Source organism: Electrophorus electricus, chromosome 7 (assembly GCF_013358815.1).
Source record: "Electrophorus electricus isolate fEleEle1 chromosome 7, fEleEle1.pri, whole genome shotgun sequence".
Classification (NCBI taxonomy): Eukaryota; Metazoa; Chordata; class Actinopteri; order Gymnotiformes; family Gymnotidae; genus Electrophorus; species Electrophorus electricus.
The window spans coordinates 22,208,972-22,279,394 of NC_049541.1; the positions used below are offsets into that span (position 1 = coordinate 22,208,972).

At 44.8% G+C, this 70,423-nt stretch overlaps 5 protein-coding genes across 13 annotated transcripts in view; 1 reads left to right on the top strand and 4 right to left on the bottom strand.

The window, feature by feature from the left end:
- Positions 1-1,812, bottom strand: part of nampt1 (nicotinamide phosphoribosyltransferase 1) — a 15,011-nt gene extending 13,199 nt beyond the window's left edge. Inside the window, exon 1 of the mRNA XM_027007526.2 lies at positions 1,671-1,812. Coding sequence (XP_026863327.2) covers positions 1,671-1,724 — 54 coding nt within the window. The 5' untranslated portion in view covers positions 1,725-1,812. The remainder of the gene's footprint in view (positions 1-1,670) is intronic.
- pik3cg (phosphatidylinositol-4,5-bisphosphate 3-kinase, catalytic subunit gamma) lies at positions 1,775-16,134 on the top strand. 3 transcript variants are annotated; one of them, XM_027007524.2, is made up of 11 exons: positions 1,775-1,856; positions 10,600-12,602; positions 12,897-12,962; positions 13,077-13,302; positions 13,395-13,498; positions 13,738-13,884; positions 14,229-14,319; positions 14,417-14,547; positions 14,784-14,895; positions 15,323-15,480; positions 15,575-16,134. In XM_027007524.2, the coding sequence occupies exons 2-11, from the start codon at positions 10,608-10,610 to the stop codon at positions 15,854-15,856; spliced, it is 3,312 nt and encodes a 1,103-aa protein (XP_026863325.2). In that variant the 5' UTR covers positions 1,775-1,856; positions 10,600-10,607; the 3' UTR covers positions 15,857-16,134. The 3 variants fall into 3 exon arrangements, with proteins under 3 accessions (XP_026863325.2, XP_026863324.2, XP_026863326.2); XM_027007523.2 differs by lacking the exon at positions 1,775-1,856 and adding an exon at positions 9,609-9,761; XM_027007525.2 differs by lacking the exon at positions 1,775-1,856 and adding an exon at positions 9,934-10,179.
- Positions 16,135-17,712: 1,578 nt separating this feature from the next.
- On the bottom strand, positions 17,713-26,580 carry fgd4b (FYVE, RhoGEF and PH domain containing 4b). 5 transcript variants are annotated; one of them, XM_027007518.2, is made up of 16 exons: positions 26,491-26,580; positions 24,743-24,842; positions 24,379-24,517; positions 23,805-23,897; positions 23,572-23,717; positions 23,088-23,244; positions 22,866-23,004; positions 21,744-21,802; positions 20,918-21,064; positions 20,620-20,795; positions 20,499-20,529; positions 20,263-20,346; positions 19,983-20,108; positions 19,144-19,293; positions 18,844-18,984; positions 17,713-18,364 (listed from the first exon to the last, which is right to left on the bottom strand). In XM_027007518.2, the coding sequence occupies exons 2-16, from the start codon at positions 24,781-24,783 to the stop codon at positions 18,107-18,109; spliced, it is 1,887 nt and encodes a 628-aa protein (XP_026863319.2). In that variant the 5' UTR covers positions 24,784-24,842; positions 26,491-26,580; the 3' UTR covers positions 17,713-18,106. The 5 variants fall into 5 exon arrangements, with proteins under 5 accessions (XP_026863319.2, XP_026863320.2, XP_026863318.2 ...); XM_027007519.2 differs by lacking the exon at positions 26,491-26,580 and having other exon boundaries at positions 24,379-24,488; positions 24,743-24,831; XM_027007517.2 differs by lacking the exon at positions 26,491-26,580 and having other exon boundaries at positions 24,379-24,566; positions 24,743-24,831.
- Positions 26,581-34,840: 8,260 nt separating this feature from the next.
- On the bottom strand, positions 34,841-50,395 carry LOC113575788 (protein bicaudal D homolog 1-like). Of its 2 annotated transcripts, XM_035527746.1 has the most exons (8): positions 50,180-50,266; positions 49,015-49,153; positions 42,286-42,498; positions 42,028-42,180; positions 41,437-41,910; positions 39,257-40,396; positions 38,833-38,984; positions 34,841-37,808 (listed from the first exon to the last, which is right to left on the bottom strand). In XM_035527746.1, the coding sequence occupies exons 2-8, from the start codon at positions 49,057-49,059 to the stop codon at positions 37,106-37,108; spliced, it is 2,880 nt and encodes a 959-aa protein (XP_035383639.1). In that variant the 5' UTR covers positions 49,060-49,153; positions 50,180-50,266; the 3' UTR covers positions 34,841-37,105. The 2 variants fall into 2 exon arrangements, with proteins under 2 accessions (XP_035383639.1, XP_035383638.1); XM_035527745.1 differs by lacking the exon at positions 49,015-49,153 and having other exon boundaries at positions 50,180-50,395.
- Positions 50,396-53,885: 3,490 nt separating this feature from the next.
- Positions 53,886-56,789, bottom strand: LOC113575810 (intestine-specific homeobox). Of its 2 annotated transcripts, XM_035528515.1 has the most exons (6): positions 56,494-56,789; positions 55,774-55,925; positions 55,556-55,562; positions 55,238-55,331; positions 55,021-55,134; positions 53,886-54,276 (listed from the first exon to the last, which is right to left on the bottom strand). In XM_035528515.1, the coding sequence occupies exons 1-6, from the start codon at positions 56,544-56,546 to the stop codon at positions 54,019-54,021; spliced, it is 678 nt and encodes a 225-aa protein (XP_035384408.1). In that variant the 5' UTR covers positions 56,547-56,789; the 3' UTR covers positions 53,886-54,018. The 2 variants fall into 2 exon arrangements, with proteins under 2 accessions (XP_035384408.1, XP_035384407.1); XM_035528514.1 differs by lacking the exons at positions 55,238-55,331; positions 55,556-55,562.
- Between the last annotated feature and the right edge of the window lie 13,634 nt (positions 56,790-70,423).

The following is a 70,423-nucleotide window of genomic DNA, read 5'->3' on the forward strand; positions in this document are numbered from 1 at the left end:
GCCAGTCCTACACAGATATGGACTGTTTTCTCGCTCAAAGTGAATATTACAGATATCGCTCTAATTCTGTGGTGGTTTTGTGAACTATTACTTTAAAATGTCACTGATAATAACAGTTAAACAAGAGTGCGTCATCTGTGCGTTTACCACTAAGCCTTGGCACTGATGGGGCACTTCAGCAATAAAAACAGACAAATTTACCCGTATCTACCTCTGCTAGTGTCTCAGGTGTCTCTGAGACGGACAAGAGTCAAATATAGCAAACATTTCCTGAATATGGATTTACAATCGTGATGGTAAATAAGAAACATGCACCGTGTGCCAGTGTCATTTCAACAGGAACCATGAATCTTAAGAAAGCATTTACAGAACATGAGCAACAACCCAAATGCAAAACAGAACGTTATAACAGTCCTGAATTATACGTCTGTAATAACAAATGCAGGGCGACTGCACAGGCACGAGGTGCCCAATATCAGCACTGTCCATCTGGGGTCGCTAGAGCAAAGACTTCGGAAAGTCCAAATTAAAGAAAAAGAGCCAGACCGTTTCTAACAGCACAACAAGCGTATTTGTTCTTCTTGTTCAACACATCTTGCTAATTAAAACATCAGGTCCTTTTTCAAGACACACACTTTTGCCAGTTCTTGTATTTTAAACATTTTTGCATCTTCTGAAGGTCAGGCAGACACGGAGCAGGCCAGCCTACGGATTGCGCGAGCCAGTGGCGAGCATCCTCCATTAAGTTCAGACTTCTACGTGCCACGGGGCAGAAGCTCCGTCCCGGGTGACCTGCGCTAATGATCCGCCCAGCTGCAGCACTCGTGGACTTGGCGAGTTCTTTTCACTCTGCACGTTGTCGTTTTTCACTTTCGATTTCTCCAGGTGCGCAAATTTACACCGGGGATCACCGTCCCGTTTTGGCGCCCGTGACCCGCGGTTAGGCAGTGTGCGCGTGGAGGGGGGGGGGGGGTACGGGGCATGGGGACGGCGCACTAAAATGAAACCACCACGCAAAAAAAAAATAAAAAAATAAAAAATCACCCAGTCCAAAACAGAGATGCGGACGGACAGATAAGTAGCACACCTAATGGCGCGTGCCGCACCGGAGCGCTCGCGGGGCTGGAGCGTCGCGTGTGTACATAAGACACGCAGACGTGACCAGGGCGCGAACTGCAATCTTATTCACTTCATCCGCCTTTTAACTCTACGCCCCTTGGACCAGAACGAAAGTTTCAGTTTCCCGAAAGCGCGTGACGGGCGCTTTCGCTTTTGTTTCTCGAGCGAATGCGACTCCGGTGTGTCCGGTCAGCGAGCTCCTCCTGCCCCGCGGGCACCGGCTCTAACCCGACACGCTTCAAACCGGGCTGATGTCGGGCTCACGCGCGTTCGTCTCCGCTCCGGTTCATTTCACGTTACCCAGTATCATCCATCACCTCGCACAAACCCCGTCTCGTCTCCTCCCGAGCGTCAACTGCGTGCTGGATGCTTCAGACGGGGCCGCGCCACCAGCGCTCCTCTCGCGCCCGGCCTAACGCGTGACACCGACTCATCGCGCTACCGGACAAACCTGTCGGCCTGCAAGGATGCAGCCACCTCGCCCGTCTCATCACTCACAAACCCGTTAACGGAGGCAGGAGCCCGCCGGGCCATCACGGCCACGCGCTCACCTTGTACGAGTCGGTGGCCAGTAGGATGTTGAAGTCTGCGTCCCGCTTCTCCATCTTCCCCGGGCTGCAGTCCGCACTGTCACAGCTGTTGTTCTCTCCGCTCTCCACGGGGAACTCGCAACCTAACACGCACTTAACGACGCCGCTACGGAGCTCGCGGTAGGCGGGACTATGTCGGGTTTCCCGGTAAGTAAATGGAGAACTTCCGCTGACGTCCCACTGTGGGCGGGGCCGAGTTAAGGCCCACGAACGCCTTCATGCATGTTTAGTAATACATGATCACATACGTTTAAAACGCACATATACAGTTTGTAAATGTAAAACCATAATGACGGTCATGACAACACATTAAATGATTATAAAGCACGTTATTAGTAAAGCAGGATGGTGGGAATGAAGAAGTTGCCTTGAGGAATTTGTGGAATGAAAGAATACCAATGTAAAAGTGAAAGTAAAACTTCTAGAAGAATAAAAATATATCATCTTTCAGATCAGAAAGGCAAATTTTCAGATGGTATATCAAGTGGTGGAAAGCTTAGTTCAGTGTGAGACTGACCGTCTGAGACAATCTGTACAGGTTCAATTTTACTCAGAGGATTTGTTCTTATCAAAAGGATTAATATCATTACCAGTAGCAGAAGAAAAGGCAGAGAAAGCCCTCACGTTACAGGATAAAAGGTGCACAGTAATCAAATCAAATAATCAAATAATAATCAAAGTAATAATCAAAACCTCTCATTTATCAATAACACATAACATGCACAGATGTATGACCCTTTGGGACATTGTGAAAAAAAAGACTACAAAGATAATGAGAAATTCCCTGTCTGATAAACAACTGTATTTGATATATTTCACCTTTAGCAGGAAACCTAAATAATTTTCAAGCACTGATCAGTGAGAGGTAGTATAGCTAAACTATAGTGGTATAAATACAGTGCTGTCATTTACCATCCAATTACTACAGCTCGTGTTGTGTGTCTTCTAGGAACAAATCTAAATCTAATCATCTTAATCTATTCTGTGTCCACATTCTCAGACATATCCAACATGGGACTAAAGCCGTCAGCCAGCACGCTGTTAATGTGTTCAGCTGACAGTGTAGCTTCACCTCCTCCTAACACGTCGGATCTGTTCCTGTCAAAAATAACAAAAAAACTGAACTTCATCTGTGTACAAAACAAGTTAAAATACCTAAATACAAACAGGCATTAGGTGAGAGGAACCACTGTTCTGATTATGTAAATATCTCATAAACTCCACCACCTCCTCCGTTACAAGAATCTACTGCTTATCCATTAACTGGTAGTATTTCTAAGGTAGCGAGCTACACAGCTACCTGCCAGTTTATTACCAAAATACACCTTTTTTCATTCAATTCTCTATATTTTCATTCGATGCATTTATAAGAGCGTCCAGCTAACATTTGGTCCAAAGCAGGACGCGCGGTAAATAACGGTACCAATACCGGTACATCGTAAGTGCTCCAGTGTACAGGTCTACAGTAGTGGTGAGTGTAAATGTCTGGTATTTTACAGACATACAGACGGATCACTCATGTAATCAAGTCCAGTTTATTCTCCCACATACTGTTGTTTCCTCCAGTCTATGGTGCAACACAACTCCATTAACTAACACACTTTCAAAATGTCATCATTTTTTAAAATTATGTTGTCGTCCACTGCAATAAGACGGTTGACTAGATTAGCTGAACAAAAAAAAAAAACGGACAACGGAGAGAAGGTACACACACGTTAACCTACACACACCTTAACCGATAAACTTTCCAGTATTAGAACGACGTTACAACCGTTTAATAAACCACCGTTTCACTATATCTCCTCTAATATCCATCTGACCGGACGCTCTGCAGTCTGAACTGATGGGACGTCGCGCCCTTGCGCGCTGGTGACGTTTGAAGCTCTGGTACTGGAAAGGCAGCGCCCACGCCCACACCCAGATATACGCCTCTGATTGGCTATCGGAGACGAGTCACCAGGAGCATTTATCCAATAGGTTGCATCTCTGCTTAAAAGGGATCCTGCGTCAGCCTAAACACAAATATGCCACACTTCACACACCATCTGAAATCGCAGCGTAGGCCTTTCTCTCTGTGTGTGTGTGTGTGTGTGTGTGTGTGTGTGTGTGTGTGTGTGTGTGTGTGTGTGTGTGTGTAATCGCAGTGTGTTTATGGTGTGTGTGTGTGTGTGTGTGTGTGTAATCAGTGTGTTTGTGATGTGGGTGTGTGTGTGTGTGTGTAATCAGTGTGTTTGTGAGGTGTGTGTGTGTGTGTGTGTGTGTGTGTGTGTAATTGCAGTGTGTTTGTGAGATGTGTGTGTGTGTGTGTGTGTAATCGCAGTGTGTTTGTGAGGTGCGTGTGTGTGTGTGTGTGTGTGTGTGTGTGTGTGTGTAATTGCAGTGTATTTTTGAGGTGTGTCTGTGTTGAAGGTAAAATGGGGTGTTTCATGTTCTGTGCATTTTCGCTACGTGCTTATTCAGATCGCGCTCTATTTCCACGTGTCCGTAGCCAAACACTAGGAATATCTTATCAACCACAATGTAAAATAAATAGTTATGTGCAATCATAGACATCAGGAACATATGAAAAAGGACACCTGCTGGATAACGTCCAGTAGCAGGCTAAACTAATCCTCATGGATCATTACGAGCCGGACAACAGGGAGTGGGGCACAGTTCAAGATCGTTCCTAGAATTAAAGAGATGCAAAACATAAAACCTTCATTGCAGACATTAAATCAGTTAGGATTATTTATAAAGTAGAAACTGGTTTGGCAGGTGACACCAGCGACTTTGCCCAGGGGAAACTCGGATTAACAATGAGCGCTGTATAGATACATATCGAGTTACGTGCCAGCGTAAAGACAAAGGCGGGCAGGAGCAGCACTGCATACACCTGCTTTACACCAAAATGGATATTGGATAATGTGCAAAACTTGGAATACGAAGTTTTCCGAATAAATGATATTAGTCCAAATGTTAAATAATTCCTCTCCACCTGATACAATAACTATAAAGAGTTTTCTACTAGCAGCAAACACAGGGTTAACTCTCTCCAGTCTGTGTTTCCCTTTCATCACGTTACAACCACAAAGTGAGGACCCTGCAGATCTGTGGGTATACTTGGTTTATTTTGCTTTGTCATTGAGAACCATTTATTCATAATTAAGTTTGAGACGTTAATAACTACTAACTGGCAATGTTGAAGGCCCGTTCTCAAGACAAACCCTGGAAAAATGACCTTATCCCTCACTTTCCATAATCCATCAGAGTTATGGATCACACTTCCAGTCCTGGACACAGCACTCCGGCTCTGGGGTAATGGTGCATCATGTCATCGTGGGCAAGGTCACATCCAGGATGATGGAAGACAAGACTAACAGTATGAGACGGAAGAGAAGCAGAGCAGAGACTGTACGACCTTGAACATGATGATCAGAGACGTAACTATGAGCAGTAACATAACTTCCTCCTCAGCACATTCAGACTCAAAACTCTCAAACGTAACCTCGTGACTAATGGAAGCGCCACTGTGACTGTGACTACAGTGATACACATTATGAGTGATTTACAGGACGTGGGTTACAGAATGACTAGATGGTGAAGTACACAGTAGAGGCCTGAGCACCCAAACAGGAAGAAGTGTAATGAAACTGATTCAGCTGAACTCCCCTTGAAGACTGTCCATACACAAGAGCTTCTCAACTACTAGGACAGATGGAAGACAAAAAGCCTTTTTACAGTTAAAATGCAAAGCCATATTAAGGAGACTACATATATAATTAGTACAAATATAAACTACATATATAATTAGTAAAAATATAAACTATATATATAATTAGTAAAAATAAAAACTACATATATAATTACTAATAAACACCAACTTCAACTGTCAGTATCAGAAGGAGAGTTTTCTTAGGTGTTCAAAGATAACCTCAGTATCTGGATTCTGCAACAAATGTACTAGCCGTCCAAGATATATGCTGATAACAATTTATATGCTGATAACATCTGTGCATATTGGGCTACTGTACACCAGTTATATCCATCCAGAACAAGGATAAAGTACATGGCATACCATATCCAATCAGGATCTAGGTTTCTTTCCAACATTTTCTATCCAGTGGAACTGATCTCTAAATCCCACTATCCAGAGGTACGTCCAAGTCTGACAGATTTTGCCATAGAAACCACAGCAGTTCCTCCGCTTACTAGGCTCCAGGGCAGGAAGTGTGTCACTCCAGTGCTGTTCACTCGTTACCAGTGAGGTTTAGCATTGATTTAAAGGTTTGCTGCTAAACCATCAAGCTCTACATGAGGAGGCCCCTGAGTTTCAGACCTACTGTCCCCATATAAGAATGTGAGGATTCTTAGATTGCATATTAAATTTATTTGTGCCTAGTACAAATTTCAAATCAAAGGGCTTTTTCAGTATAAGCATCTGCACATTGGATTGACTTCTCCCAGATTCTAGCACTATCAGACTCTTAAAACCCATCTAATTCCCCTTGGTTATGGTTATTCCTGATTCATGGTGGGCTGTACGTGTAGTGAACCGTGTAGTATTTGTTATATTGGTGGTCTCGGACTGTGTTTTATGAGTAAATTTGATTGCATTGTGAAACACACTGTGACTCAGTCTAGAAAAATTCTATTCAAACAAAGACTTTCTTACTAACTCATCTAAACACAAACATCTGCCTTTTTCTGCAGTAGTTGGAACTTTGAGCAAATTTTTAAATGTCAACAAAATGTATCATTGTGTACAGTATTCTGCTTATCAAAAAGGGTTCAACCTGGAGTAAGTGGAGAAAGGTCAGAGAGGTCAAAGAGGTTAGAGAAAAACTCCATAGTGCAAAAAGGTATAAATGTGTTCCTTTCTAAGCACCAGAAAACTGTAATTTATTCAACATAAAAAAGCATAATGCATGATCATAACATGATATGTGGGATAATATGGGATGAAATATTAATAATATATAGACATCATTAACAAACAACCTAGAAAATTAGAAACAAGGAGTGAGATTTTCTTTCTGACTATAAAGGCTGTGGTGATTCTTCTTAGCAATGACATCACTCATCTCGTATCCTTTAACCACTGGTGCTAAGGGCAACAGCTAAACACAAAAATGTTAATATTTGCAAGCTGCAAACAAAAATATCTTATACCTTTACATTACCACATTAAACCAAAAAATATGGGCAAGCAGAACATTTACCAGAAATTAGTAGTAAAATGATATTGGCCTATATCAGGTAATGGACCTTATTATGTTTCATTACACATAAACCCTCTATTAAGTTAAACAGTGGTGGGGTTTCATCATAAAGGATGTCAGTTCTGTTGTCTACGGTCATAATTGTGTGTTCTGCGACCCAGTGGAATTATCACACATGTGCGGCCTTCTGTTTTGTATATATATATATATATATATATATATATATATATATATATATATAAAATGCCTCTGGCCATGATGAAAATACTTCATTGCTCTGGGCTTTTGATGTTGCGGTATAAACAGACACAGCCCTCTGACACCTATTTAGGAAATTGTTAAAATTTCCTTAAATGAGTGAAACTGTCACTTGTGCTAGGTTGCATGGACATCCCAGTGCTTTGTGTTGACTGGCCCACTGTTACACTATGCAAGCAGTGCAAGGTATGAAGCTACCAAAAACACTTTGCACTGTCATTGTTCTGTTCTTAGCAACACTGTTCAATACTTAGCAACAGTCTTTGGGTCCTCACTTGAGAGTAAGGCCTTGTGTGAAGTTTTGTATATTCATCCACAGGTCTTTTGTCTGACTAGTTTTCAAGCTCTCATCACTCTTCAGTTCATTTTCAGCGTTACATCCTGGAACATTTATCAGTGTCTAAGTGTCAGATGACTCCAGAAACATCCATGTGAGGGTGCAGTTCCAGATCTGAGGACATGCCCCGTTTGTGTTAGCTGTCTTCCAGCTCTCTACTGATGGTCAATTCTAGACCATCTATTTGGGAACACTATTGGCTGTGTTTTTTTGAATGACAGGAAACTCTGCTCTCAGCAGTGGCAGATGTGTAAAAACCCCAGTAACACTGTGGGACTTTAGGGACAGCACAGCACCCACGGCCATGCCACCATCATTGCCGGAGCACTGGTGAGTGGAGGGTACTGGTGTGCGGTGGGCCCTGGTGTGTGGAGGGCACTGGTGTGCGGTGGGCCCTGGTGTGTGGAGGGCAATGGTGTGCGGTGGGCCCTGGTGTGTGGAGGGCACTGGTGTGCGGTGGGCCCTGGTGTGTGGAGGGCACTGGTGTGCGGTGGGCCCTGGTGTGCGGTGGGCCCTGGTGTGTGGAGGGCACTGGTGTGCGGTGGGCCCTGGTGTGTGGAGGGCACTGGTGTGCGGTGGGCCCTGGTGTGTGGAGGGCACTGGTGTGTGGTGGGCCCTGGTGTGTGGAGGGCACTGGTGTGCGGTGGGCCCTGGTGTGTGGAGGGCACTGGTGTGCGGTGGGCCCTGGTGTGTGGAGGGCACTGGTGTGCGGTGGGCCCTGGTGTGTGGAGGGCACTGGTGTGCGGTGGGCCCTGGTGTGTGGAGGGTACTGGTGGTCCTGTAGTCTAGACTAACTAGTGGTGGTTGTGTAGCACTAGACTCACTAGACTAACCAGTGAGGTGTGGTGGGTAATTGTACAGATGTGTCTATATGTATAAAGATGTTACATAAATAATTCCTGTCTTTATCCTCACACTCAGGCCTTATACCAGAAGTTTGTGTGTGTGTGAGTGAGAAAGAGAAAGAAAAAGAGAAAGAGAGAGAGAGAGATCTACCAGAGGTCTGGGAGTTGTTGTTTTTTTTGTGTGTGTGTGTGTGTGTGTGTGTGTGTGTGTGTGTGTGTGTGTGTGTGTGTGTGATCTATCAGAGGTCTGGGAGTTTGAGGGTGCAGTGCAGTACTTTCACTGTTCCTGGGATTGTACTCTTCTTGTCTGAGATCAATGAGATCATTCTTGGGGCTTGTTCTAGTCTGTTAGGGGTCACAGCCCCAAAGTGTCCCGATCACTGGACATCCTGTATGTTCTCTCTGTTTCTTCTGCCAGTCCCTGATATTTAGCTAAATTTCCATATTCCTTTCTTTGAATATTTATAACACTTGAAATGGCTGCATCTATATTACCACTGTATCGTTTCCTGCATCTCACCTAATAAATATTAATTAGTATTTGTATTATATAGTGCATTAGTGAAGATGATCATTGGTTTTTCAATTATTCGCATTTTACCAGCATATTAAATCAAATCTACATTTTACTTGCTCAGGAAGAAGTTGCGAATCCGCGACAAAACTGAACACTAGAGGGCGACAAAGTACCATGAATATTCACGCCAATAAAATGAGCAATTACAAAAACAAAAGTAAGATGTCCTCTCACTCTACGCCATGTTTGGGTTTCATTCGTTTTTCAGCTATGAAACTACATGCAATACGTTTAGACAAAACTCACCAAGATTATCCTAGAATAAGAGATTCTAGACTCATATATAAGTATGACATTATGCTCTATTATAGGCAGCGCATATATATATATATATATATATATGCGCTACCTATAATAGAGCATAATGTCATACTTATATATGAGTCTAGAATCTCTTATTCTATATATATATACACAGACACACACACAAGAGCATTATGTCATATTTTACTGTATAAACTGGGGTAAAGGTAGAGCACAGCTACATTATGTTAACCTGATGCCAAATTAGCGCGCGAACAAACACCTGGCTCGCGCGTCCCCGTGAAGAGACTACAAACATGGATGATGTCGCGTTATACTCTAGCCAGTGAGCACGCGCTTCTTCCCCGTGGCTACAGCGTCATCACCAGGGCTGGGCGCTGTGAGCACGCGCTTCTTCCCCGTGGCTACAGCGTCATCACCGGGGCTGGGCGCGGGTCTAAGCTCGGAGCGCATGACAGCTCAGGAGTGCTCCAAGGTTCGTGCGTGTTTAACGGGACTTCCTCCGCCTCCATGTCTCGCGGTGTGCTCGACCACCGGAGGCGGCGTATCTGGCTCGCGGCTTGCTGAAGGGTGAGTGTGTTCAGGTTCCTCGCGCCACCGATCGCAGCCTCCTGTGAGACCGTTACTTGTGTCGCGCGACTGTAAAGGAGGCGAGACGCGCGCACGCACACCAGGCGGCCTGGTTTAGTGTTTTCCTCGGGTGGATTTGAACGTGCGCGACTCTACAGTAGCATATTTACACGTTTTATTCAGGTCAGTGGGCAGTGCAGTGTGTTCCACCTCGACGTTTGAAACGGTAGTTGCACGCTCTGGTTGAACTTCACTCGCGGGTGAGCAGCTGTGTGGACTTTTGAACTGCTTCCTGTTTGCGACTTCCTTCCTTTGTCGCAGTGCTGCACAAGTACCGCATCCTTTAAAGATGCACTTCCAAGGCTCCTTCATAGATGAAATCCAACAAACCAGAAAAAGTAGCACGAGGGATCACGAGGTTTGGATAGATGTTATAAAACTATGTTTATTTAAAGTAATATTACTTTTCTTTCCAGATGTTTGCATTTTGGGATGGTATGCCTTGTACATTTTGGACATGTGTAAAGGTGTTTTGTGACAATAAATTGTGAAAAGCTTAACATAAATAAATTTGATTTGATTTACATATTTATATCAAAAACACTTCGCCAAACCTGCTCTCAGAATTTTAGGCTGGCCTAAAAGTTAGTAAAAATGTGAAGAAGTATTTATGCAAATGTAAAACTTAACCAAGTTATGAAGGACATGGGGGGGGGGGGGGTTAAAAAGTTTGAAGAGTACATTTGAACAAGGTCATAAATTCTAAGCTCTTCTATGGTTATGGTCTGTCTCTGTGTCCTTCAGTAATGCTTCATCTGACTCTCTCTAAACATTTCAGTATCGGTTATGGAGCAGGGTAGTGATGATGAACCTCCAATAGTCCTTAGAAAAGAAGACAAGAGGAGGAGAAGAAAAATGAAGGCGTTCACATCAAACTCATGCATGGAAATGGATCATTTAGCAATGGAGTTTCTGCTCCCCACCACTAACAAGATAACCAAGAACCCTGATATGCTGCAGTTATCAGTGACTGGGAACTGGACCGTGGAGCAGGTGAAAACCCAGGTATGGCTGAGGGCTGTCACAACCAACCTGTGCCCTGAATTCTACCAGAAATACTCACCTGACCACTGCATCCTCCTCTACCAAAAGAAGGGGAGTTGGTGTGAGATCTATGATAAGCACCAGGTGTTCCAGACCCTGGACTGCATCCGTTACTGGAAAGCTCTCAAAAAAGATGTTGGAAAAATTCATCTGGTGCTGAGACCACAACCGTCTGAAGAATCCATCCAGTATCAGAAATTTCTGAATTACCTTATAGGATATGATGTCACTGATGTCAGTAATGTCCATGACGATGAGCTGGAGTTCACACGCAGGAAGTTACTCACGCCTCGTAAGATTGAACTGGCTGACAGAGACCCTAAACTTTACTCTGTGGATCCCTGGATAACCACCAAACCTTTACCTGATTATCTGCTAAGCAAAATCACAAACAGTCACATCCTGGTTGTGATACATAAAGATACCTCAAGTCAGACAATAAAGGTGTCTATAGAGGACACACCTGTTCAGGTTCTTCATAGCTTTTTCTTGAAGACAGCCAATAAAAGGGCATTACTTGGCCTGCCAGAGGATGTGAGCGAATCAGATTTTGTCCTGAGGGTTTGTGGAAGAGAGGAATATATTTTTGGAAACTATGCTATCAAAGATTTCCATTGGATCAGACAGTGCCTCAAAAGTGGAGAAGAAATTCATTTGGTGCTTGAAACTCCTCCAAACCCTGAACAGGACGTAGTTCCCAAGGAGGACTGGTCACAGGTGGATGACTGCACTGGGGTTGCTGGTACTCACGAGCAGCTGACTATCGATGAGAAAGACCATGAGAGGGTGTTCACCATCTCCATGTGGGACTGCAATCGCAAGTTCCGAGTCAAAATCTTGGGGATTGATATACCAGTCCTGCCTCGTAATTCAGAGCTGATCGTCTTTGTGGAGGCCAGCATCTATCACGGCCAGCAGCTGCTGGCTCAGGAGAGAACGTTGCCCAAACCTTTCACCGAGGAGGTTCTGTGGAACGTCTGGCTCGAATTCAACATTAAGATCAGAGACCTTCCCAAAGGATCCCGCCTGAACCTCCAAGTGTCCTGTGGCAAAGCGCAGACTCAGGCCTCCAAGGACAGCACTGGCCACGACGGCAGGAACAAGGGTCGTCTGCTGTACTACGTCAACCTGCTGGTGGTGGACCACAGGTCTCTGCTCAGGCAGGGAGACTTCATCCTGCACATGTGGAAGATGCCGGAAAAGACTGAAGACAACAGCAGCGTGAACGCAGACAAGCTCACGTCCGCCACCAACCCGAACAAGACCACGTCAATGGCAATCACAGTGCTCCTAGACAAGTACTGTTACCCTGTCGCTCTGCCTAAGAGTCGGGACTCTCGAGAGTCTTCTGATGGCGAAGAAGAGAGGGGAAACAGAGAGATGCCTAACCACCTGCGGAAGCAGTTTGAACAGATCGTGGTCACAGATCCTTTGCATCCACTGAGTATTGAGGACAAAGAACTTCTCTGGCATTTCAGACAGGAGTGCACGCGCCTTCCCACGGCCTACCCCAAATTTCTTGGCTCTGTGAAGTGGGGGAAACAGGAAGATGTGATGATCACCCACCGTTTGCTGGAGAGGAGCACGGCGTGGGAACGCAGTTCGCTCGACGTGGGCTTGGCCATGCAGCTGTTAGACTGCCATTTCTCTGATGCCAACGTGCGCACCATGGCTGTCAGAAAGCTTGAGACGCTTGGAGATGACGATATCCTGCGTTACCTTTTGCAACTGGTGCAGGTAGGTCTCATGATGATTTACAAGAATATTTCTTTGGATTTACAAATTTAGTGCTGAACAAACTGTCTGTTTGAATAGCTAAATAAGGCTTATTTGTTTTTCAAATTCCTCCTGTCTGTTCTATACTGAGTGCCAGGCTTATTGGTGGTTGATTTCTGTGTGTTCAGATCAGTAGTGTTGTGTTGATTTTTGTTGGACTGTACCTCTCGTACCCTAAACATGATTGACTCAGATGGGTGAATGTAAAACACTGTGTTAAGTCTGATGAGGTTTGGTCTTGTTCTTGTTCTCCAGGCTGTGAAGTTTGAACCGTATCATGACAGTGCTCTGGCCAGGCTCCTGCTAAAGAGAGCACTCAGGGTGAGTTGTTCTGTGGCCTGAACACAGCATGGTGACCGTGCGTACGCCTATCCATCCATCCGGCTGGTTTCTTCTGCCAGCATCGTTTTAAACTGGATCCGCCCTTCTTCACAGAGTAAGCGGATTGGCCATTTCTTGTTCTGGTTTCTGCGGAGCGAGATAGCTCAGTCCATGCACTACCAGCAGAGGTATGCAGTGATTCTAGAGGCCTACCTGCGCGGTTGTGGTGAGGCCATGCTCCAGGACTTCAGGAAGCAGGTGGAGATCACCGAGGCACTGCAGAAGGTCACCCGCGACATCAAGGCCGTGTCCGCTGAGAAGTACGATGTATCTCCACAAGGTGACTTCTACTTTTCAGAGTTCGGATTTAAACGTGTCTTACTGTGTAAATCCCACGCGGTACTCCCTGTGTAATCCAACGGGACACGGCAGTTGTTTTTCAGCTGCGCCAGAAGCTGGAGAGTCTGCAGGTGTCTGGTTTGCCCAACAGCTTTAAAGTGCCGTATGACCCAAGTCTGCGGGCCGGAGCGCTGGTGGTAGGTGAACTACAACCATTGTTTTTTTGTTTTAAATGAGAAGCAAAAGTATGCAGATAAATATAATTTATGATGGAAGGTTTGATCTTAGAAACTGTGATATCCAATATGATATTCATGGGTATGAGTAAATAAGTTAAATTGATTGCCTAAAAATGCATTTGATATTCTCTAGCTGTTCTCAGAACAGTAGTTCGAGACTTGCTCTTGCTCTAGGGTGAGACCGATGTTTTGATCAGATTGAACAGTGCAAGGTGATGGCGTCCAAGAAGAAACCCCTGTGGCTACAGTTCAAGAGGGCCGACCCCACCACTCTGACAAACGACAGCATTGGGATCATTTTCAAGGACGGAGACGACCTTCGCCAAGACATGTTGATACTGCAGGTGGAAATTCACCTTAAAGAACACAGTAGATCTTATTTTATTACACACTGTTGAGTAGAAATGACTAGAAAAGAAAAGTAAAGAAAAAATAATTTTACCAGATTTTACCAGAGCTGTGAGACATACACAAGTCTGTCACTTGAGTAAAAATAGAAATAATTTAATGTAAAATTACTTTAAATCGAGCATTGAATAATACACCTTAGTTATATAATTATTTTCTCAATAATTATTGAATTTAGCTTCAAAGTCAAAAATAAAAATAAAAATAATTATGTTAACAAAAATAAAGTAAAACGGAGCCAGTAAATAAAATGAGAATGCTTTGTTTATCCTTGATGCAGATTTTGCTGATTATGGAGTCTATATGGGACACTGAGTCACTGGACCTGTCCCTGTTACCCTACGGCTGCATTTCCACTGGAAATAAGATTGGTAGGTTGTTTAAATTTTCCATGTTTTGTACAGTATTCCTAAGGAAGTTCACATCAATAATCTTTGTTTAACAAGCCAAACAAATTGCTGAGTTTAGGAATGATCGAGATTGTGAAGGACGCCACCACCATTGCTAACATCCAACAGAGCACTGTGGGTAACACTGGCGCCTTTAAAGACGAGATCCTCAACCAGTGGCTGCGAGACAGATGTGTGAGCGAGGATAAGGTGAGTGCACCGCTGTTTGTGCTGGATGGAAAGGAATTGGCTCTGGGTGCACTTCCTGCTTCAGCCAGCTTTTCCTTCTGAAGAAACTTCCCTTCAGTGGCGAAGCTGTCTGCCACACACCAGCAGCGCCACACGCCACAACTGTTTGCTGTCCGTGTTTGCATGATGCAAATGTGACTAATGGGGGGGGAAAGAAAAACCACTGAGTCTTGTTCTCCCTCCCCCTCCTCCTGTAGTTTCAACAGGCAGTCGAGCGATTTGTTTACTCTTGTGGGGGTTACTGCGTAGCAACCTACGTCCTGGGCATCGGTGATCGCCATAATGACAACATCATGATCACAGAGTCTGGTAATACAGCCTACAGCAAGTTATTTTGAGCTATACAAAATACCCATACATATAAAAACAGCCTCTCATTTTACACTACACAACAGTTGTTTCTCAGACTGACACGTCGGTTCTTTAAATAGCCACTCAGAACCTTGAAAAGCTCAAAACTGGTTTGAGAATTTTGCATTGTTTGTAAACACCCATGATTTATTCTTCACAGCAGGAATATAAAGTATGTTTGGATAATGAGACAATATAATAATTTCATTATATTCATTTGGAAGTGCATAACCGACTGATGTGACTGAAACACACTAATTTACATGCTCATTTACATGCTTGTTCTCGTTTCGCCAATAAGTGAATGTATATTTGCATCTCCTTTGCTGCGCTATATGATGCCGTTGTAGTTTATACTAAGCTAATGAAACCATTTTGTACTCAGGGAACCTTTTCCACATTGATTTTGGACACATTCTTGGAAACTACAAGAGCTTCTTGGGAATAAGCAAGGAACGCGTCCCCTTTGTCCTCACACCTGACTTCCTGTATGTGATGGGCACGACAGGAAAGAAAAGCAGTCCCAACTTCCTGCAGTTTCAGGTGCAGAAGCCTGCTTTATCCACCACAGCCTGCAGGGGTGCTGGTGCACGCGCGTGTGTTTTGTTAATCACGGTCCTGTTTGTTCTTGATGCAGGATGTGTGTGTAAAGGCCTACCTGGCTCTGCGTCACCACACCAACCTGCTGATCATTCTGTTCTCCATGATGCTGATGACTGGCATGCCACAGCTGACCAGCACGGAGGACATCGAGTACATCCGGGAGGCTCTGACCGTGGGCTGCAGCGAAGACCAGGCGCAAAAACACTTCCTGGACCAGATCGAGATCTGTCGGGATAAAGGCTGGACGGTGCAGTTCAACTGGTTCCTGCATCTGGTGCTCGGAATTAAGCAAGGCGTGGAGAAACGGTCTGCCTGAGCAGGGAACAGCCAGCCACACGTACGAAGCCTTTTCCAGAGTATTTTATCATTTTAAAAAATGTCCACAGTTTTTAGGCACCATTGTTTTATGTTTTATATACATAATGGCTGTAACTTTCTATATTATCAGACGGATTGTGGGGGGTTTCATATATTATATACACACACACACACATACGTACATAGATACTTGGGCTTCAAATTGTCAGACAGCACAGCTTGTAACTTTCTAATTTTTATACTGGTCATTAAAATGTGTTCACATGTACCACTTCATGAGTGAGTCATACTTTATCATCACAGACTTTATCACATTATTCTGAGCAACTTTCATTAAGTGCATGAATCCATCACATCTCACTGTTTAACATGTTCAGTTAGTCTGCTTGGTTTGGCTGATTTTACACTTTTACATATTAACTGTAAGACATATGAAAAGGGATTCTTGCAGCTAATGGGGTTGTGCTGTTGACACACAGTGCAGGGCTCAGTAAAAAAGCACCCTTCACAGTGTTTCTGTGGGTCACGTCTGTGTGGTGGATGCTATGTTAATATTTAATGTACAGTATATGACACACAATTTATATGTTTAAAAATGGGAGAAATCTGCTTTAACTGAGGTAAAACTGATCAGGAAATTCTCAAAGACTGATAGAAAACTAGAAATTCTTACAACCAAAATGTGCTTGTTTTAGCTTTTTTTACTCTAAGTTCATGTCAGTCTTTAGGAACTCATTTTAATATTTGCGTCACCGTGCTATAAATGCACCATGACTCACGGAAAATGTTAGGGAGCCCAAAAGTGAAGTGAGAACAATGTATTGGTTGACAACTTTGCCATCATGATTTGAAATATGAATGTCAAATTCTATAATTTTAATCAGTCCATGTGTGTGGTTTGGTTGGGTATTTGTGTACTGTTTTCCAGACAAGTTTTAGATTGAGGCAAAAGTTCTACCTACTTATCTTGAGAATTAGGTAAATAGTGAGTAGGTCTATAGATATCACAGGAGGAAGTCAACCTGGAGTGAATCAGAATCTGAACCTCCCCGTCATCTTAGTTTTGTGTAGCTGGAAAAAGACTCCCCTACAGAGTAAAAGTTCAGAGGTCGAGGGTGCTGCGTACGCAAGGTTGGAAACAGAATTTGATGAACACTTCATATGAGGGAAAAGCACTGGGAAAACCACACCACTGGACCACCACACCACTGGACCACCTCACTGGGCCACCACACCACTGGACCACCTCACTGGGCCACCACACCACTGGACCACCTCACTGGGCCACCACACCACTGGACCACCTCACTGGGCCACCACACCACTGGGCCACCTCACTGGGCCACCACACCACTGGGCCACCTCACTGGGCCACCACACCACTGGACCACCTCACTGGGCCACCACACCACTGGACCACCTCACTGGGCCACCACACCACTGGACCACCTCACTGGGCCATCACACCACTGGACCACCTCACTGGGCCACCACACCACAGGCTGCTTGCGTGGCAATTTGACATGATGATACAAACCACACAGCATGTGGCTGCTGATTAAACACATCTGAAATCATTCAAACTTTTTTTTGCAGTAGAGTTTTTAAGAAAATTGAATCTGCATTTGAAAAGTTGAATTTGAAATGTGTTTGGAAATTTGTTTTATTTAATTAAAATTCAATAAATTGCAAATGATTTGTATTGCAGTTAAAGACCATTTCATTGTTAAGCATTTATCTTAGGAAACAATTTCTATCCTCACTGACTTGACTGGTTAAATGATGAATAGCATCTCTGTACTCATGAAAAGGAAGATATTTCAGATATTTAAAAGACTCAACAGGATTACGTGATGCCGCTGCATTTATAGCATGGCTATAATATGAAAACACTGCACTGGGTTCACAAATTTAGAGGAAAAGAATACAAGCAAGGAAATCTCAATGATGTGTTATTCAGCTTTGTCAATTTCAGGATTTCAGTTCTGATAGGCGCTTAAGGCCACAGACTTTCATACAGAACTCTTCAAGGATAAGACAGCATTACAGTATCCAAAATCACACGCAAAAAACATTAGTTGTTGCATTAGGTTAATTATAAATTCCATTTTGTCTGATTAAACTTTAATGTTCTTGTTACAGACCTCTGAATTACAACAGTTTCTGTTTTGGTTTGTTGTCTTAGAAAAAAAGTTCTTCTGGTTCCATCCGATTCAAATATAAGTTTGGCTGGGTAACACTCAACCGTTCAAATGCTGTGGGGGCCGCTGTCGTGGCAACCATTGGCAAGGTCCCTGTTGCTAAGTAACAGGAGGTTGGCTACATCTCCGGTCACGGCCACACGGATAACCTGTAGCCAGCGTTGCTTCAGCTCCTCAGACTCGGCGGCGAAGCTGTGAAGGGATCTGGACTGGCACAGCCGGAAGCTGGAGGGGGGGTCCAGGGAGCGGGGGGTCTCGTCCACGCTGTAGCCCAGCAATGGAATACTGGCCTGGGCCTTGACGTCCTGAAGACCCAGTACGAGGAAGAAAGCAGGAATGGGATGACAGGTTGGGAACGTTTGTAACGCCCACTGAACAGTTCGGATAGCCGCCATGTTTTGGAGAACTTTGTGTCTGTCGTTGCGAACATTAGATCACACAGGCTTACACGGCTGAAGTCTGAACTCATGGGTATTGGTGTGGGTGAGTTTAAAAAATGCAGGAGTCAGCACTTCAGTATTTTCTGCAGCAGTGCTGTTTTTAAGAAGGTATGAGATGTCATCCACAACTCAGACATCCCCTCCACCCTTCAGTGCATCATTATTCTTCTCCTGTGCTTTTCCCACCACATTCATATCATAGTAAGTATTTTTCCAGAATATGTTTACTAGTGTTTTTATGCAATAAATATTCTTATTAGTCATTAGCTGGTACTGATATGTGTGTGTGCTAAAGGACCACATTTGTGGTAGAGATGGAGGAGTAGAGATGGTGGAGTGCTCACCTGAGGAGCACCGTATACATACAGCACCACCGCCTCCTTCTGTGGGATAACGCACCACACCCTCTGCCATGCACGAGCCTTCTCACTGTAGAGCAGGAACCCACACATGATGCTACTGCTTGAGAACTGGCCTGCCTCAACCTGAGAGAGAGAGAGAGCAGGGGGTGAGGGGTGGGGGCTGATAACTTTCTTAGGTATTAAAGGAGAACTAGGAAACAGAACTGAATTTTCAATGCCGATTCTCTCTCTCTCTCTCTCTCTCTCTCTCACACACACACACACACACACACACACACTCACCTCTAAGATGCCCCGTTTCTTGCCCTCTGAACCCTCTTCTCTGGCAGCTCTTCCGGTCAGTACAGAGTAACAGTCCTTACACACCTTACTCACTCTGTTCCCATCATACTCCAGGGTGGTCCTGTAGTCTGAACACTTCCAGCAGACCACCTAAGTAAAAGCACCTCACTCAGTGTACATGTGGGCCTCCTCATCACCATGGCAACCATGCATGCACAATAAGATGCCAGTCTCACAAAGCACATTTAGCTTAGCCAGTGTTGAGGACATTTCAACTCCACAGTACCTGATCACAGATACTTTAAGCATTAGCTTAGAATCAATAAGAACAAGAAATCATACTGTGAGGATTTAAAACATATTTTCTTCAAATTGAGTGATTTGTGAGCTGTGACTTGAGCTCTGAGTGATTTTTGTAAATAAGTAGCTTCATGTGTGGCTGAGATGACAGTGCATGTGTGAACGTTAAATGGACCGTCCAGCCACGTCAAGCTTGTCTGGAATGAGGGAAACCTTCACCAATCACACTTATGAATCAATGAACAGGAATATTTCAGGATTTTCCTCAGAAACTGGGTTAGGGTCTTAATTCATTACCGGGACCCAGTTTAATAATGTAGGGATACCAGCTATTTTACCAAACTAGTGTCAGTAAGTGGCCAGAAAACATCAAAAACATTCCCATATTTGGTGAGTGTGAGGTGAACCATGTAAAGAACTCTACATTTGCTCTGATTGTCACCACCAACAGTATGAAATAAACACTGGTTTAAAAAAGCAGTTTCCATAGCAGTGATAACATTGTTACACTGTTGTGTAACTTACACAGTTACACTCACATAGCCACAGGCGCGGCAGTGGTGTCGTCTACGTGTTAGAGCGTTGAATGGCTCTTTGCACTTCATGCACATGGTCACCTCGTTGTCCCGGATCCACCGTGGAGCTCTTCTGCCCAGCTCCTCAGTCTGCGCACACACACACACACACACACACACACACGCATGCATACACGTATACACACATGCACACCTATTACAAACTAACTCACATTGCAGTGCAGGGTGGTTTGTGCTGGTGTGTACATATACCCCCCCCCCCCCCCCCCCAACACATACTTACAGATACTTCCTCCTCTACTTCTTTTGAAGCAGATCTGAAAGTCTCATTCTTCTTTTGGTAAACATCAATGGTCTGTTGGAAAGCCTGGACACACACGCGCACACACACACACACACACACACACACACACACACACACACACACACACACACACACACACACAGTCTCCACTTCAGCAAACCCCCCGATGAACAAAATATACTGGAGCACCACGAGAAATGTGTAAGGGCAGATACCTTGACCCAGTCCTGCTTGTCTTCCTCAGAGCTGCACACAGACAGGCACATTTAAAACTCACTTCAGCATACACAAGACTAACAGAGCGAGAGGCGAGAAGGAACTCAGTGCTGCCCCCACCTGGCCTGGAGCTCCAGCGTGCGCTCTTTGCCGGAGACCTGGAAGGTGTGGGGGTAAGTGTCGTTCACGGTCTCCACGACCTTTATGCCCTCAATCCCCATACGATTACGCACAGTGAAACGCTGCTGACCGACCAGACTGAATTTGGTCACACAAACCAGCAACACATTGTTGAACTAGAGAGTGATAGAGTGAGCATGAGAGAGAGAGAGAGAGAGAGAGAGAGAGAGTAAATGACGAAGCCAGATGGAGGTTAAATCATATTGTCTGTATGTAGAACGGAGTCAGTGGGACTTACGAGGAACAGATATCGCTCCGAGGCCGAGGTGTTCCTGGCTGCCAGCTTCAGGATCTGTCCCTCTTTGATGAGCTCACTGGAGGCGTTTACAATGTCCTCCTCGCCTCCGAACATCTCATAGATCTCCAGGAGCTTCTTCAGGTTTGCCTGAAGATCAGACAGACATGTGATGTTCTAGAAACAGGATGAGATTTGATCCATCTCTAGCGCTGTGAAAAACACTGTGGTCATAAACGCTAAACAGAGGGACTACAGAGACACAAACATAATAAAACAGTTTAACTAAAGTTCCACTCCAGGCCAAAGGTGTAGAAACAACAGTAACTTTGTATAATTCAGAGCACTAGGCCAGTCTGTGATGGATAATGACGGCAGAGAACGTTTCAGGCACCAACAGTGCAACATCTGAGATGCTCGTAAAGGACTCGCAGAATATGACTGTTCATCCCTGTCTCAGTGCTGAGAAAACCTACAAACACAGTATCGCCTAGAAACACCATACTGCCTACAAACATCGTACTCGTACTGTCTACAAACAGACAGCTGGGGTTCTCTTCTCACTGGTGCAGTTAAGAGCTTGACTTTTCTGAGATTTAGTTACTGTGAGAATCAGTGCATGCACACATACACACACAAACAGGGACACACAGATGGACACACACTTCTTTACGTTGCATGCCTATACCTTGCTGTTCTGTCCTGCCCATTCTAAATTGTGCTCCTGGGTAGTAAACTTGTGTCATGTTCTCTTTCTTCCAGACATCTGGCCTGGAGCGAACAGGAGCTCTTACCATCACACGGAACAGATAAAAAGGGGACCACTCACCATTTTATCAATGGAGCTGTTGGAGTGAATAGCAGCCATGGAGATAATCTGCAGAGACTCTGCAGTGAGAGGAACACACTGTCAGAACCACCGTTAGAAACCCACCATAAGAACCCAATCTGAACCCACCATCAGAAAACACCATTAGTACTCCACTATCGGAACACACTGTCAGTACTCCATACATACTTTGTTGTTTTGGAGACTTCCACTCTACTACAATTAAAATACACAAAACCTTTTTATCACACATTTGCCCAACAAGTTTGGTCAGTTTATATTTTTATATAAAAAATAGAGAAAGAAAAATTATTAGATTTTATTACTTTTGATAATTAAGTAAAATGAAGATTATTGGAGAGAGAAACCCAACCTCTGAGGAAGCATTGCACCATCCTTTAGATTACACATACACACTTTACTTTTACCCTTTATACTTTAACTTCAGTATTGAGTAGTTCTGACATCTTGACTTTGACCTTTAACAGTAACATTACATCACAGTATTTCTACTTTACTCAGAACACTGTGTGCACTTCTCCTAACAACAGAAGAAGTGCTCCCTCAACTACAGAACTCCACAGTGGAACTGAAAACAGTCTGGTGTACGTCTCACTTTCCCCCATGCAGTCTGGTGTAAGTTTCACTGTTTCTCACTCGGTCTGGTCTCACTGTGTCTCAGTCTGGATCCTCAGTCTGTTCTAGTTGTAGCCTCATGGGCAAAGAATCTCCAGACTGTTCAGTGTGACAGTGTTCAGTGGGTGGGTGTTCAGTGGGACGGTGTTCACGGGTGTTCAGTGGGACGGTGTCTAAACCAGACAGTAGCACAGACAAGACGATGTGGGTCTGGTCATATACGTCAGCCAGCTGATTAATTCATCAGCACAGCAACAATTTCCACTAAACTACATTAAAACTGGCCAGGACACAGAATAAGTAACAAAGTAATAAGAAATAATATCACTGCAAAAAACCTGTGAAACAGTTCTACTATTTGGGCATTTAAAAAAAATTCTAATTTTCTTATATAGTTTATGGAAGGGGTATCCTGGGACTCCATGTGCTGAGTGTGTGTATTTATGTGTGTGTGTGTGTGTGTGTATGTGTGTGTGTGTATCTCACTCTCTGCTTGGCTGCGGTCAGGGGCATCTGCAGGAAGTCTCTTCAGGTAGTCTTTCAGCAGTAATTCGTATCGTGGGACCCTCTGTACAGGCTCCAGCATGTGGTGCTGGAGTGTTAGGTTCCCACAGATCTTCTGCCTCTGCAGTAGGACAAATGCATGTCAGCACACACATGCACACACAGGCACACAGACACACGCGTGTGTGTGTGTGTAGAGCATACCTGGATGCCCTGAATGATGGTGCTGAACTGTGCTGAACGCTGTGACCACTGTTTGAGCAAATCCATGGCGTTGTCAAAGTTCTTCACATACTCGCCGTACATCCGGAGGAAGGGTGTGTGCTGCTCCAAAATGTCACCGATCCAAGGCCGGGTGTCCCTGCAGGCCAGCCAGGAGGTCAGACAAGCAGTCAGACATCAGGAGAACTGATACAGAATCGCTTGGACGCATTTGGTTGGTTCAGTTTTTCTTTCAACCAGTCATGTATGACATAAATCAGGCAGGTTGCTCGTGTCCAACTAGATGCCAGCGCAGGTGAAACGTTTGCACTTTCACCTCAGTATGCCAGAGCATCTCCAAAAGCAGCTGCTGAACTGGAATTGTCGCGCATAACCACTGTACCACTGATGTTTAATGGTTACACATTAGTGGTTTATTCAGAACCCAGTGCAGGACTGTAAGGTGTCCCACGGTTTCTCTGCTCACCACTCTTTCATCCTGGCCTCCAGGTCTGGCAGGAGGAACTCGCTGTGGAAGGCGTATAAACAGGCAACGTTACAGAAGATGCCCTTCACTGCCTCTACGGGAAACACACCCTTCATCGCCTCCATCATCAGCTTAGCACAGAACACCTACACACACACACACACACACACACACACACAGAGATCAGTAAATATAGTGAGACACGGCGCAGGCTCCAGAGGAAACGTGCTCACCTGGTCAAGCAGGTAGAGGCGGGTAACGTACGCTCTCTCAGTGACCAGCAGCTCATTGGCCACCTGATATAGCTTCTGCTCACTGGTCTCGTCCTGCAGAGAAAGAGAGAGAGAGATCAGCATTTCACTGGTCTCCTCCTGTAGACATAGATCAGCATTTCACTGGTCTCCTCCTGTAGAGAGAGAGAGATCAGCATTTTAGCCCGTCACGCTCATACTGAAGTTTGTCGTTAATCTTACACTTCTATTTTGCACTGCAGTCAGACGGTCAACTAATCCACATATCCAATCAGATGAAAGTAGGAAGTAAGGGGGGGGGGGGGGGTCATGGGTCAGTGAATACAACAGATTTCCTTCAAAGACAAATAACAGAAAGATCAAAGTATACAAGCAAGAGATGGTAAATTTTGTAGTAAATTAACATTAATGCATTTTAATGTCATTAATGACTAAGCCGTTTCCCAGAGTTCTGTGCGATTGTTTTGCACTGATAATGTCCAACACCTTCATTGTCCTTTGGGATAATCTACACTTCATCAGCATGAAAAGTTCTTCAAGAGTAAACTACCCTGACCTTCAGGTTCAGTGCGGGTTCAGGTTCACACAGAAGCGTGCCCTCTGACCCCGGACACCCCTGGAGCAGCGCGGGCTTGTCCTCCGCAGACTGGAGCAGGCAGGTCAGGTCTGCAGCAAGGGGTTGTGCGTGTGCAGCGCTGCGACACACAGCACATGCAGAGAGTGGCAGGGACCTAAGAATACAGCCTTGTGCCCACAGCAAGGTTAGTTACTGCTGAAGGAAGTGAAAGTGGGTTGTGGAAGCAACGCTGTGCGTGTAAGCGTGGACACATCTCACTAGGTACATACATGCATACACACACACACACGCGCACCCACACACACACACACACACACACACACACACACACACACACACACACCTGTCTTCATTTTTGTGTGTGGTAATCCTCTCTCCATTCATCTTGTTCTTGGGTGACCCACCCTTCACTGGGTTTGGTAGCTGTGCTGGTTTTGGAAGTGCTACAGTTCAAAGAATATTATCTTGTTATATAAATTTAATTTGAATAATTATATTTAATTACATTTGAACAACAACAAAAAAATCGAAAGTCTGCTTTTGATCACTTATGATTAACTTATGTCTTTTATAATGTAAGAAATTCCAAACTAATACGATGATCAATAATTCTGAGCGCTGCACTACTTTACTGAAGAAACTCTGCTACATGCTGCCATCTCGTGGGCCATTTCGAAATTACATGTTTTAACTTTTACAACGTGAGGACGCATCTCGGATGCATTCTGACCTTAATTAGCTGCACTTGCTCACTCACGCTAATTATTTAGTTCATACACACAGAGATCAGCATTTATGTCCTACATTTTTACATAAAGTATTTTGATACAATACATCTTAAGAATTTTTAAAAATTGCACTTCACTACTGTTATATGTCAGAAATTTTAAAACCAAAACAGCAGCAGGTAAAATGATAGGTTAAACTGATGATTGAGGAACGAACATCTGGTAAACTTTCTTTCTTTTTTTTTTAAATAAAGGACCTTAGACAATTATATTATTAAATATATGATTCTTAAGAATGAAGTTTGTAAAAATACAGACAACAGAAGGCTCGCCAGTGAAGGAATCAGAGGGAGGTTTTCACTTCCCTGTGAGGAACATAGCACGAACCCATAACAGCTGTTTGCCTGTGTGTCTGTGTGTTTGAATGTTCCAGCACACCGAGAACAAGACCGTGGGTTCATTAAATTATGTATTTATATCTTTTTTGTTTGTTTGTTTTTAATCCTAAATACTCGCTTATACAGGAATAGTAATAAAATAGTAACAACAAAATAGTAATAGTAAATAGTAACAGTAAAAAAGTAACAACAAAAACAATAATAAACGGTTCTCCGCTGTTTTTGTGATGCCCTTTAAAGATGTAATTAAAGAAGTGAAGCATTTATCAAAATTCACATCACCTAACAAAACAAATCATGCTACCCTCGCGTGAATAATGTTCAGGGCGTTTAACGCATGGGCGGAGTCATCGGCGCGTGGAAAGTCACGCTACATTTCAAACCTTGTGCTCTTATTTCCACAGGTCCTGCTGTAACTGAACGTCATGTATTAAAGAGCAGAGAGAGCTGTATCTCTCAGTGTGTTTATTTAAAAACGTCTTACTGACGCCCTTTCTGCTCTGGGATCAGGTAAACAAAGCATTCTCTGTCTTTCCTTCCTCTTTGAGAGGGAGCACGAGGTCCACTTCCACAATCTGTCCTCTCACTTCCCTTGTCTCCACAACGGCCGTGTCTCTGTGCACCTGGGACTCACTTCTCCATTACAACTCCTACAGCAATCTGCCTCTTCTCAGGACGGCAAGGTACAAAGCTAAGAGCAGAGTGTCTCTCCAGCAGCACACACCCGGGCAGTGGTTTATATGAGCTAGAGTCGCCTCAGAGCAGCAGAAATACTTAAATATCCGAAATAACACATTATCTAGAAATAACCAGGTAATACCTATAACCGGTTTATAGGTAAGACAGCGTATCTCAAGAATTAAAAACGTTAGAGCTATCGCTTACGTATTAGGGTATTTTTACTTCCAAAGATGCATTTCCAACAGTCTCTACAACAGAAAACACGAGAGTCGCTTTACACTGACCTGAGCGATCGTCATCGTCTCGAGCCTGCACGAATCCGCACGCTCACTGAACACACTGAGCTGCAGCGCTCAACTTTCACTCCCTTTATACATCATTTCCCCTTTTAAGACACATATACCTAGGAAGACAGCGAAATTGTGTGAGTGAGAGAGAGAGAGAGAGAGAGAGAATGTTTTTTCCTGTTTGATATCTCGTGCTACATATATGTAAATAATCTTATTTCTGCAGTCTGTGCTGTTATGAAGACCCAGCCCCGGGCCATCTGCTAGGCCGCTTTCGGCCACCAGAGGGAGGCAGGGTGCGCCTTCCAGGTCATCTCGAGCAATCAACCACACCTGTCCTGCTCACAGGCTGGCCTGGTGTTTTGATTCTGTTCCTTTTAGTTCGTTTTTTAAAACTCCTTAGCTGCTCTGGGGTGGCAGGGTTGGTGTCTTTCTTTTACATGGGTGAGTCACCCCTTACAGCTGTAGTTAACCAGATATCTAAAGCTTGATAATTCTAATATTAGTCATCTCAAAATGAACTTCAGTCATCAGAGAGTGACAGATTTCCACATGTAATATGGGGCTTGTATGTTTGGGTGCATAATTACGTCTTCACATCATCTTTCTAACATCACCCTGATAAATGACTTCATCTGCTTGGGCTCATTAACAACTTTAGAAATGACTCACCTCAATCGATTTAATTGGATGTTAGGGTTATGTTAGAGTTAGGGTGAGGTAAGGGTTAGGTTGGGTTAGGGTTAGGCTTAAATCAGGGTTAGATTAGAATTAGGGATAGATTATGGTTAGTTTAGGGTCATCAAACATCCTGTTCCATCTCTTCGCTACCATGTGTAGTTAAACTGCAAGCTCTTGTAGGTGATTGGAGGGAGGAATCTTTACTCAGACTACAGCCGTGGTTGGATAAAGCCGTCCAGTAACAGATGTTGGATCCATTACATAAAGTTTGTGTGCATCCGTGACCCTTATGTTATGGTACTATCACTATTGCCCGAGAGGTGGGTTAAATTGATCAATGATAGCGATTTTTATTCTTGTTTCAGATTACAGTCTGATCTAATTGCTTTATCAATATTTGCCTTTGCACTCTTCTTTGTACTCTGTATTGATATTTTCTGAAAACTGTAATTAACTGTAATTTTTCAACAAACCTCAGTGGCAAACATCTTTGCCCTGATTTGTAAGAATTAATTTTGTGCATCTGAATCTATAAAGGAACAATCCAGTGGGTCACTACTATGGCTGTGTAGTTGTCAGTCATCACACAGATGGGCTGGTTGCCACGGTTATGTTACAATATTTCATTAGATCGTAATGTTAGGCTCATTAACATACAGCCACGTTGTTCTGACGTTCAAAGCTGGTGCCATTTTCTTCTGTTGGTTCCACACACAAGACTACTCTACACACTCTACACACACACACTGACTGCTCTACACACTACACACACACTACACACACTGACTGCTCTACACACTACACACACTGACTGCTCTACACACTACACACACTGACTGCTCCACACACACTACACACTCTGACTGCTCTGCACACTCTGACTGCTCTACATGGTAGATGGACACTTCCTTCCTTCCTTCCTTCCTTCCTTCCTTCCTTCCTTCCTTCCTTCCATCCAGTATAAACTCGAACACACAACCTAACAGACTTTTCGCTCGCCTACATTGTAAATATACTGATTGTTACTGACTGTTGATTTGAATGGTTTCCCATAAATTGGCTGCAGTTATGGTGACAGCGTGAGCTCCAAGATGGCAATTCCGACTGAGACCAGGATATACGAGGGTCATGTTCAGCTAACCAGGGATAACCTAGGATAATACTGTCATGTGAAAGGGGTATGGGAAAAAATTGAATGGTCTCTGAATGGAACAGCCCTACTTGGAGTACCACCGGCACTGTCTGTAGTGTGAATAAACCCCCTCCAATAGCTTGACCATTTATAGAATGTATAGAAGAGGTGGGTTCAAGGGTCTGGCAGGTATTCACAGTCTAGCGACTATTTGAGAATCTATGAAGTTTCTGGCAGCACCAGAATCTACCAGGGCTGTAAAAGCCACCGACCGTCCTTTCCATGACATTAATGAAGGAAAGGTAAGATGGTTATGTTTAAAGAAGAATATAGAAGTTCTTACTGGTGCCGTACTTGTTGTCTCCTTCCTTCTGGGTCGTTTGAGACATCGTATGCAGAAATGACCCTCCTCGCCACAATAGAGGCAGAGACTCTTAGCCTTAAATAGAGAGTAAAAGGCCCCCTCTGACTGTAAGAAGGGATCTTGACTATCCCATAAAGCTGTTACCCAGGAACCTGCCTCGCCAGTAAGCAGGGATAAAAAAAATGGATGTGCTGGCGTTCAGAAGTAAACTGAGCAGCATGATATGTAAATTACATGGAACACTGTATCAAAAGGTTCTTACATCGGTCAGCTGAGCCATCATATCTCTTGGGAAAGGCGACTGGTACCACAGCCGGGTTGAGCACGGCAACTCTTGGAGAGCCTGCTTCGGACGAGAAAGCTGGTTGCACGCTAGTAAGTCTCTGAGTGGTGTCCCGTAAATTGGCGATAATGCCGCCTTGCTCAGTGAGCTTGGCCTGTAACTCCACTGGATCCATAAAGGTGGCGAAGTATTCCATAATGAACTCCAAGACACAGGTAAGCGAGGATCCATATGCATGAGTTTATTGGTACTGGCAGGAATGGGTGTGAGGTGGATATGTAGGGTAGTGGTCAACGCTGGGGGAGTTTGGACAAGGAGAGTTGAGGGTACCGTTCACATTGCAAGTCAGCAGGCACGATCCCGAGTAATCCAAGGGGCTAGGAACGAGTCATAGTCTGAGGAGGAAGTAGAGGTCAAAAGCCAGGAGAAACCGTAAGAATAAAGAACGTTTGGTACGCATAGAGTACTCCCAGTCAATGAGGTACTGTAACCAACCCTGGCGTCTGTGAGAATTCAGGATCTCACGTACCAGATGTGCAGGCTGACCCTCCACATCCAGAGGAGCCGGCAGGGCAACAGGGGCAGAGCCCACTGAGAAGGGGCTACAGTGTACCGGCTTGAGTAACGAGACGTAGAACGTAGGGTTGATGCGGTATTTACAAGGGAGCTGTACTCTATAGGATACCAGGTTGAAACGCTTGAAGAGGGCCCCTTTGTCATGCCCTAAGTGGATACCCACACCTCCCGACTGCAACAGAACATCGGTGTGGACCGACGGTGGCGGTTGGCGAACCTCTGTTGAGATCAGAGGGCACATTGTAACTGAACGTGCGCCTCCTCCCAGGTCTTGGCGCCATTTTCCAACCATAGGTCCAATGCAGGAAGGTCTGTGGGGGCATCATCCCAGGGGAAGAATGCTGGCTGGAAACCAAATACACACTGAAAAGGAGTCAGTCGTGTAGATGAGTGTTCAAGGGAATTGTGTGCATAATCTGACCACAGTAAGTACTGGGACCAGTCAGAATGTGTGGTGCAATACTGTATGAGGAATCTTCCGACTTCCTGATTTGTCCTCCCTGCCTCCCTGTTGGACTGCGAATAATGACCTGAGGAGATATTGGTGACAATCACAGAACCGTCTCCAGTAACGTGACGTGAACTGAGAACCTCGGTTGGATACCATCTCCTCGGGCAGACCGAAAATTCGGAATATAAAAGTAAATATAGCATCTGCAGTCTCCTTTGCTGTGAGCAGACAGGGAAATTGAATAAGTCGGCACATCTTTGAAAATCTATCTACTACTACCATAATCATGGTATTTCCTTCTGAGACCAGTAGGTCTGTGATGAAGTCCGTGGACAAATGAGACCATGGGTGCTGGGGGATAGGCAAGGAATGTAGCTCTTCTGCGAGGAGTGTATGTGGAGTACGAGACTGAGCACATGTCGGACATGACATGACATAATCCTGTATGTCATCAACCAAGAATCCCCACCAATACTTCCTGGACAACAAGGCGGCAGTCCGCGTAATCCCAAAGAGACGTATGTGCCCATCTCACAAGGTTAGCTCGTAGACTCATGGGTACATACTGTCTCCCTGGAGGACATTTGGCTGGAGCAGGATCCTTGCTTAGAGCCTCTTCTAACTCCTGTGGAAAAGCCCATCGAATCAGAGCCAGAAAACAGAGCGTCCAGAAGGACGCTCTCTATACTCTCAGGTCTTTCTACCTTTTCATGTAGATGAGAGCATGCATCTGTTTTCCTGTTCTTCGAGCCTGGGATGTAGGAGACAGAGAACTGAAATAGTGAGAAGAAGAGGGCCTACCTTGCTTGTCGGGATGTAAGTCTCTTGGTTGTCCTTCGGTATTCCAGGTTCTTGTGATCTGTGAGAACAACGAAGGGGTGTTGGGCTCCTTCTAGCCAGTGTCTCCACTGCTCTATAGCCAACTTTATGGCTAGTAGTTCTCGATTACCCACATCATAATTTCTTTCTGTGGGTAGAAGTTTCTTGGGGAAAAAAAAGGCGCAGAGATATAACTTGGCTGGTGATCCGTGTCTCTGGGAAAGCACTGCTCCTACTCCTACCTCAGAGGCATCAACCTCCACGAAGAGAGGTAGTGATGGATCTGGTTGGTGCAGTACTGGGGTGGACGTGAACACCCGTTTCAGTCTCTGGAAAGCTTCATCCACTGCTCAAGTCCATCGTAATTTCCCCTTGGACTGCCCCTTGAGAAGACTTTTCAAGGGTGAAGCTATGGTTCAGAAGTTCCTAATGAACCGCCTATAAAAGTTAGCAAACCCTATGAATCTCTGCAAGTCCTTGATGGTAACCAGTGTGGGCCAATCTATTATCGCTGTAACCTTTTATGGGTCCATGGAGATCTTACCAGGGGAGATAGCAATGCCTAAGAAGGTCAGAGACGTCTGATGGAACTCGCATTTCTCTGCCTTTGCATAGACATTGTGTTGCCAGAGCTGGGACAAAACAGCAGCGACGTGCTGGAGATGCTCTGATAAAGACTGTGAGTAAATCAAAATGTCGTCGATGTACACAATAAGGAATCTGTGTATCATGTCACAGAAAATCTCGTCCATGAAGGCCTGGAAGACTGAGGGACTGTTGGCCAAACCATAGTGCATAACTAGATATTCATAATGCCCTCGTGTTGTGATAAATGTGGTCCACTCATCCCCCTTCCTTATGCAAGTTTGAGGGGGAAACTGGGATGTTATAAAGGGAACTGGAACAAGAGACAGGTGTTGCTTATCAGTACTCAGGCGAGGGTGACCCAAGTCTGGGACGGGAAAGGCTAGTGGGTTGGAACGATGCTGTTATAGAGTGTCAGTACTATGTGAAGCTATTTCTTCTCTCCTACAGTTATTCGCTTCATAACAGACACAAGAACAAGGGGAATTTTTATAGCATATGTTCCAATTTATTTTTTTCCTTTTTACATTGATTATTTAAAAATGACAAGAAACAGGACTAAAGGTTGTGAGCTGTATTGCTGTCTGCTCTCTCCGCACTGTCTCGTCTGCAGTACGCTGTTCGTTGCATTTCTGATGGCTGAGTTGTAACTGCACATGGTTGAGTTCTGTCCGGCTGTTCAAGGTAATGACACCTGCAGTCCGGTACAGTGTTGGTGTCAAATTGTGCAAGCAACCAATATGATTCTTTTCAAAGCAGACCAACATTTGTAATGACTTAGTTGGGTGGTCTCCATGACCAGGGGAAAGTACAGTACACGTAGCAGGAGGGGAGGAGAGTGAAATAAAGAAATTAGGAATTAAAGAATTAACTAGTTACACTGATGTAAAAATCAAATTGTGGTTCTGCTGAAATTTCTGGGTAATTCATATTGCAGTGCAGTTCTTTGAGAGGCTCTTGTACGTCAGAACAGAGACTGTCTGCACTGGCAGTCCTGTATTTAAGACCTGACAGCGTCTTTGGCAGTTTGTCCTGTGTCTGTCATCAGTTCTAGGCAAGGAGCTAAGTCCTGTAATGAGTAATCCACTAAATGTTTATCTCAAATCATCATGGCAACACCTTTAGATCGTTTTTTGCAAACGTGACCTACCTACTAAGACCTCCGGTGTGTTTCTTTGGAGATTCCATATTTACATCCAGTATGTCACCAGCTGTCATGTTTCCATGGGCTTAGAATAAGAGTCATATACCCTGAAACTGGTCACAGGTTGTGCTAACAGTGTTCGGTGGCTTACGTGAACACGAAAACTGAATACCAACGTGAGATGTCTGGAACAGAAGAACATCATCTTCATTGTACAACTTAACGCGTGTCACATCAGGATCAAAACAAACAAGTCTGACAGGCTCCCATTAACGGCAACAAGTGACACACGTGCTGTGATCTGCTTATGTTCCATAGAACGTATTTCAAAGAGAGGTAGTTTACTTTATAGACGTGATGTGTGTCCCGAACACTGACTGAACCAGGCTGAGGTGGGCAGTTCACTGCATTTGTAGTCACGTGATGATTTCTGTAGTTGTTTTCTATTTGAAGAGGTTTATGATTTTGTCTCTAGGCTGCATTTGTGTTGGTTGTTCAGGGATCTGAGTGGACAGGAGTGAGACAGTTCATAGGGTTGGGCGTCTCTCTAGGGGACAGAGAGGGCCCGGGAAGCTCGAGTACTGGCCACAGACCAGCCCACAGCCCACTGCTGGAAAACGGAGTGTCACAGCACCTCCTGGTGGACCGGTCACCACACTGCACCTGCAAAATCAGTCCACACCTCACCCAATCATGGCAGTGACCAGGAGAATACACACCAACACACTAACACAATGAACTAAATGTCAAACACCTTTTATATCTGTTATATGCCTATTACATATGACAAAACATTTTAGCTCCAATTTTGCTATGCTACTGATAGCTTTTCTCAATGGAGATGTTATACTTTTCTTTAATGGATACATCAGGTGCTTGATCATAAGTGACTCCCATATTCACATACATTCAGTGTCCACGTGTGACTGAAACTCGGGAGTGTAATGAAAACAGCAGCTAATAAAATTCAGTATGGTGTTTGGAACAGGCTAACAGGCCTTTTCAGGTGAAGAGCAGAAAGTCGGCGTGTACTGTGTACATCACCTGCTGTGTTCTGAGGCCTGGTTCAGTCTTAGCTGTGAGGCGTTTGGTGACACTGTGACAGGAGACTGCTGACAATCTGGAAGAGACTGACAGGTTAGACCTCCCACACAGCAGGGGGCAGTGTGACAGGTTAGACCTCCCACACAGCAGGGGGCAGTGTGGGGCTCTGGGACTCCACAGAAATTACAACAAAACAAATACATTCTCAAAAATGCGTTAGCAAAACAGCACTATTTTAACACATTTGTGTCATATTGTGTTAAAATGAGGGAGAGTAAAATACAAGTCTAGATAGTTTGGGTGGTATACTGGATGTAGTTCCTCTCAAAGGTGTGGCTCTTCATACCAGTATGCTGCAAATTAGTGAAACACTTGCATAAGAACACACCATAACACACACCACAAATCATACCATAAATGAAATGAACAGAATATTCAAACACTTCATCACTGCGATCGTGCCAGAACAAGTCGGATGAAGTGAGTCTGCAACCCTCCAAACTAACAAGACAGAGGAGAGGGAGGGACAGACTGGCATTGTAAACACACTGTAATCACATGTACTTCATAAATAAAGGGAGCTACAGTATATACTGAGGGGTTATTTGTGACGAGGGAGCTTCATCAGTCATTTGGGTTCAGAAAACTGATTTTGTTATTTGAGCAGAAATCAAATTAACTGGAAGTGAATTTAATTCAAATACCTGAGATTTCATTGATATTTTTTTTAGTTTGTTATGGTACATTTATGCATTAAGAACACAGCACATCTGACACACATTGTGTAATCAGAACACGTATTTCATTAGTTTCATTAGTGTTACAGTTCTTGCTACTACACTGGAATTAGCCAGTCTCCTGGATTTCCAATCAAACCTTTCTCCAAAGCCCCTCCCTCCAAAGCCCCCCCCCCCCCCCCCCCCAAAGAAAAGCCCCTCTCCAAAGCCATTCACTCATCTCTGTGCCACATGCACATGCAAAATAACTGGAAGTCAGGGGTGACCCGCCTCACTGTAGAGAGGCTTCCAGATAATCACATATAAACACAGCTAGACGGTGTTATATAAGATAACACGCTGGTAGGAAAGATTAATGTGTTTGAAGGCTGAAGCTGTACTTACCCAGGACAGTCAAGAAGCAGCTAAAACAACAGCATGTATAACGCAGATATTGTGCATGTTTGACGCAGATTGACTTGTATGCATGTGTATACGTCTCAGGTGATTAAAACGCACACAGTAAAGACAAAAGACGGAATTAGTGCAGATCATTTATGTGTCATTTGCATTTACATTACATACTAATAATACACTGGTTGACTGTACACTACACTCCAGAGATGTGGTGTGTCCTGTATGGTATTCATGCACAGTTAATTACAGACGGAACAGTCTGCCCAGAAAAAGCCACTCTGGAATTGGTTTGCAAAGTGTAGCAAAGTGTTGCTACAGTAGGAAAGCTAATGACAGAGAAAATGTAAGACTCTGACTGGAGTTGCATATCCATCGCTTCTGATGTGATGAACACGTGAGATAAAGGACGTGGGCGTGAGAAGCAGTGCAGCGCGTGCCAACACCATGGAGGCTGAAGCATTTGACAGGTGTGAGGGTCCTACAGACCTGGGACAACTTAACATTAATAGGAAATGCATTGAAGATGTGCTGTGTGTGTGTGTGTGTGTCAGGCCTTAGGTAAAAGGGTGCCACAGAGAGGAGGTCTAGGTTTCCTAACCCTAACCTTAACCCTAATCCTAACCCTAGTCCTAATATGACACACAGTCTCCACCTGAGTACGTATAGCTCTCCAAAACTCCGAACATAAACCATTCTTCTCTTTCTCACCTTCCACACCAGACCACACAGTGGCACAATCCCAAAACACTCACAGGACAAAACACATTTCCATATTAGTGCAATAAGAGAAGTGAGGTGAAGTCTTCCGTGAGTGCACTATTATCTACTGCTAGGTGCAATGAGACAGAGCTGGTGGGAAGAGCAGGTTCTCCTCTCAGCTTTCACCACTACACTCCAGATCATCTCCACACCAAGGACACCAGGAAGCTGTCAGAGCTCAAGTGTTCTGTGGTGCAGAGCACCAGGTGGAGTGTGATACCCCGCTAATGCACTGTGGTGTAAAGGAACAGCAATATCACTTAGCCATGTGTGTGAGTGTGTGCATTCGGGGGTTGGGCTTCTGTCAAATGCTTCAGCCTCCATTTGTGTAGACACGTCAATGACAGAAGGAGGCGAGTTCGGTGTCTTTGGTCCAACAGTGGAGCTGAATGTTAATGTTTTAGTTGTCTGGAGACTGAGGGGAAGACATGGGGGTGACGTGTGTCCCCACAGTGTTCTGTTCTCAGTCTTTACTCGGTTAATGCTTTATCCCGTGATTCTGAGCTAAAGAATTCTGCCAAAAGGGAATGAAGAATAATACCTGACAATGCATGAACATGAATGTAAAGTGAGAAGAAAAGAGTGTTTTTCACCAAAGCCTCGGGGATCCGCGCATTATTTCACCCTAACAAGAGCACACTGACAAAGACAGCTAATCCCTGAGATTGGTAGGGTCGACTAGAAACCGGCATCTGCGCCTGTCTGCACTGAAACACTCAGACAGTGTAACTGTTTCTGTGCTTCAGCTAAAGTGAAATCCTCTCTGACTGATTTACACACAGAACCAACTCGACCGCTAAACTGCTAGAGGAGGAATTCAGTCTGTTACGGACATATGGAAGCAGAGAGCTACCAGGTAGAATTATGCAAATAGCAAAATTCGAACTGGTAGCTAGTAACGTCCATCTTTCGTTAGTTGATTAAGATTCATATTACAGCTCAGTATCTGGAGCTGATTACCAACAAAGCAGAACATTTCTGCAAATGAAGAAACTAAAACAACAGAGGAATTAACACACAGGAGAAGGCGTGGTACACAGAGAGGGCGAAGACATGCGTCTGCTGGAATGGAAGAGAAGTGGCAATACGGAAACCTCCAGTGGATATAAAAACCTTGTTATTTATCACTTTAAAGGTCATGACACTTCTTGAGAAAAACAAAAACAAACAAACAAACAAAAGCTACAATAGAAAAAAATGATAAAGCTATTACACAGTGAGGGAACTCAGCAATGCATATATACGTATTCATCATTCCACCACTCATATGACTGACTTCCAAACCTCTTCATGTGAACTGTATCATTACAATTGGTTTTACCCTAAAACAAGACAGTCCTTCCACACAGCCCAGCTGACTTAATGTCCAGGTACTTTCTAAAAAACAGTTCATCCCTCCTCTCTGGTTGGGTTGTGCTGTGAGGTCATCGTGCACCATAAGTGACCTCATGATGAAGAGAGAGATGTCAGAGACAGACCCAGTCCTGAGAACTGATCAACAGTCTCTCACAGGACAGCAGGAGCACTTGTGCGCCACAAAATCCCTGAGCGGAAAAAACCGTCACCAAACACGTCAAGCGTACTGGAACTACAAAAGCGGGAACCCGGTCCATCCTCCTGTCTGCAGCACCCTGCTTGGCCTCAGTAGCGGGGATGCTGGGAGCTGTAGGTTCTTGGGTAGAGTGAGCTGTAGGAGGAGGGGGAGGTGTATCTGGTTGTGTGGGTGGAGCGCGTCAGGACGGATGGGAGTGGGCGGGGCCTGGGGGAGCTCCAACTGGAGCGGTAGGTCCCCAGGATGGGTGAGCGGTAGGGTGAGGGGGGGGCAGAGCCAGGCGACTCATTTGCATAGCGACGGGTGAGGCTGGTGGTTCGGGTCAGCTGGGTGTAGTCCACACTGAAGCAGTGCGGCTCCACCGCGTGTGCCCGCATCCCCACCGTCCAGTGGGCATGGCCCGGGCGGGAGGGCGTGGTCAGGGGAGGCCAGGAGGAGGAGGAGGAAGGAGCGGGTGAGGAAGGTGCCTCCAGTGCAGGGGGGCTGCCTGGATCGGAGGGGAGTGAAGCAGTCACCGTTGGCGACACGGTAGCGTCTGTGGACGAGGTGTCGTGGAGGGGCGGGGCTGCTGGACCACTTACTTTGGGCGGGGTGGACCTCAGCCTGGACGCCCGTCCAGCGCGGGGACGGTGGCTCTGCTCGTGGTCGAACTCCAGGTCTTCCAGCCGTTGGGTGAGCGCCAGCTTCTGCTGGATGGCCATGCGCAGCAGAGAGTTCAGAGTCTTCTTCTCATCCTCGGCCGCTGCCAGCTGCCTCTGCATCTCGTCCAGCTGAGTGACGTACTCGTCACACCTGGAGGATGCGGGACAAGGACAGTCCTGCTTTAACGCTCTCGTCAGAGACAACTGTGTCCCTGCCTATCTGCACCTGCCCTGGGTTTATTTGGTCAATCTCAGCTGTCTTAGTCTGTCCTGTCCTGTGTTGTGTTAGTTCGTCCTGTCCATCCTGTTAGCCCGTCCTGTCCTGTGTTAGCCTGTCCTGTCCTGTCCTGTGTTAGTCTGTCCTGTCCTGTGTTAGTTCGTCCTGTCCATCCTGTTAGCCCGTCTTGTCCTGTGTTAGCCTGTCCTGTCCTGTGTTAGTTTGTCCTGTCCATCCTGTTAGTCCGTCCTGTCCTGTGTTAGCCTGTCCTGTCCTGTCCTGTGTTAGTCTGTCCTGTCCTGTGTTAGTTCGTCCTGTCCATCCTGTTAGCCCGTCTTGTCCTGTGTTAGCCTGTCCTGTCCTGTGTTAGCCTGTCCTGTCCTGTCCTGTGTTAGTCTGTCCTGTCCTGTGTTAGTTCGTCCTGTCCATCCTGTTAGCCCGTCCTGTCCTGTGTTAGTCCGTCCTGTCCTGTGTTAGTCCGTCCTGTCCTGTTAGTCTGTCCTGTCCTGTGTTAGTCCGTCCTGTCCATCCTGTTAGCCCGTCCTGTCCTGTGTTAGCCTGTCCTGTCCTGTGTTAGCCTGTCCTGTCCTGTGTTAGTCTGTCCTGTGCTGTGTTAGTTCGTCCTGTCCATCCTGTTAGCCCGTCCTGTCCTGTCCTGTGTTAGTCTGTCCTGTCCTGTGTTAGTTCGTCCTGTCCATCCTGTTAGCCCGTCCTGTCCTGTTAGCCTGTCCTGTCCTGTGTTAGCCTGTCCTGTCCTGTCCTGTGTTAGTCTGTCCTGTCCTGTGTTAGTTCGTCCTGTCCTGTGTTAGCCTGTCCTGTCCTGTGTTAGCCTGTCCTGTGTTAGCCTGTCCTGTCCTGTCCTGTGTTAGCCTGTCCTGTCCTGTCCTGTCCTGTGTTAGCCTGTCCTGTCCTGTGTTAGTCCGTCCCTTGTCCATGTCACAGCATATGTGACCCTCACCGTGTGGCGAACATGGACCTGAGGGAGGAGAATGTGGCAGCGTCCTCCTTCAGAGCCTTCAGCTCGTTCCTCAACTTCAGCATGGTCTCCCTGACGATGGACTTCTCACTCTCATATTTGCTCTTCAGGTTAGCCAGTGCCACTTCAGCGGTCTGGCACCATGGAAACAGCATTTAAGCACCTCGTACCATAAACAACACATTTTCACGAACACAGCATGGTTAGTACTGAGAGACACCAGAATCAACAATACTTGGCAAAGTGATGAAATCCCCATAAAGTCTAATAGTCCTAGACTAATAGCATGATTTAACTATTAACTGAGTTATCTTAACTAACTGAGGTAGTCCAGGAACACAGAGTGTCCTCTAAATCATGTGACAGTGTCCTCAGGTAACCCTGCTGTGGACACCACTCACCCTACCTGCTTGTTGGCCTTGAGCACCAGGCGCAGGGTGGCGATCTGCTCTCTCTTAGTGCTCAGCAGGGACTTCAGCTTTAGTATCTCCTCGGTTAAGGCCTCCTGGTCCTTGTCGAGGGCTGGCGTGATCTCCTGGGCGGCAGGCCTCTGCCGCCACAGATGCAGCGAGCGCTCCACGGCCTTCTGCAGGTGTTCGATCTGCTCACGGATGACGGCGTTCAGGTGGTGGATGGTGATGGTCTCGCGCCGCGGTTCAGAGCATGAGGAGGACTCGGGCGCTGGAGACGAGGATGACGACGACGAAGAGGCACTGACGGCAGGCGAGCCCAGCGGCGTGCGGAGCGGGCTGTCGTCCTGGGCGAGCGGCTCTCTGGAGGGCGAGTCGGAGGGCGCGAGGGCGTCGCTGGGCGTGGAGGCAGAAGCGGAGGTGTTGATCGCTGCAAGGCGGCGCGCCAGCCGTGGCGTCAGCAGGACGCGGTGCTCGTCCTGCCCCTTCAGGCCGGCGGCGGTAGCGCGGGGCGACTGGCTGCGGCCCTGTCTGTAGTAGTCCAGCGTGACGCGGGTGGGCGTCTCGTTGTTGCACAGGCAGACATGGTGGTAGAGCAGCGCCAGCTCCTCGCTGGACACGGCCAGCTCGTCCTGGGCAGCAGCCAGCGCGGCGTGGCTCTCCGAGGCCGTGCTCCGCGCCGCCCGCAGCTCCCGCTCCAACCCCGCAGTCCTCTCCCGGGCCTCCCGACAGCCGCGCTTCAACGCCTCCACCTGTGCCTCCACGTGCTGCACCCGGACCCGGGCGTCCACCTCCGCCCGCACCGCCCCCTCCACGCACTCCCTATGCCTGTCCTGCAGCTCCCTCAGTTCTGCCTTCTGACTTACCACCTCCATCACTGCCACCCGGTACTTGCACTGCAGGAGCTCCACCCCCAGGCCCGCCAGGTTGCTGCAGGCCCACGACGGGCTCCTCATCTCCAGCTCCTGCTCGTCCTCGTGAGCGGCCGCGGCGCCGCCCTGCTGGTGGAGGACGCGGAGGCGCTCTCGGAGGTGGCAGGTAGTCTCGTGCTGCTCCTCCAGGGCGGTCTGTGCGTGTCCTAGCTGTGTCTGACACACCTGCAGGCTATTCAGGGCCGACATCTTCTCCTGCTCCACCTAGAAAGCAGCACACGCATCACGTATAATATATTTTGTACATATATATTTTGTATATTTTGTACATATATAGAATATATATATTTCTCTATGCATATATATATTTTCACATATATAGAATATCTATATTTCTCTATGCACCCGTTTTCTTTTTCCTCAGTTTGGACTCTCAACCATTTCACTGCGAGTTATACTGTGTATGACTGTGTATGTGACAAATAAACCAAACTTGAACTTGAACTTGAACATCTGAAGGCTTACTTAAATGCCAGTAATGTCAGTAATGTCTGTCTTGTCTGGTTCTGGCGTGTCTTCTTTACTTGTTTTTGAGTGTCTCATTGTCAAATTTGTTACAGGGCACTAGAACTTTTACTCCTTGGAAAATTCCCAGAGTGCATCATAAAAACCAGTGCAAACTGGGACTCACTGTGCTCCCTGACTGAACGTTTCCCGGTTAGGTTCTGAAAGGATGAATGCACATAAACTGTTTTACTGATTATGTTTAAAGTATGTTTAGTTATGTTAATTAATCTTAATGCTTAACTAGTCATTCCTGGCGAGTAAATACCCAAATGAGTCTATACACCATGTTTACTAAATGTGAACTAGACCTAAGCTCACTGATCAACTTCACTACAAAAGGAACTACTGAGTGAAGACAGAATGACCAAAAAGAAAAATACTTTCATATCACTGTAGTTCGTTAACCAAGCAAATTAAAGACACATCCAGAAAATGATCAATAATCTGAGCATGGCATATTATACCGTGTGTGTATACAGTTAGTACACTGCATTGTCCAGTTTTAAAAGGATCAATGCCCAGACACAATAAGGCATGTCTTTCCTCCTCTCTGTCTGAACAGAGTCATTATCCTCTCTTCTTCTCTCTCTCTCTCTCTTTCTCTCTCTCTCTCTCTCTTGCTCTCTCTCCCTCTGTACAGAATTGCTAATGGCTTTGCCAGTTGCAGGAGAGGAACCACAGAGCCTGTCTGAGGAAACTTTCTGTCATTTTATCACGAAGAATTACGCACATCATACCTGCTGCAGTTGCTGTTTAAGTTTCTGAATCTCCGTGAGGTTCAGTTCACTGAAGAGGTCAGGGGTTGCCGAGTCGCTCTTTCTGGTCGCTGCTCCCTGATGGTTGCCGTTGAGTCGGGTCAGCGCCGCGCCTGGTGCTGCTTGCAGGAGAAGCCCATGGTATTTGCCACTCTCCTCAGCGCCAGGGGAAGTGGCAGAGGTGGGGGTGGCGCTGCCACTAGGGGGCGCTGAGCTGAGGGCGAGCAGGTGTGCGCTGGCTGAAGTGAAGGTGCCATCACACAGCATGAGGTGCTGAGCCAGCTCCTTACGCAAGCTGCGCTTCTGCTCACGCTCACTCTTCAGAGCATCCAGCGTCTCCTCCAGTTGGCTCTCTGAGATGTCCTTCAGGCGCAACGCGTCTTCTAATTGGCCGTTCAGCAAAGCTGTCTCCTCCTCCAGGACTTTGATCTCGTGTTTTAGTCCTTCGTACTCCACCTTTGCAGGAGACCAGGAGCTGTTTGTTTGATCCCACTTGCACCACCAACACTTTAGTATGTGACACTTCCCGTACATGCAAGTGTGTGTGTGTGTGTGTGTCACATGTCCATGTACCTGGTTCTGTTTGAGCGTGGACACCAGTTTCTGCAGGGTGATGTTCTCCTCCTCTAGCTCAGTGTAGTCCTGCAGCAGACGTACCTCCCTTACCTTACACTCCTGCACCTCCTCCCTCAGCTGGCTGCTCTGGAGCTGGTGCAGCTCGGTACTCTGAGGATGAATGATGGAGAGAGAGGGAGAAGGGTTTGCAGGGTGCCCCGTGGAGGCCAAACGAGGAGGCTCACGCGTCTGGGCTCCAGGTGGCGAGAGCCCTACCTCTCGGAGCTCCTCCAGGAGTGTCCCAAGCCGCTCGTTCTCTGCCTGCAGGCTGGAGGTCTGGTACTGGGAGCGCCTCAGCTCAGCCTGCTGCTCCAGCAGACGGCCCATGTAGTACGCCTCCTGGGTGGCTGACTCCTGCAGGAGCACAGCCTCGTTGGTCTCTCCATCCTCTGCTACCTTCCTCTGGGTGGTGTAGGCCTGGGTGAAGGCCTAGAGGAGAGAGAGAGAGAGTGTTTAACTGGAGCTCGTAAGATTCTCAGAAGTACAGGGGTTTTAAAATGAGATAGACCAAAGAAGAACAACCAAAGTAAATTAGTAAAGAAATTAAAAAACAACAACAACTCAACTTTCAAGAAAGAAACAAGAGAGCAACTCATTTTGATGAAATTTCTCCACAACACAAGAAACTAAATACACAGAAACAGGAGTGGAACAGTAGCATCTTACAGCTAAGGACAAAACAAAGGATAAAGCCAAGGAAGACCTCAACTCCACAGAAACTCGGATACATTTTAGCACTTTACTTGTCCAGAAAACTAGCTCCTGTGCTATTGTAGCTACTAACTGAGTGAGCCATGGCTAGTACAGGTGCGGGAAAACTCCCCCTTACAATAAACTACCCAGCAGAGCTTAAAAACCGCACAGGCCAAGAAAACCTAAACACAAAATACACAAAGAAAACCCAGAGATGCTTAAAACAGACTGTAGCACAGCAGGAAACAACACCACCAGTCTCCTGTTATATACAGAATACAGTGAAGCCTGGCACAGAGCTGTCTGTGCCCACTGCAAACAGCAAGAGAAGTGGGCCATAGTCATGAGGATAACACCATCCTAACTGTGCACATTTCTCACAATGGCACCCTCATGTTCCAAGGCACTGAGGCCAGTCTACTCTTTTCAGGAAAACTTTAGTTTTATCAGAGCAGTAGCAGAGACTGAGAAAGTAACTGAGGAGGGGGGGAACTAACAGCTTGTAGCACAGGGTTCGGGGGAGGGGCTGGAAAACACAGGACAGACCAACACAACTTGGACAGCTGGAGATCACGGGATCCCAGCTACAAGAAAGGCTTTCTCTGCAGGAAATAGAGATAATAGTATCTAACATCTTCTTCTGTCCAACCCACCATCCAAAAAACCCTCCCAGCATCTCAGATCAGCTGGACCAGTTAAGAAACTCACTGCTGGAACTGAGAGGAAACGTGCAGGAGCTCCAGAAGGAGAGAGAGGCTCTCAGGAGGGAGCTCAGTGTTGCAGAGAGGAACTACACCTCAGGGACAGTACCACGATCACCCCGAGGGAGTAGCTACAGAGACTAAAAGCCAACCGGCAGACATCTGATGTTACTGTACCAATAAAGGTCAGTTAAATACGCACAGACCGCAGCCCCCGTCAAACCATTGAACCTCTATATGCTAAAATGGATTCTTCACTATACCATGCTGGATATTTTGGTATCATGTTACAGTTTCATTTAACAGGAAACTGAGACCCAGAGGACAATGGGACACTGTTCTCATGGGAACGTGTTAAATCAGGCCTTGTCGATGACATCATTTACAGGGTGGGACTGACTCAGCACGGTGGTGAGAGCCAAGAGAAGTGAGTGTTATGTCTGGGTTAATAAATGACTCAGCACTCTAATAAGAGTCTAACTGGTGCTCATTAACTACATTTCGTAATCATCTTAAACGTTTACTAGACACGTTACTCTGAGTGGACAGCCACGAGGACACCACTCAGATTTATTTTTAGTGGTATCTTCTGTTGACTGTCTTTGATGAAACGCTTCGTCCTTTCGTGTGCGTTCTCCTGCACACGCTGGGGGATGTGAATGTACACTGCACAGGACAACAGAACAACTTACACAATTATTGGCAGACAGAGAGACAAAAAAAAATTTATAACGAAGCACTCAAAAAAGACCCAAATCCAACCTTAGCTACAATAATGATTGTGGCTTTGGGCTTCATATTTCTGTAAAATCCTTCGACTCCATCAGCATATCTATGACCACGAGGGGGCACTGGTCCACCTGAATTTTGGCCATCCTCAGTTTTAACTGTACACATACACTGTGGAATAAAATGCAACTTTATTTCTGTTGTATTTAAAGCATTTTTATATCCTGTAATATAACTGTGCAATAAAATTTTTATTTGCAAGGGAAAATCCAATGTAAACTCCAGAGCAGGTTATTTTAAAAGGTTAATTTAGTTAAAAACCTTGAACAAATATTTTAGCATTTTTATGCAAAACTCTATGTAGTTATGTAACTACATTTGTAGTTAATGGGTGATTAACATGTAGAATAATTTATACATTTCCCTGTGCTTATAGGAGAACTAAAACCAAGCTTCTGAAACACTATCATGGATTTTTCAGTCAAAACCGTCATATTTGAACAAATGAGACTTTACTACCCTGATAAACAGATTTTTTATGATTATTACATTTTTTTTGTTTTGATGGCCGTACTTGCCTCTTTGAGGATATTAAAGTTTTCTATGGTAACTGAAGCTGTGTGTGATATCAGGATGACATCATAGTCTGTATGTTTTATATCAGGATGACATCATAGCCTGTATGTTTTATATCAAGATGACATCATAGCCTGTATGTTTTATATCAGGATGACATCATAGGCTGTGTGAATATGCTGTAATTAACCCCTCTGCCCTACTGTGCTGTGTGTTAGTTTGGCTCTAGAGAATTTCTGAAAAATAATTCTGAAAAGTAATATTTACTACGGACTTTTACTCTCACACACACACACACACACACACACACACACACACACACACGCGGCCATCTGTAGGTGACCTCATATTCTGCATAACGTGGATGCTTTTATTCACAGCTCATGCGATTCCCTGCATTTTTCATCATCTCTCCTGCATGTGTCATGCGTAGCTAACCACCAGAGGGCGCCAAAGAAGCAATCACATCCTGCGTTACTGATGAGTAATTGAACTGAATTAAATGGCTCCATTCCTGCCAACTAGAGTAAACCATAGGGTACCATTAATAAACCAGACAATGTGTGACTTGTCACCTGTGCAGGTGTTCCTCAGGAGAGACTAGGAACCACAGGAATGTACTGTGCTTTTATTGTTTTATATAATGTTATGATGATGATCTTATAAGAGATCAAAAATAGCATTGATTTCAATGAAATGTAATCAACTGGACCACTACACAGAAATCAGGAATCACACTGCACATGAGACATAACAGATTCTTCTAGCAAATCGAGTTATGATGTCTAAATATGTATGCGCAGAGTAACAAACTGAACAGTTCCAAATATCCACTAAATGATGACATTATTATAGACAGTTACTCTCTTCTCTGTCCTGCACCCAGCTGAGACACTGGCTGTCTTCAAATGAAGACTGAAGACTCACCTCCTCCCTGAGTCACTAAACACTTAAATAACTTTTACTGTCTTCTTTTCCACTTTAGTCTGATAGCATTAACACCAAACTGTCTATTCTCACATACAGACATATATTTGATAAGACTGCAAAGCTTCTGTAAGGCACCCTGGACGAGGACATCTGCCAAACATCGGAAATGTTCTCCACAGCTGTAACCGTTTGCCAACACTCTTATTTTTGGTCAATTCTGTGTAATCAGAAGAGAACTGACTGATATAAACACACGGCAGTTTTTATCGTTTTCATAAGTAACAACAAACAACCATAATAATAATGATAAAAATGCATTTTATTTTTATCTTTTGTGATACCCAACACACTAGACTAGAAAAAAACAAGATCACAAATAAGATGACGAGCGAACGCAGTTAGACGAGGCGTTCATTACACACCACAGCCCGAGTATGCAAAAGACAAAGTCAAAACATAAGACTCAAATGATGCTGAGAACAGAGAGTCCCAAACGGAGAGAGCAGAACTACAAAAGAGGCAGTATGTTCAAGAAAAGGGTTGAGTTGAGTCCAAACACAGGTTCAACAGAATCAAGAGTTGGGTGATTTCTGTGCCATCAGGCAAAGTATTGCACAAGCTTGGAACACTAGAAGAAAAACTCCTACGTCCCCGTGGACATTCGGGGGTCTGGAGGACGAGAGAGACGTGTAAGACAAGCAGAGCCTCTTTATACCTCACTGGACTTGTGTCATTAGCCACCTTATACTTGAAAAAAAAAGATCCATGATTTTTTTTTTTGTTTAAGCAGGCAATTCTCCATCATTCATTTGTCAGCTATATTTTGCATGTCTACCACCACCAGGAACAGCTCAGGATGCTGATGTGGTCCAGTTGCTCTAAGGCAGAGTCAGAGCATCACCTGTGGTGAGCAGAATGACATGGCTGCACCTGCACACATAATCATGCAGCAGATGTGTGACAGCCAAATGTCCATCATGCAGAGATGATGGACAGCTCGAGTGGTCACAGTACAGAGGAGATGTGCTTGTGTCTCATGGATGATGCTAAGAATGTCTCCTCTCATTGGTTCGTTGGCAGTAGACTGAAACAAGCAGGTAGACTTCACTGCAGGTTTTCTTCAGGAGGTTCCTGACTCTTACTATTTTCTCATCATCATCTCAGATTTGTGGGAGTTCAGGACAGGTTCCCATGGAGCACGGCGGTGTGATTCTGACCCTGTATGAGTGACACTCCCAGCACGTTATCAGGAGGCCGTACCTTCTACCCCAGCACGGCCTGTATGTGTAGAGGGTCTGTGTATGTGTATCTGTCACCAAATGCCTGTGTACATGCGTCTAACGCACATCTGTCACTACACACTGGTATCAGCCACTATCAGACAGGATTCAATCATGAACCTTGTATCCCAAATGCAGTCCTGAATTTTGTTCCTGGATTTTGCAGTCCATGCATCAGAACACAAGGAGTCAGATTCATCGCATTCAGGTAATGAAGGTTTCCCACCTCCCTTTACCTGGTCAGGTGTTAACTTTGACATCTCAGTGTTAACGCTGCCATCTGTATTAACGCTGCCATCTGTATTAACGCTGCCATCTCAGTGTTAACACTGCCATCTCAGTGTTAACACTGCCATCTCAGTGTTAACACTGCCATCTGTATTAACGCTGCCATCTGTATTAACGCTGCCATCTGTATTATTAACGCTGCCATCTCAGTGTTAACGCTGCCATCTGTATTAACGCTGCCATCTGTGTTAACACTGCCATCTGTGTTAACACGGCCATCTGTGTTAACACTGCCATCTCAGTGTTAACGCTGCCATCTGTGTTAACACTGCCATCTGTGTTAACACTGCCATCTGTGTTAACACGGCCATCTCAGTGTTAACACGGCCATCTGTGTCAACGCTGTGTTGAGAGCCAACTCAGCAGTTTTGTGGTAAAAAGCTGATTAATGATTAATTGGGACGAGAAGGTTGCTGACTGACAGCAGCTGATGGACCACAGACCGTCGTACTGCTGTGAAACGGCACTTATGCGCTTCAGCAAAGAAGGAAACTGAGTCAAGACAACAGTTTTAATAATGTACCACTTAAAATATTGCAAATCTATCCTTTAAAAATCAACTCCATGGTAACAGTATTTTCTACTTAACATATCTACACCCATTGGACACAAATGCCCCTATACATGTGCAAAGTGTCCCAGAGCGCTTGTCTGTGCTCTGAATACAGCATATACAAGAAATGTTTATCAGTAATAACTGGTGGATTATTTACTGATAACAGTTTCAACAAGTTATTGATTTTTGATATGTGTTTTTTGATATGCATTTTTGTGCAGTTCTAATATAAAATGGGTAAATAGGTTTATTTACTCTAAATGCCAGCTGGATCCGTGTAACAGTCTGTTAGTCCCTCACACTTTGGAAAACTGTATTAATCACAGGAAAATGTACACAAGCACAGTCATGCATACACACACACACACACACACACACAGACTCAAAATCTCGCATATAGAGTGAAGTTTTTCAGCATTCTGTTGGTCTCAGGCAGCGCACAGCAGTGATGTACCAAACTCCCACAGGGGAACAGGGTTGCACTTCCAGCTGAGTGAGACGTTCTTGTGCCAGTTGATCAATACAGTGCAGTGATGCTTTAACTGGCATCTGAAGCCAAATCAAAGACGTGAAATGTGCCTCAGCCATTGTCATATTCATAACCCAACCCTAAACCTAATCCTAACCCTAAACCCAATCCTAACTCTAACCCTAAACCCAATCTTAACCCTAATCCTAAACTCTAACCCTAACTAACCCTAAACCCAATCCTAATCCTAACTAACCCTTACCCTAACTAACCCTAAACCTAACCCTAACCTTAAACCCTAACGCTATCCCTAACTAACCCTAACGCTAAACCTTAACCAAACCTAACCCTTAGCTAAACCCTAACCCAAACCCAAATATGTGCCTCAGCCATTATCATATTCATAACCCTAACCCCTAACCCTAACCAACCCCAACCCTAACCCTAATCGTAAACCTAACCTAATCCTAACCCTAACCCCTAACCCTAATTATATCCAAGGCTAAACTTCAGCCACAGGTCAACACAACTATTTAATCTGACCGGCTCTTCCCATCATAAAACATATATTTTTTACAAATATGCCCTTCTTGGGAATTGTGTTTAAGAACGCCAATTTAGAAACACACTGCAGATGATAATTGTAAATTAGCAGTCATTTCTTTAAGACACAGCTATTTTAGCTACATAAACATGTGACTGCTTGACAGTATTCACTGATACCTCACTGCAGTTGTATTTTTTTGGCTTTCTGACCCGGAGCTCCATATCTCTCCCCACTGCCACCCCTGTCTGTGTGGCCCAGCTGGTCTCACTGGCTCCCCCTTCTGGCAGAACAGACCAAACACTGCCAGGGCAGGTCCTGTGAGTGAAAAAGCAACTAAAATGAACCCGGTGAGTCGACTCAATTGAGCAACACGAGCATCTTAATACTGGATACAACTGAACAGACGTAGACCTAACACGCAGTTAGACCTCACACACAATAAGACCTAACACACAGTAAAACCTAACAAATTATGCTACATGTGTCACCTCGATGCCTGGGGATAAGTTGCTTCCTTTGAAACATACTCTGAAACATACTTTGAAACTTTGAAACATACTTTGCATCAACTTTTTCACAAAAGCAGTATAATGTAGAACTGCATGCAGGCCTAGTTGTTTACAGTTAACTAGTGATAAAACAGTCGCCACATAACTGCTGTCTATTGCAGTTCAGCGAGAACACAGAGAGAGCAGAGAGAGAAGACAGAAAATCTCACTCATCAACCCTGGAAAAGAGCAACCTGAATCTAGACTAGTGGAAGATAGAGAGGGCACTCACTCCACCCACTGAGAGAGCTCACCCCGCCCCCAGAGAGTCCAAATAAATCATACCTACCTGGGATACCTCAAAGAGGGTGTGGTCACCTTTTGCACCTGCACCCCCCCCCCCCCCTCTCTGTCCAATACATACTTGTAAAAGTATATCCAGTTGTGCAAAACTAATTTAATGAGGTTTCCTTTATTCATGTGAAACACGCACATTTATTCCCCACATAAAATCCTCTCCATAAGTACGTAACATACGTCTCTGTCATTACTATAAACGACATATCCATCGTTCATGTCAAATAAGGACTTGAGAACTTGTCCTTTTCAGCGTGTATACTGCACCAAGCCTTCGCCTGTGAGAGCCCACGGGGAAGGTTACGCTGGAATAAATAACGCGCATAACAGACGAGGCTGCAGTGCCACAGCCACACAAGTTATTTTTCGGTGAAAAGTTGCGGCTGTATAATTTTGCTAAAAACGAGTAGAGAAAGCAGGACCACAGCGTCCCAGTAACGCATGCACGCACGCGAGTGAGAAGCGTCTTTTGTGGACAGCACGAGGCTGGAATTACCTCCTGCAGCTGATCCAGCTCCTGTCTCAGGGTGTCGTGCTCGGCTTCCAGCTCTGCACACCGCTGTTTTAGGCTCTGGTTTTCCTCCAGTACCACCAGTCCGCATTCTGCCGCGCGCACCTTCTCTGTGTTGGCCTCGGCGAGCTCTCGAGCCAGCCGCTCCACCTCGGCCCGGCACTGGTCCCCCGTGCTCCCGCATGCTCCCCCGTCAGCCATCGCGCTCGGGCTCCCCTCCGCTCCCGTCTCGCCGTCCCTCGCGCAGGGAGCCCGTACAGCTGCTAGCGCTCAGCAAACCCCTGCGATGCTGTTAAACTAAGAGAAGCCACAATAAAGTCACCTGTACAAATATCATGGTAGTGGAAGGATTACTAGCAGAAATAATTAAGTCATTTCAGCGCAGGCACATGTCCCGTCATCTATCCCGTCATGGGAGAGGCCTGGGGTCGTTTCTTTCTTTTCTTTTTCTGCTTATTCATGGAGAATGGACGCCATCTCCACAAGCGCAGCGGCTTCCTAGCGCGCTTTCATCCGCCTGTGACGTCAGCGCATCCACAGCATCCTGCCCGCGTGAGATCGGCTGCTCTCGCGCTGTGGCTCAGCGTGTGCGACATCAAACTGATCAAACAAAATAAAACAAAAATCTTTTTTTTTTTCCTCTAGAAGCCGCAAAGTTCTTCTGTCAGATTACTGCAGGCTCTGGTACTCTGGTAGCCTTCAGTTGGGGTGAGCTGGTATCATACTTAAGATTGATAAATCTGGGCAAATAAATAAATAAGATTGATAAGATTGATAAATCTGGGCAAATAAATAAATTGTATTATATTATATATTATTTATATGAATATATATATATATATATATATATATATATATATATATATATATATATATATATATATATATATATATATATATATAAAATCAATAAGATGTACTTTATTGTCCTTTAGGTAAATTTGAATGGGAACATTTTTTATTTAAAAACAGACTCAAATGCACAAGTACTTAACTGTACTCTAGACCAGTTATGGAGACGAAGACCAGCTGATTAAAGGTGCGTCATTTCTAAATATGTGAGGGATAAGATACCCAAGAATTAACAAATTAGATTAGATGAGAAAACAACCAAATAGCCTCATGAAATGAAATTTCATAGAGGCTTTGGAAAGTTCAACATTCAGGGCCGGTAAGACAACTCCTGCCTAAAGCGGTTGGTATGAAACAGCCCCAGCCCCACTGTGCGTAGCAACAAGACTGATGGTCCACGTGACATCACTGGTATGATTAATCACCACTAGTCACCATGTGCTGTGGTCCCATACAAATTGTTCTACATCACTGTCACCATTTTCCCATCAAAACATTGACAGACATGTTTACAATCTCAATTGCCAAACTAATTATGTTCAAGTTATGTTATATTGTGTGGCATATACATATTTTGAGCAAATGGAAGTAGTCAAGATCTCTCAGAGAATAACTTTCACCAAACGTTCCTCCTAAGTCAGTTAAACCCTGTGAATTTCCCTGTCATAGTTAGAAACGTGTCCTGATAAGCGTGGGGTAATGTGGAGTTCACCTGTGTCAGGTAGCTATAAACACAGATAAGACTGGGGTGAAAAGGTAAGCACTCAAAAGGATAATAATGTCAAGGCAAAAGCATGGTTGTAAAAACAGAAACCCAGTGTGTGCACAACCTGCCTGACCGTCCAGTCCTTACCATTCAGCGCACAAAAACCAAGGTGATTTCTAAAAGCCTCAAAGGCCGTTTGATGAGCAGTTAACTTGCTCATTACAAAAAAACATCTGCTCATCTGCAGACCTGAAGAGTGTCAATGTCTAATGTGCCCTGAAGGTCTGAAGGTGTGTTTGAAATAGCAGCATAGGAAGTCCCAGTTCAGACTGGCCCATGTTGAGTCTGTCCCAGTTTAGACTGGCCCATATTGAGTCTGTCCCAGTTTAGACTGGCCTGTGTTGAATCTGTCTCAGTTCAGGCTGGTCCATGTTGAGTCTGTCCCAGTTCGGACTGGTCCATGCTGAGTCTGTCCCAGTTCAGACTGGGCCATGTTGAGTCTGTCCCAGTTCAGAATGGGCCATGTTGAGTCAATGCCTACATCGTGTTACACTTGATTTCAGTGTCAAACATAGAATACTAACAAACATGACACACGTTAATCTGCAAATTTTTAAAATTTCACTTTGATCAATTTCTATAATTTTCATTTCTGCAACAAAGATTAACACACAAAAGGCTAAATATGACATCACCACAAAGTCACATGATTAAAAATGTCACACTCTGAATTGTCATATTTCATGACATCACCTTTTCTGACAATAAATGTGTCTTCATTACAATTTTTGAATTATGTCTAAAGCTGGAATAACTGGGTTCAGTAATCACGTCTGTACTGTGTTTGTATTGTGTTTATATTGCGTCTGTATTTTGTTTGTATGGCGTCTGTTTTGAATCTGTGTTGTGTCTGTGATGTGTCTGTATAAAGGGAATAAAGGCAGTGTTCTGTTCAGCGGTGCAGCAGAGTAAGCTGGGGAGGAAGGCAGCTGAGCTAACGGCAGTCTGAGAGATGGTGATGGCAGTGGAGGACAGAGCTTAGTGAATGTTAAGGACGTCTTTGCCAGACGATGAGACCCAGGTGGGCAGCTGAGGAAGTCGGAGCTCACTCAGGTACACAGGTGCATCAACCGCATGTAGCATGTTCTCCACCCAAACTTACCTTTTCAGGAAAGAGCATGACATTCAGTGGCAGACAACACTGACATGCAGGGCGTGCTGGACAGTGCGGCTGCTGTCATGCAGGAAGTGTGTGCTATCAGCTCCTGGAGGAAGCACTTTCACACTTCACAGAACTTCACATAAATCTGCTGTTTTCTAACCTGCTGGGGTTCTCTAACCTATTAGTGCTAAGGACACTGTTCTGAAGAGATGGCTAATGCACTTCTGTAAGTCACTCTGAACACAAGTGTCTGCTAAACAGTGTAAATGTGAATGTGAATGAAATTTAAGTATTGTTAGAAAATCCTGTAGTGTTTGTTTTTATTTCTTTGGTGTTTAATTTTGCTCTTTGTTGTCTGAGTCAGGTGAAGTCATGGTGTAAACACAGAGCTGAATCTTCCTTGTTCTTTTAACAGTCTGTCCTGACCTGCCTGTGAACCTTGCAAATTAAGATAAGGCTGCATCTTATCCTTAAAACGGCAATAAACCAATTCAGTGATAATTAGAAATTTCAACAACAAAATTCATGTGTAACGTCATGTGTACTGATGGAGGAGTTTCTCTCCTAAAGGCAGTAAATAAGTGTTAAAATAATCCAGCATGCTGCTTTGTGCTGTTCTCTTAATGCCCTTTCAAACCTACACTCACAAATACTTTTTACGTCTGTGTTATAATTAGACCTCACAGCATACTATTAAAATAGAAAAGGAATTTCTGTAAAATGTTTTTGCAGTGGCAATGAGCTTAATATTTAAAGTGAGAGGCAAACACACACCCGTAAACACACACATGCACACACACCCACACACACACACAGAGATCTGCCAAGTACACACTTCTTCACCTTGATCTTCATTCTTCATTCAAGGTAAACCTTAGAGGTCACTGGTGTGATTGGTTCACGTAGTTTATTTAGTTTATGTAACTTAGTCACTCAGGTACCATGTCATGAATGATTCTGTTGCATTTGTGAAAGATTTATTTATTATTGGGTGCTCAAAAGCACACAGTCACACTTTAAAATAAAAAAAAAAGAAACAGGATTCATACAACAAACAACAGAATTATAGTCATAATGTAACATTCCTACATCAGTAGCAGTCTTCTAATGCCAGCATGGCCTACGGCCTTGGACATGAGTGAGGAAGTGTGTCACATGGCAGTGTGTGTAGGAATGATGGGTCGTAAGGTAGGGGCACCAGGGTTGGCATGGCGACACAGGGAGCCAATGAGTTCCAATGTAGGGACAGAGCTTCTGGGTGCTAGACTCCCAAAACAGGGGTGAGAGTACCCGCGGGCACACTGGACCCGGGTCAGGCCACCCGGGCGGGTCTGGCCTCTGGGGTAAAGGGAGGCACGTGAACTGTGATCAGAGGACAGAATAAATGTATATTACACAAATGTTATTGCACTGAACAGTAAAAACTACACTAGTAGGTCAGAATCTCAGCTCTATCATAGATTTGAACCGTCTTGTACTGGCCGTGTTCACAACTGACTTAAGTCACAGACTTAAAGACTTAAAGAATGAACTGTAGAAGTGGACTGGTTTTCTGGAGGTAGATTAGTCTTACTCCTGGACTGTCACATGGTGTGATTAGGCTTACTGCTGGACTGTCACATGGTGTGATTAGGCTTACTCCTGGACTGTTATGGATTTGTTTACAGTGTTTGTCTTATGCCTGGGATGTTACACTGTTGATGTTGAAAAATTTGGCATTCATATTCCATGACAGTCAGACAGTTCTGCTATTATTATATTCAGAGCCATTTGTGTAGAACTGGTGCAAAATGTCAGTTTTTAAAGAATTATCAAAAATTGCAAAACAAATGGGAATTTCAAATATTATTAATTGTGACCAGTAGATGGCAATATACCCTGTATTACATACAGCAAAACACAATTTAAAAATACAGAAAAAAAAGCCTGTGGCTATGATTTGATTATCATGATTTATGTTTACTTTTAAGCCTTAAACTGATTATCAAGGAGGGGCTTATTAAAAAGGAGGGGGAGGAGCTTACTGGAGTAAACAGGAGGGGGAGGGGCTTGCTGGAGTAAAGATGAGGGGGAGGGACTAACTGAAAAGGAGGGGGAGTGGCTTACTGGAGTGAAGAGGAGGGGGGGGGGGAGCCGGCTCCCGCTCCACTCCTGCTGTCTGACATTCTCCCCCTGACCTTCAGTTCGCCTCCACTTTGCTCTTCTGTTCTGGAACCAAATCTGTACAGCAAGAAGAGGACAAACAGTACAAACATCTCACTGGAGATCCAGGAAACACAGACTCACACCCTGGACAAATCTGATAGCAAATCTTATGTCTTACATGAGAGTTACTGTAGGGGAAAACAACAGTCAACATGTCCTTTTCTAGAAACATCTTTATGTGAACAGTTGCCCTGATACTGGCCCTAGGACACCTACACACAGAACATACCATCCAGAACATACCACTTTATACTGTGTAATATGTTAATATGATATATCAGCACTATATATCCAGCAACAAATGACATTACACCAACAAATATAATTTCTCTAGATTAATTAGCAGGTCTTATATGTGTTTTTCAGAGACTAAAGGTTGTGTTTCTTTCATGTATACAGAACACTTTGATACACTGGCCATGTGTCTACAACAAACCTGAACTCTGGAAAACCCCAAGGCCGGGAATCTCAGACAGCATTACGGAAAAAATGTAAATGAACACGGTTATGATCCTTGTTGACAAATTACACCATAAAATACATGAAACTCTAATTGTAGAAACAAGTTGCTAATTTTAATGGTGGTTCTAACTGTAATATGCAAGCATGCGAGTGCGACAGGACAGTTTGTTGTTTTATGAAGACTGGGGTTACTTGAATTCTTCCTTCTGACAGCTGGGTGCGTGCGGCCAGTTGGTCTCGGGTGTGGACGTCCGGGTAGTGCGTTTCCTGGAAAATCCTCTCCAGCTCCTCTAGCTGGGACGTGGTGAACATGGTACGCACCCTTCTGTGTGTGCACCGACTCCCTGTGTGGGAAAAAACAGATATAAACAACATTAATAAGTCAACAATATAAACTACGTTCATACAAACAGCATTACTGTATTATTAATATAATACTAATATAATAATATATTATTAATATAATATAGCATCAAATATAACATTAATTCATCATTAACATACTGCTAGTTCATGATTTCTATTGTGAGTCCTTTTCTATCTTACATTTATTCAAACTAACATTTAAACCTTCAGCAATGAATCTCCAGGACTAAGTGCCATTGAGTATTTTAAGCACGTAACAGATGTAGTGGTAGTTGAGTCATGTCCTGCAGAAACTAAAAATATAAACTAAATATAAACTAAAAAGTGGCCGGCAGAAACTTTTGATGGCAGTTGAAAGTAAACCGTAATGTGTATTACAATTGTAATGTGTGTTACGACCAAACCGTAAAGAAATATCAACAAATATCCACAAAGAAGCATACGGCCCTCTGGCTTTGACTTTCAGTACGAACTAAAGATTAGAAAGAAGAAAAGAAGAGATGACACAGTTGAACAAACTGAACGAAAGTTTTTCAAGAACTTCACCTGAGTGTTGGTTGGATTTTGATTTGTCCTGTCCATTGAGTGTCAGAGGACATACGTGTAGGTGATCAGCAAGCTTCTGCTCCTCTGTCAGACAGGAAGGCCTGTTTAGTATGTCCTCAATACAGTACGACAGATGGTTTGGGGGGTTCTGGGATTCCTTCCTGTTTGGTGATGACCCCTCTTTCTGTTCTCCAATCTCAGTTTCCATTGTTGACATTTTGGCTTGCCAAACAATTCTAAATACAAAGTGATTTCAGTATCTCGTTAGTCATTCTCATTCTTTCTCTCTCTCTCTCTCTCTCTCTCTCTCTCACTCTCTCTCTCTCTCTCTCTCTCTCTCTGATAAGGGTAGTCTTGCACTGTGACATCACCAGGATTTCAGAGAGGAGGAGCGGAGAATTTAGACTTTAACAAACCCCATAAATTCACATTGACACACAACAAACTGATTTATATTTGTCTTCACTTTTTAATAATACACAGAACCATGTCTAATAATACACAGAACCACGAAGTTTGAGTCTGATTGCTGGAATGATCCAGTATGGAGCCTCATAAAACGCATGGAGTCCTAAATCAGCTTTGCACTACCGCAGCTCATTGTAAATAACGTTTATGAGAGAGAACTCTGCAAGGACACATGATCAAATACAAGTTTACTATTTGCTCATATTTTTTAATGTTTACAATGTTCTACTTGATGACACACAAAGTCTGACAAAGCTGACAAATAAAGCTTCTAACCTTTGTTCTGAAAGTTCAGTCAAGACTGCCCTGAGAGTGAGAGCGCAACGCCATCTTGTGTTCAGCTTCAGAAATCTTGTTCATTGGATATTTCTCAATTAAAAATAATTAGCTTACAATTTATCTGTTGGTATTTATTTGTATCAGCATGTATTTTTGTTTATCTCACCCTCTCCTCAGCTCTGTATTCAGTGCCAATATTTAGTTCACACTTAACAGTTCAACTGTTACTGAGATGTTTATTGGTTTGCAGTGAAGCACAGGACAAATGAGGCCCAATGTGCAAGTCCTTCTTCTCTGAATCAGGAGAATTTGATGGATCTAGTCCTGAATGTGTTCTCCATCTACCCACAAACTTTTACAAGCATTTCATGACAGTTCCTCACACAAACACTAGGTGGCACTCTAAGCCATCAAAATCTCCCTAGCATCAAAACCTTGCTGGCTATTTGGAGCCTGTGACTAAAATAATTTAAAAAAATTTAAAAATACAGGTCACAATACCTCAAAATACCTTATACATGGAGCTCCTTTAATGATCCACTATATATGGGCTTATTACAACAGCAGTATGACTGGTTTCAGTGTTAGTACATCTGAAAACTCATTCAACATCCCCTCAATATCCACTCCAGTTAGCACAATGAGATTAAGGGGATTTTCTTGGTTACACATGGCATATGTTCAATCACACTCTCTGTCACACACACAAGTTAGTGAAATTTTGTGAAAAGAACAAATGTTCTTGGCTACTTTTTGCTGCAATACATTTTTTTTATGACAAGCACAGCTTATGTTACATACATTCCAGCTGCTTAATGAATTACAAATTCATTTAGCACAACTATTATATCTATAAACACAAACTGTATAAGGAAAAAAGTGATATACAGCACTGTGAAAATATCTTAGACCACTCAAGAAAATATCTTACAAACTACCTGTGAGGGCAGTGTTAACCCCAAACCTAACCCTAACCACCCCAGGGCAGTGTTAACCCTAACCCTAAGTGTTTAGGTGATTAAATAAACAGGTCACACACTTTTTACAGACAACCTGTTTTTGATTTTATTCAGATCAGGTTTAAAAATATAAACATTATACATGTTTGTCTGTTTAACATTTTACATTCTTTTTTTTAAATGAAATGTAAAATATCGCAAGTTGCTTTCTGTTGCCATAGAAACATGTTGACAGCTTGGTCATGCATTCGTCATGCAAGTGACAGTGTTTACCTTGGCCCTATTGAGTTATTTGTTACTAGATAGACTTACGTATTAGTGGTGCAACTCAATTTAGGAAAAGGATCATTTGGAAGTAGCTCATATTAACTAAGAAATGTAAAAGAATTCTCTCATATGTACCATGTACCAACGAGCACATGACTGGTGGCAGTGCTGTCTTCCACGAGGCCGTCTTGGCACAGTTAATTCCAATCACACAGGACCTGGTCCTGTCTGATTCAGCAGGGACTATAAACTAACTGACAAATTGTACAAAAACTGAAGTCACTGGTAAAATTGAACATAAAAAGCATACATAATTTGTGATCATTGACTCAAATGTCAGGTGGTTGACTGCTGTGCACATGATTGCGCTGATAATAAGCAGATCAGCACCTTTTTACTGGCCATTTGTGCGATGGCAGTGACACTTGGTCAGGTCATACTAAGAATGTTTCCTCTGGAGGGATGAAGTCAAGATGACTTCTACAGGTGTAGTGAGTGACAGACACCAACACTGGCTCAACACATGATGCCCAAGTCTTAAGGATACTGGGATCTCAGAATTTGTTTTATTGTGCCAAACTAGCTGCAGATTGTAACGAGGTGGAGGCAGAGGGCGAACACACTTGAAGTGCCTTGGAGATTACGAGAAACAGAACTAAGGATGCCATAATGTGAACAGACAAACCAACTAGAAGAAATGAGTAATAAGCTTAACAGACAGACTAACCAGGGAAACAATACAGAATAGAACAGGCTAACAGGGTTAGGGCAAGACCAAGTTTGACAAACTCACTGAAAGTACACCGCAGACTAAAACACACAGAAAGTATTACAAAAGATGGAACAGCAGAGAACTAAACCAGGAAGGCAACATGGACAGCGAGGAAAACTAAACAGGGAGCGCGGGGAGAAAGAGCATAGGAACGAGGGGCAAGATCAAATGGGAATATTCTAAATACATTCAAGCGAGGACAAACGGGATCTAACTAGAGACAATGACTGATAAACAAGAGACGGAGGAAGGGTGTTTACATAGGAATACAATTAGGGACAAACTCGGAACAGCTGGACACAAAAGGGGAGGAGACACAGAACCATGGAAAGACAAACAGAAGTGACTTACTAGGGAGACGGAGAATGCTCAGGTCTGCGGGTGAGATAGTACCCTCCCCTTAACGCACAGCTCCTGAAATGCGGGACAAGCCAAAGGGAAAGGCACCAACAGGACCCAAACAGGCAAGATGAGGAGCAGGGTCAGGATCCAGATGATACAAAGGAACAGGCAAAGAAACAGGAGACTCAAAAGCAGACACAAAGCAGGGTAACAGGAGCAGGAAAAGTTGAGATGTACCTTCTCCTGGAACTAAGACCAGGGGCTAAGTCACCGACAGGTACAGAAACACGACAGGGAAAAGGAGTGGGATTTTAAACATGGCTGGGACAGGACATGGCACAGATAAGAAGAAAAGGTGAGGAGAAAAGCTGGTCTGGGGCATAGCTGCGGGAATGGGTCCTGGGACAGAAGAAATGTGAACCATGACCGTCAAGGGTACTGGAACAAAATGTACAACAGGCATGGATACAGGAACTGGGAGAGGCAGGGTAACAGGCTTACGCACAGAAACAAACAGGCATGGACATATGGACAGGAACATGGACACAACCAGGAACATGAGCAGGCAACACAGGAACTGAGGTAACAGGAGAAACAGTCATAGGAAGCAGAGGAGTCTAAGGCGTCTCAGGGAGTCCACCGGTAGCCTCCTCTTTGGGCCAAGGAGAGTCAGCAGGAGGAGCCCCAGGAACATGGCTAGCACAAGGCACTGGAAAAGGCCTGGCTTGAGGCACGGGGATATGTAGAGTGGCTACTTCCACTCCGTGAGGAGGACCAGGCAGTGATGGGTCCATAGCACCCAAAGCACAGCCTGGCTGGACTGGCAGTGCTGCTGCGAAATTATTTGGTAGATACGGGAGTGCAGCAGTCAGTGGCAGGTCCACGGGCACATCTGCCCTGACCAGCAGCGAGTTGGGGGGCGCAGCAGTCCACAACGGGTCCATGGGCACGGCTGCGGGTCTGGAGGGTCCGTAGGCCTGGCCACAGGAACACACCTGGTAACAGGAATAAGGTGAGTGACCTCTGGTGGCATCCACTATGCCGGGATCAGGAAAGGCAGAGGCATCTCACCATGGCAGGAACCGGAACAGATTTGGCGGCTGTGCCGATGGGTATGGAGATATCAGTGATGGCAAATCTCTGCCTTAAAAGACCAAAAAAAAAAAAACCCCTCAAAACTACCCATCTCTTCAGTTCTATGAGTCATTAGTATATCCACCCATTGTAATGCTCTCCCTTCTAAACACTGCAACAAAAACTGGACCTTGAGGAATTCTGGAGGATCTGGACAGAGGAAGTATTTGAAAATTCTTACTTTCTAATATGAACCCCTCCAAGGAACCTTCCTCATTGTGCTCATGTGGGGGACCCATACTAGAAGGAAGAGACCAAGGCTCACCAGCCTTTAGCCTGTTCAACAAGTCCTGAAAAAAGTCTGTGAATCCAGTCCCAATGGAAGGAAACATGAAACATGAACACTGCTCGAGACCTCTGCATTAAACACTAGCGGTGTGATCGATAGGTTGTGAGCACTTACCAGGAGTCTCGACTGGCTTAGAGTCTGATGTTCCCTTACCCTTGGCAGACTTCTTGTGAAACGGAACTAAGGATGCCATAATGTGAACAGACAAACCGAAGAAGTGAATAATAAGCTTAACAGACAGATTAGCCAGGGAAACAATACAGAATATAACAGGCTAATAGAGTTAGGGTGAGACCAAGTTTGACAAATAAATACTCACAGAAAGTACAACGCAGACTAAAACACACAAAGTATTACAGACGATGGAACAGCAGAGAACTAAACCAGGAAAACAACATGGACAGCAAGGAAAACTAAACAGGGAGCGCGGGGAGAAAGAGCATAGGAACAAGGGGCAAGATCAAAAGGGAATATTCTAAATACATTCAAGCGAGGACAAACGGGATCTTACTAAACCCACATATACGCGAGGACAAACGGGATCTAACTAAACCCACATATACGCGAGGACAAACGGGATCTTACTAAACCCACATATACGCGAGGACAAATGGGATCTTACTAAACCCACATATACGCGAGGACAAACGGGATCTAATCAGAAACAATGACCAACAAACAAGAGACGCAGGAACATAGGAATGCAATTATGGACAAACTCGGAACATCTGGACACAAAGGGGAAGAGACATGGAACCATGGAGACTGACGAAAACACGGACGTGACTCGGTTACTAGGGAAAGGGGGAACGCTCAGGTCTGCTGGTGTGACACAGATCATATGTTATTGGCTTCTACACCTTTACTAAAACAATATTTGGTCCTTTTATTGAAGGGCAGGACTTTGTGTTATAAAACCAAACCTTTCACACTGTCCCATATATATTTAATAGACTTCTCTGTCTTCTCTAATACTGATGTCTCCAGCTCACTCTCAAAGTAAAGCTGGCATTCTGCAAGAGTCTGGACTGAGGCTTGGACTTCAGAGTGTGCTCTGTCTGATCTGTAAGTATTCCAACTTTCTGTCAGATCTGTAAGTATTCCAACTGTCTGTCTGATCTGTTAGTGTTCTCTCTGTCTGTCTGTTCTGTAGGTGTTCCTGCTGTCTGATCTGTAATTATTCCAACTGTCTGTATGATCTGTAAGTGTTTCAACTGGCTGTCTGATCTGTTAGTGTTCTCTTTGTCTGTCTGATCTGTAAGTGTTCTCTCTGTCTGTCTGTTCTGTAGGTGTTCCTGCTGTCTGATCTGTAAGTGTTCCTTCTGTCTGTCAGATCTGTTAGTGTTCACTCTGTCTGTCTGATCTGTAGGTGTTCCCTCTGTCTGTCTGATCTGTTGGGGTCCCCTCTGTCTGTCCCTCTGCCCCCTGGACAGCTCCTGTGGGGTGGATCTTGTGTAACCCTCCACTATCACCACAGTGTTAGTGACGTGGCAGTGGGTGTGTCAGGAACTGCAGAATTTCTGAAGTTTTTACACTTGTCTGTCACTGTTGACCTCAGGGTTGTCAGTCACACGAGAACATCCAGAAAACAGAGGTCCCATGATCAGAAACTGAGCACCAGTAAAGAGCAGAATGGTGGCTAATATAAACTGTGAAAATACAAACAGATCTGGACTGCTGGATGTTTGTGAATTGTGGAACAGGCATCTATCAGCCAATAGGGGGTCAACATCTTAATAATCTATGATCAAACGTTAAAAATGGTCTTGCCAAAAGAGAAACAAGCACCATAGATATTATAATGAAAGTGCTACATATTATGTTATATTGGATTGGATTTATTGAAAACTTTATATCCAAAATGAATTTTGAGTTCATTTTCAATGGCTGTTCCACTAGACATTTAGCAGATTCGCATTCCAGGCACAAACTCTGAACCAGCACGCAGCTTCTGTTCACCGCTCCCCTGGGGAGGACGTGTGTGTGTGTGTGTGCGTGTGTGTGTGTGTCTGTGTCTGTGTGTGCATGTGTGTGTGTGTCTATGTGTATGTGTGTGGTTGCACCCCGACAGGCTGTAGCATCTGTGGCTCAGTTATGGGAAAGAATGATCTGGATTATCAGTCAGAACCTCGTCTGCAAAAGTGCTGAAACATCGTTGGCATCGTAAAAAAACCCTTGGGTGTAACATGAACCACAGTGACAATGTGTAGTCTGTTTGCTGACTGGTTGTTATGCATATAGACATAATGCAATTATGTCTCTGTGCTTGTATATTTAAGCAGCATGGTGTAAACGACACCCCATCCCCACATACTCCACAGAGATGCAAGCATTAGACTGTAGTAGGTAAAGCTTGGTGAGGTCAGCTCCATGTCTCACACATATATCAGCCATAAGGAGAGAAAACATGAATTCTCATGGTGACCATAAACACTTGAGTCCACTTAGCCATATATTACATTTACATGATGCTTTTATCCAAAGCAACTTACAATTTTGACTGAGTACAACTTCAGCTATTGAGGGTTAGGGACCCAACAGCGGCAGCTTGGTAGTGGTGGGGCTTAAACCAGCAACCTTCCCACTGCAAGTCAAGGACCTTAACCACTGAGCTACCACTGCTGACATGCATGTTGGCATGTGCTAACGGCTTGAGAGTTGTCAGGGCTGACAGATTGCCAGTGAGCACTGCACCCACAGCACTGTAGCAGTACCCATGAGCACTGCACCCACAGCACTGCAGCAGTACCGGTGAGCACTGCACCCCCAGCACTGTAGCAGTGCTGGTGAGCACTGCACCCCCAGCACTGTAGCAGTGCTGGTGAGCACTGTACCCCAGCACTGTAGCAGTACCCGTGAGCACTGCACCCCCAGCACTGTAGCAGTGCTGGTGAGCACTGTACCCCAGCACTGTAGCAGTACCCGTGAGCACTGCACCCCAGCACTGCAGCAAAATAGTACTGTAAACTTGGCAAATTAAATTTGTCTGATCAGTCACTATTGTGTAATTAATGCAGGAAAAATGGGTGACTAATTGTTTTTTTTATTATTAGAATTATTATTCTTTCTTTTGACACAGAAAATACTGCAATAAACTGGGACAGAAATGCATTTGCCAAATAAATATTGGCTGATTCCACAGTAATCAACAGTAATAAACTTACTAGACAGGTACAAGACAGAAGTGTCCCAAAGATGTTACAGTAGTGTCCTGAGGACAACACAGCAGCGTCCCGAGGAAAACCCACTATTGTCCTGAGGACAACACAACATCATCCTGAGGACAACACAGCAGTGTCCCGAGAAAGACCCAGTAGTGTCCTTAGGATGTTACAGTACAGCAGCGTCCCGAGGACTACACACTAGTGTCTTTAGGATGTTACAGTACAGCAGCGTCCCGAGGACTACACACTAGTGTCTTTAGGATGTTACAGTACAGCAGCGTCCCGAGGACTACACACTAGTGTCTTTAGGATGTTACAGTACAGCAGCGTCCCGAGGACTACACACTAGTGTCTTTAGGATGTTACAGTATAGCAGCGTCCCGAGGACTACACACTAGTGTCCTGTCGAGGACACAGCAGCGTCCCTCATGCTCCATTTAATGCCAAAGCACTAAAGCCTAAAAGCATTAACATGTTCATACATTGTTTATGTCCTGTAATGAAAGTGGACAGTAGTTTACTCAACCTTTAAAGAGCTGATGGATACAGAGCCTGTTCCATAATGTTTCTGACACATTAAACTGTCAATAAAATGAGTCAGATATCAGGATGAAAACACAGCTGTTGGCAACCACAGTCCACACAGAGGGGTGTGGCATTTATACTACCTGACCCACAGCTGCCAACTCGAATGTAAACATGACGCAGAACCATGCCATGTCGCATGGAGTTACATTATTGAACATAACAACTAAGAACACTCAACAACTACTATGTTACATTTACAGCATTTACATTTACAGCATATAGCTGATGCTTTTATCCAAAGCGACTTACAATTATGAGTGAATACAACTTGAGCAATTGAGGGTTAAGGGCCTTGGTCAGGGGCCCAACAGTGGGAACTTGGCAGTGGCGGGGCTTGAACCAGCAACCTTCTGATTACAAGTCAAGTACCATCAAGTTTGAACACAAAAAAAAGTTTGTTTATGGAAGTGATCACATAATGTTAGCAGAAACAGTAGCACTTCACAGAGGAACCTTCTGACTGACAGGACTGTGGCTCAATGGAGGACTAGATCACATGACACAGCATCCAGTGCAGATGCGTCCGGACCACAGTCCCACCTCACATGGCTCTTTTTCTGCTCACTGTCCCCACTTTCTTCCTTTGGGTTAATAGAAGTGTAATTGTGTACGGTCACCAGCTGCCAAACCTCATTCATGTCAAGGTGTTTTTAGAAGCTCCATATTTCATGGGTCAGCACCTGACCGCTGCATACCTGCACCGCAGCCACCTCTGACCTTTTGTACTTGGTGAGTTAGCTTGGACCAGAGGCCTGAAGTTGGCTGAAAGGTTCTGAGAAGATTAAAACAAGACACAGTGGATCTTAAATTAGACAACAGAGATCTTGTTCTGGATAGTCTGCCACTACACACCTGACACACACGTCCCCCTTCACATAACACACAACTGTCCAATTTTAATTGTTTTAACCCTTAAATATTATTATTACTTTGAACTTACAATTATTTACATCTTTATTTCTTGACATTTACGGATTCACCATAGCCACGCTTACTAAATCTTCATTCACTGTAACACTCATCACTAAGGATTTAACCCCACGTTTCTGTGGATAATTCTGCCTGTTGCGTTAGTGCACCTATGCATTACACACTTTTAATTCATACCTACCACCCAAGCACTGTTTAATTACCAGTGCTTACCCCAAAAAGACTTAATAAGCAAAATAAATCAATAAATAAAGCATTAAAGCAAATAAATACCATCATGACCCAGTTCATTAGACACACCTAACCCGGGTTAACCCTAATCCTAACTTGAATTTACACTCCTTTGACATTTTCTTAGGTATGTTACTGTTCCAGACTGTGACCCAGGTGTACGCTGTTCACTGCAGGACCACCTGTGATTGGATGTTACTCGACTAGACCAAAGAACGTGAGTAACAGTGTTTTCGGGGCAGGTAGGTGGGCTTCTGCTGGAGGAGCTGCCTCATTTTCACATTCACTTCAGAAATCTCCAGCGTCTATCCATAGAACATTTATAAACATTCAATTAATTAAAAAAACTTTTGTTAATCATATACCTGTAATGTGGAGGTTTTTGGCAGGATGTGGAGATGAGCAGCATGGAACAGAAACATACGTTTCAGACACGCACAACAACACAAACGTGTACACGACAGACCTTTATACATATGATAAATGACATGATAAGGAGCAGGTATGAGACACAAGGAGGGAGTGGCCACGTTGACGAACACACACACACACACACACACACGAGGGGCCATACCGAGGGGCCACACACACACACGAGGGGAGAGGGGCCATACCGTTACCCCTCCCCCCAAGGGCGTGTCTCCCGGCGTGCCAGCCTATCGGGCTGCGGTCCCGAAACCAATGCCAAACGAGGCCAGGGGGCCGAGTGACCCGCCACAGGCCAGGGCGAGCAGGACAGTTGGGGGAAGGACAGGGATCAGGATAACGACACACACAGGGACGGACACACTGACAGGCACAGGCACAGATACAAAGGGGGACAGAGCAACAGGCACAGACAACATGACGGGGACAGACACAGTGGCGGGTACAAAATTACAGTCGGGGGGGCTGGCAGAAACCCCGGCCTGTCCCCCAGTTGTTGGCTGGGCTGGAGTCCCACCCGCCTATGGGGGATCGCCTCTCGCCGATTTGGGGGGCGGTGACCTCCGCACACCCGTGACAGGAGGCGCACCAGTTGCTTTGCCTGTCTCTCGGGTGAGCACTGGCGATGCCTCCCCCTTGCCTATACAAGGCTTAGGTACCGGTGTGTGCGTTCCGGGGCTGTACGCCGTAGTGGGAAGAGTGTCCTCGAGCACGGTCGCCCCTCTTTGTACCGCTCGAGCGGCGCCTCCTAGGCGGAGCCTTGGGTGGTATCTGAAGTGCCGGGGCTTCGTTGCTCTCGGAGTCCACAGACTCTACGTCACTGCCATTGGAGGGATCCCCATAGAGGAGCTCCTCCACCTCCATAGATGGGTCCTCCCCATAGCCGAACCCCACGTCCGACCGCAGACTAACGTCGCTGCACTCCCCGTATTCTCCATAATCCACGTACCCCTCCTGGATTTCCATGTAGCGGTCGTAAGACTCTGCGTACCAATCCTCAGAGTCCGGCTGGGGTCTGTAGGACTGCGCAGAGTCCGACCCTGGACCATACTCGGGGGCCCCCCCAAAATCGTCCAGCGGCCTCCTCCCCCATGGTGGAAGTGTGGAGTGAGGCCAGGATGTCGGGGTCTCGCTGCGCGGGTTGTGGGCGGGCGTTTACCTCCCTTCTTCTCCTTTCTCTTTCTTACTGCCCTTCCCAGGCATCCTTTGTCGGTCGGTTTTTCTGTATCGTGGAGGTTTTCGGCAGGATGCGGAGACGCGCGGCGTGGAACAGAAACATACGTTTTATTTAACGTTCAGACACGCACACCAACAGAGTCAAAAAACCCACAACACAAACGCGTACACGACAGCCCTTTATACATATGATAAACGACACGATAAGGAGCAGGCGTGAGACACAAGGAGGGCGTGGCCACGTTGACGAACACACACACGAGAAGACATTTGGGGGGGCGAGGGCCGTACCGTGACAATACCAAGGTTTCGTTTCTGAACATTCATTTCATTAGCACATTGCGGTAAGATGGTCTTTGTGATCTGTCCTCAGAAAGGATGCCTGGGCCGGAGGTGTCATGGTTAGTCACAGGACCATGGTGACAGCAGACCTCATCCTCTGTTCCTCAGTGTCTCTCTCATCCCTCTACACAGGACTCCCCCTCCTGCGCTCGGCTGTGTGCATGGGAGCTCTGTTGCCATATGGTCAGTCATGGATGGATTGAACACTGTGTCAGCAAAGCTGGTCCTTGTTGTCAATAACATAAACTGCGGTGCTTGGTGTTGTTGGGGTAAGCACCGTAATTGGACACGTGGGGTGGGACACTTAAGCTGAGTGCACCTAAAACAGCGCTGTCAGCTGGCTGAGGGACATGGACTGTGTGAACAGGGAGGCATTAAATGTGCACATTATTGGCCTTCATTAGTGTCAGAAACTCCAAATTGAAAAACATGTCATATGTGCCCTACAAGGACTGGGGAGTTTGGAGAGATGTGGAGAGGTGTCAGCCTGGCAGGAAAGCGATCTGAGCTAAGAGAAAAGGTCAGCATAGACCTGCCTTTTTCACCGGCTTTTATGGTAATGTTGCTCATAGGCCTTCAGACTTTTTCAGTTAAAAACCAACATCAGCATTTAAACCGAGATGAGGGATCTACACACTCCTGTAGCATTTAAACAAACAGGATGCTCTGCTCTCACTCTCTCACTGTGATTTTGAAACAGAAGGATACAACTGGGAACTTTATTTTATTTATTTATTTGTTTGTTTATTTGTTTTTTTTGTGGAATGACGATGTGTTGGAATCACACGAATGTTGACAAACACAAAGCTTTGGTTTTTTGGATGCATGAAGGTAAAATCTGAAACTCTAAATCAGTGAGGACTTTTACATAAGACTTAAACCAACTCCACTCTTTAATTTAATCCTGTAATACCATTCGCTTCAGCCCCCAGATCTCTGATTTTCTCTGACATATGTGTGACATGAAAGATTTGATTCCTGCTGCATGGTTGCATCCCCAAGTTCTACTCTAGTTACAGTTTTGACTTTACTCTTGGTCCTACCCTTGTTACAGTGTTGACTTTACCCCTGGTCCTACCCTTGTTACAGTGTTGACATTACCCCTGGTCCTACCCTTGTTACAGTGTTGACTTTACCCTTGGTCCTACCCTTGTTACAGTGTTGACTTTACCCCTGGTCCTACCCTTGTTACAGTGTTGACTTTACCCCTGGTCCTACCCTTGTTACAGTGTTGACTTTACCCCTGGTCCTACCCTTATTACATATTACAGTGTTGACTTTACCCTTGGTCATACCCTTGTTACAGTGGTGACAATGTTGAGATATTCCAGTCTTTCATGACCATCTTCCCTGCCTCTGTGTTTTATCTGTACTGACCTATTTCCCCTTTCATACATTCTTCACTCTCTGTTGTACTTTTTACATTTCTCTTACATTTCTCTTACATTACTCTTTTATTTCTCTTAGATTTTGGATGTCTTTTGCCTGACTCATCCTTTGCTGTGGTTTCCCTTCTCTTGTGCCATCCTGCTCTCCAATTCATAAGCTCTAGTTTAGTCACCATTATATTTCTTTCATCACTGTGTGTTCCAGTAAAGCTGATTTAAAAGAACAGCCAACACACTGCACTTCACTGTAAACCAGTTTTCTCATTCTGAGGTTTTTGCTTTTAGGTTTAACTAGTCAAGTGTAACTCAGATTCCTGTGTGATGTGCTTGGTATGACACTGCGTGTTCCTCACAGATGTTTTAGGATTGATGATAATGGTGGGAGTAATCTCTCAGGTGGCTGCAGACTGTGTGCAGTTACTTTGATTGGATGTGCCAGTCCATGAAATACAACGTCACTGCAGAAGGCATACCTGAAACAAGCACCAGGCCCTGAGCATCGTGGTCTTCACCGCTGGAGGACGAAGAGTCAGGGTGAGCCGGAGATTTCTGAAGAGAGGAACAGACAGAAAGGAGACGTGATCATCCTGGCCGGACGACAGAAAGAAAGGAAACACTGTTCAGTTCTACTGAGCGAAAGACAAGACAATTAATTTAATTCTTTCATTCTTTCACTGTTGTGGGTGTACAGTGCTGTGACGGAAAGGAGCCCATCAGCCTTGGGACCTGCCGGGCTCCCGCGCTACAGCAGACTTGCAGGTATTACGCCTGGCCCCTCACTCTTCTGACTTTGATCAAAATCTCTCTGGATGCCTCTCATTTCTTAAAGGGGATATAACCAGCAGAAATCTTAGCTGTGCTTCCAGGCGGCACACTCAGTCACAAGCATAGAGCATGAACGTCGCACTGGTCTGGACTACAGGGGATGGCTTTCATTTTGTTCTGAGGATTGCACTGAAACATGATGGTGGCTCTGACATATTTGTACAGGCACACAGATCTTTCCAATACCTTAATCACAAAACTAGGACAAATGTTTTAGAGTTTCACTGTTCTAAATCTAAATCCTAAGACTACAGTCCACTACATGGAGAATCACGTATGTTTTATTTTTAATTTTCATGTATTATTCATGCATAGGATTAAATATATTTTCAGGTTATTAACCGCATATT

What these genes read in the sequence shown, in the direction of transcription:
- fgd4b (XM_027007517.2), bottom strand. Translation starts at nt 24,779, where the DNA reads ATGGAGAGAGGATTACCACACACAAAAATGAAGACAG. An exon ending in AAGTAGAGGAGGAAGTATCT is followed by an intron (nt 20,109 to 20,262) that starts GTAAGTATGTGT and finishes GTGTGTGCGCAG; the next exon opens with ACTGAGGAGCTGGGCAGAAG. An exon ending in ACTGCCGCGCCTGTGGCTAT is followed by an intron (nt 19,294 to 19,982) that starts GTGAGTGTAACT and finishes GCTTTTACTTAG; the next exon opens with GTGGTCTGCTGGAAGTGTTC.
- pik3cg (XM_027007524.2), top strand. Translation starts at nt 10,608, where the DNA reads ATGGAGCAGGGTAGTGATGATGAACCTCCAATAGTCCTTAGAAAAGAA. An exon ending in GTACGATGTATCTCCACAAG is followed by an intron (nt 13,303 to 13,394) that starts GTGACTTCTACT and finishes GGGACACGGCAG; the next exon opens with TTGTTTTTCAGCTGCGCCAG. An exon ending in GATGTGTGAGCGAGGATAAG is followed by an intron (nt 14,548 to 14,783) that starts GTGAGTGCACCG and finishes CTCCTCCTGTAG; the next exon opens with TTTCAACAGGCAGTCGAGCG.
- LOC113575788 (XM_035527745.1), bottom strand. Translation starts at nt 50,395, where the DNA reads ATGGCTGACGGGGGAGCATGCGGGAGCACGGGGGACCAGTGCCGGGCC. An exon ending in CCACGCTCAAACAGAACCAG is followed by an intron (nt 41,911 to 42,027) that starts GTACATGGACAT and finishes TCTCCTGCAAAG; the next exon opens with GTGGAGTACGAAGGACTAAA. An exon ending in TGCTCAAGGCCAACAAGCAG is followed by an intron (nt 38,985 to 39,256) that starts GTAGGGTGAGTG and finishes CCATGGTGCCAG; the next exon opens with ACCGCTGAAGTGGCACTGGC.
- LOC113575810 (XM_035528514.1), bottom strand. Translation starts at nt 56,710, where the DNA reads ATGTCAACAATGGAAACTGAGATTGGAGAACAGAAAGAGGGGTCATCA. An exon ending in AAAATCCAACCAACACTCAG is followed by an intron (nt 55,926 to 56,493) that starts GTGAAGTTCTTG and finishes TTTCCCACACAG; the next exon opens with GGAGTCGGTGCACACACAGA. An exon ending in CCCCCCTCCTCTTCACTCCA is followed by an intron (nt 54,277 to 55,020) that starts GTAAGCCACTCC and finishes CTCTGATCACAG; the next exon opens with TTCACGTGCCTCCCTTTACC.